The sequence below is a fragment of the Anabrus simplex genome, chromosome 7 (genome assembly GCF_040414725.1).
Source record: "Anabrus simplex isolate iqAnaSimp1 chromosome 7, ASM4041472v1, whole genome shotgun sequence".
Classification (NCBI taxonomy): Eukaryota; Metazoa; Arthropoda; class Insecta; order Orthoptera; family Tettigoniidae; genus Anabrus; species Anabrus simplex.
In genome coordinates this window covers 99,676,442-99,748,530 of record NC_090271.1, presented here as the reverse complement: position 1 = coordinate 99,748,530, position 72,089 = coordinate 99,676,442, and the positions used below count along the sequence as shown (strand labels likewise).

The following is a 72,089-nucleotide window of genomic DNA, read 5'->3' as shown; positions in this document are numbered from 1 at the left end:
CGTTGGTGGTAGGGTGATTGTTAGGGAAGGGGGGAGGGGGTGGGAAGTGAGGGAATGTTGGGTGCTTGGAAGCATTGGAACGGTCAAACTCTGCATAGGACCGGCTTCGATTTGGTGCTACTCAGTGGGAACCGTCTTATTAGGTATAGTTTCCGGATTTCACTGTGACAAGATACGAACTAGTTATCGCACTGAGAGCTAGACAAATTTGCTTTCTTGGCATGGCGTGTTCTGGGCCTGCCCGGTAATTGGCAGACTGGCGGGTTGTCTGGGGCGAGCTGTGCTCGCGAGTGTAGGCTGATGAGTGCAACTGTGCGCTCCGGGTGGCTGGTTTCGGTACAAAGGTTGTACCGAAGGTCTGGTAGTCGACGGCGACTGGTCTGGCGTTCTGGGTGCAAGCTCTTGGCTGGCGTACTTGGTTCTCTGTGATCTGCTCTAATCGAGCGCTGGGCTGAGACGAAAATGGTAATATTCGACAACAATATATATTAGCTGCAGATTACAGTTCAACAATGAGCACACGACAAAGATGCGTCAATTTTTGCCACAGACGTATCTTGCTCGTTCACTCTCCTCTCTTTGTTTCCCTGATGGGTGCTTCCACAAACCACGTGTGCACCTTGACAACTCTGCTCTTCTAAGGTTAAGTTATGAGTAGGTTCCCACCTTCCAATACTTATCAATTTCTATATAATAGGTTCCGATTATGGAAACATGTACTAGAGATTATATGGTTTATATTATGTAATTAATAAACCTATTATATAGAAATTGATAAGTATTGGAAGGTGGGAACCTACTCATAACTTAACCTTAGTTGTGCTGAGCCAATACGGAATAAATATGAGATTTATAAGCTGTAACTCTGCTCTTGTCTTGATCTACGCAACAATGCTGCCTACAAGAAAACTTATTTAAATCAATGTCCATTCAATAGTTTCCTTCTCTGTTTTGGTGTGTGTGTAACAATTTAAATTCGTCAACATATTGTATTTTTATTTTGCCAAAGATGTTTGTTTGATTTACACGAAAATATACTTTATTTTAAAATTACATACGTAACAATGAATATTCATGTGATTTAATGAATGACATGTGATGTCTCAAATTTTGAGCATCTGTCAGATTTGTTTATGCTGCACACTTGGAAAATTAGTTCTTACTCTCATTGATACGAATAAGCGGTATTTTCTGTGCCGAAAGACACTAAAATCATACGGGGAAATAAAGTTGGACGAGAAATGAATTCACTTTCAGTTATTAATTATTCCTGAAGGTGCGGGACGGAGACTGTAGAACTTGTGACAGCATGGATAGGGGGCCTGCAGAAATTGTTGTTGGATCGTTCAGAGAAATTGTATAAAACTTATCAATAACACGCGTAAATTTAACTGTAGCGAATATAAACAAAACTTTAATGCAAACTCTATCCTTTTACTTACAGTCAAGTATGCGCAAAAATGCCTTTGCTGGCGAGATGTACAGTAGTGTTTACAGTGCACTATGTCTTTTGGTATGGGCTAGAATAAATTTGTTACTTTCATTGACCTGTCTCAGTCTCATCCTTCGCTTTGACAATATGAAAGTCACCGAAATACGAGCGATTCTAGTAATACCGTTCCTTATGCAGCCAGTCCCTGTTATGAATGGTGTGAAAATATCGCTTATAGGGTCGGTTGGGGCATGCATTTCAGTGGGCTTGGCAGACTGATATGTAATAGCAACTTCTGGCTCGGTGGGGAAAGCAACGGGAAACTACCTCACTCCTCATTTCCCTAGTATGTATATTCAGTGACACCTAGGCTATCTATGACAGCTGTTGGTGGAGCTGTAGAGGATCAAACCAGTCTTTGGGGTGAATACCCAACATATATGCGCAAAAGACTAACTGTAAGATTACAAAATTAATTCAGAGGATTTTTTTTTTTTTTTTTTTTTTGCAAGTTGCTTTACGCCGCACAGATAGGTCTTATGGCGACGATGGGACAGGAAGGGGCTAGGAGTGGGAAGATAGTGGCTGTGGCCTTAATTAAGGTACAGCCCCAGTATTTGCTTGGTGTGAAAATAGGAAACCACGGAAAACCATCTTCAGGGCCGCCGACAGTGGGGTTCGAACCCACTATCTCCCGAATACTGGACACTGGCCGCACTTAGCGACTACAGCTATCGAGCTCGCTGAGGTTTTATTTTAAAATTAAATATTTTGCAGGGATTGAAATGCAACATCAACTTCTATCGTTTGTTCTTTAATTCTTAAAACTGTACTCACATCAAAGTTATAATAATGTTAATACTAGTATGTCCCTCTAACTCTAACTCAATAGCGACGATGGGGGTGGCGCCCCCCGACCCCACACTTTGTGGAGAAAACATCACATTTTTACTCCATTTCAGCTGGCTGAAGCTAGGAATTATAAAGAAAAAGCTATTTGTACAAGCCCCGTTGTCTTATCAGCATTTTTTTCCCTTTATTTCCTGTAATCATTAACTTTTTTTTAGCGGAAATACGCACGAAATGTCGTACGTCGTGGCTAACCGACTTGTATAGCGCCACAGCAAGTATTGGAGACTCGCGCAGCAACGTGTAACATATGCTCTGAGGAAGGGTAGCGGGGGTATATATTTTTACTAAGGTCATGGACACTTACGTATGATTCACCCACTTGCGGCGCGCATCGTCAGTCTGACAGTCTCTTTAGTTTCTTAGTGTTTAGTCAAATACTGCACGATTTTTAATTGTATAATTACCCCGTCGTTCTGTTTAATTGTAATAAGTGTCCGGCTCCATGGTTAAATGGTTAGCGTGCTGGCCTTTGGTCACAGGGGTCCCGCGTTCGATTCCCGGCAGGGCCGGGAATTTTAACCATAATTGGTTAATTTCGCTGACACGGGGACTGGCTGTATGTGTCGTCTTCATCATCATTTCATCCTCATCCCGACGCGCAGGTCGCCTACGGGAGTAAAATCGAAAGACCTGCATCTTGCGAGCCGAACTTGTCCTCGGACACTCCCGACACTAAAAGCCATACGCCATTTCATTTTTTCATTGTAATACGCGTGTAATTATTGTTCCTTTGGTGAAAAATTGTAAGTTTTATTGTATAGTATCGAATAAAAATCTCAAAAACTTTTATTACCGCACTTAAGTTAGTAAACTGTCAACCTTTACATCTCTGTCGAAATACGCTCAAAGAGATTCAAACAATACTATGTAGTTCTTTTTTTTTTCCATTTCTTTTTAAGTTGTGATGTATATTTTCACCCCCCGACCACTTCTAATTCCCAATTGCTGCTACTGCCTCTAAGCACTTTTACGGTACTCGGAGTCACATCCAAGTCTAATGAAACTGGGCTATGCACTCAGCTTTCAAACTGTAAAAATATTGATTTCACTGACATCAGCAGCTCTTGCCCTTTCACATTCGATGCTGAAGAGGCTGATTTCAGTGAGTCAGTCTTGGATCATATCATTTCGTAATTAGTTCGTTATAAGTTCTAGTTCGAAAATGATCGATGGAAGAAACAGTAACAGGAAGAATTAGAAACTGGTAAAACGCCGTGCATAAAACGGGGACACTTGCCACCCTGTGGGTGGGGGCGGTAGAATAACACCCACGATAGCCCCTGCCTGTCGTAAGAGGCGACTAAAAGGGGCCCCAGGGGCTCTGAACATTAGAGCGTGGGTTGGCAACCGCGGGGCCCTTAGCTGAGTCCTGGCATTGCTTCCACTTGCTTGCACCAGGCTTCTCATTTTTATTTATTATATCCGACCTCCCTTGGTCAACTCTTGTTCTTCTCCGACCCCGACGGTATTAGGTTTGCGAATTCTAGGGAGCCTTTCATTTTCACGCCCTTCGTGACCTTTGTCTTGCTTTGGCTGATACCTTCATTTTTAGAAGTGTCGGATCCCTTCCATTCTGATTAGTGTTATATGGAGGATGGTTGTTTACTTGTGCTTCCTCTTAGAACAACAATCACCACCACCACCTGAGACACTTGCAGCTATAATTGAGTTGACTAATACCTTGTCAGTAAAGGAGTTGTTATGGTGATTTCTTTTTTCACTGCGTTTTTGTGAGAGAGACGTCTGTGTTAGACTCAATACAACAACAACAATAATAATAATAATAATAATAATAATAATAATAATGTCCGCCTCTGTGGTTTAGTGGTGGGTGTGATTAGCTGCCACCCCCGGAGGCCCGGGTTCAATTCCCGGCTCTGCCATGAAATTTGAAAAGTGGTACGAGGGCTGGAATGGGATCTACTCAGCCTCGGGAGGTCAACTGAGTAGAGGTGGGTTCGATTCCCACCTCAGCCATCCTGGAAGTGGTTTTCCGTGGTTTCCCACTTCTCCTCCAGGCAAATGCCGGGATGGCACCTAACTTAAGGCCACGGCCGCTTCCTTCCCTCTTCCTTGTCTATTCCTTCCAATCTTCCCATCCCCCCGCAAGGCCCCTGTTCAGCATAGCAGGTGAAGCCGCCTGGGCGAGGTACTGGTCATCCTTCCCAGTTGTATCCCCCGACCCAATGTCTCACGCTCCAGGACACTGCCCTGTAGGCGGTAGAGGTGGGATCCCTCGCTGAGTCCAAGGGAAAAACCAAATCTGGAGGGAAAACAGATTAATAATAATAATAATAATAATAATAATAATAATAATAATAATAATAATAATAATTGCAGCTAGATGCATTCATGTGATATCTAATTTAACGAAATTGTAAAAACTATCTTTTTCAGCCCTTTCTATTAAAGCATCGTTACGTAACATTTCCCGTTCAGAATGGCATTCGGGTAAAATATTTATTTATTTATTTATTTATTTATTTATTTATTTATTTATTTATTTATTTATTTATTTATTTATTTATTTATTTATTTATTTTTGCGGGTCCCCTTAAGTTCCCGGCACGCCTTGCAGGCCCTATCGTTACGCCAGCATGGTTCAGCACCAATCTCTCCACAACTAAAATATGTATGATTTCTATCTACAAGCAGTCTACACTCATAAGAAATCCTGAAGAGGGTGCCTAAATGTATGAGATAACTTAATTCTAATTTGGAGTCCAACTTCATGGCTAAATGGTTAGCGTGCTGGCCTTTGGTCACGGGGGTCTCGGGTTCGATTCCCGGCAGGGTCGGGAATTTTAACCATCATTGGTTAATTTCGCTGTACGGGGGCTGGGTTTGTGTGTTGTCTTCTTCTATTGGCTTTACGTCGCACCGACACAGATAGGTCTTATGGCGACGATGGGGCAGGAAAGGGCTAGGACTGGGAAGGAAGCGGCCGTGGCCTTAATTAAGGCACAGCCCCAGCATTTACCTGGTATGAAAATGGGAAACCACTGAAAATCATCTTCTATGGCTGCCGACAGTGGGGTGTGTGTTGTCCTCAGCATCATTTCATCCTCATTACGACACGCAGGTCGCCTTCGAGAGTCAAATCAAAAGATCTGCACCTGACGAGTCGAACATGTCCTTGGACACTCCCGGCACTAAAAAGCCATACGCCATTTCATTTTTCTGAATTTCAAAAATAATAATCCGCTTCACGATCATTCTCTGGAAAATGTATGTTCTTCCTAAAATGGGATTCTAGTTGAAAATCATTATCAGCCCGCCTGCTGTCTATGCTCGTTAAGGCGTCAAGTCTGAAACAGTGGAGAGCCTGTTCGAATCCCGTTGACCAGGAGAGTTGGCCGTGCGGTTAGGAGCGCGCAGCTGTGAGCTTGCATCCGGGAGATAGTGGGTTCGAACCCCACTGTCGGCAGTCCTGAAGATGGTTTCCGTGGTTTCCCATTTTCACACCAGCCAAATGCTGGAGCTGTACCTTAATTAAGGCCACGGCCGTTTCCTTCCCATTCCTAGGCCTTTCCTATCCCATCGTCGCCATAAGACCTATCTGTGTCGGTGCGGCGTAAAGCAAATAGCGAATCCCGTTGACGGAAAAAGAAAATACCATTAGAATATTGGCCGGCAGGGTAGGAGAGGTGGTGGTATACCATTTCTAATCACTTGATTGCGTACTAAAAGCTTGGATTCAATTCCACACCTCTCCGCACTGTCCATTTAGAGTGGGGGCGTACGACGCTTTTCATAGTGATTCGTCCATTAAGCCTTAATCTGCCGGCTAGGATTAGGAAGGTTGCGGCCGCAGCCGTAATTAAGGCACAGCCCCAGCATTTGCCTGGTGTAAAAAATGGGAAACACCGAAATACCACCTTCAGGGCTGCCGACGGTTGGATTCCAACCCACCATTTCCCGAATGCAAGCTCACAGCTAAGCGACCGTAACCGCACGGCGAACTCGCTCGCTGGAACAGGCTCTTCATGTATACGATGGTGATTAGGAAACTATAGTTGGACCCACGAGAGTTGAGCGGTGAAAGCGGTAACTACGAAGTACGCTGCGTTGCCATAGATACCTCGATCTGCAGCATATCACTCTTTCGTACAGGCTGAGTGTTTAATGAAACATGTAGGCCTCATGCAATTCAATAAAGTTTGACCCGTTCCTCAGCTCGTGCTGACACAGGACTAGTCTTCTTCATCTGTTTACCCTCCAGGGTCGGTTTTTTCCTCGGACTCAGCGAGGGATCCCACCTCTACCGCCTCAAGGGCAGTGTCCTGGACCTTCAGACTCTGGGTCTGGGATACAACTGGGGAAGATGACCAGTCCTCGCCCAGGCGGCCTCACCTGCTATGCTCAATAGGGGCCTTGTGGGGGGATGGGAAGTTTGGAAGGGATAGACAAGGAAGAGGGAAGGAAGTGGTCGTGGCCTTAAGTTAGGTACCATCCCGGCATTTGCCTGGAGGAGAAGTGGAAAACCACGGAAAACCACTTACAGGATGGTGGAGGAGGGAATCGAACCCCCTCTACTCAGTTGACTTCCCGAGGCTGATTGGACCCCGTTCCAGCCCTCGTACCACTTTTCAAATTTCGTGGCAGAGCCGGGAATCGAACCCAGGCCTCCTGGGGTGGCAGCTAATCACACTAACCACTACACCACACAAGTGGACCAGGACAAGTCATTGCCGATAAATATGAGATTTGATTATCACTAACAAAGTCATCATTTTCTGACAATCACCTCAAAAATTGCACACGTTAAATACAGAAAAGAACTGCAGTACTAGCCACTAACATACAAAAATTAAACTGACAACAAACAAATATATATATTCAGGAAACCAACACGCAATACATAAAGCAGCAACAACTAACACAGTGCCACTCCGAATATCACAAAAAATGACTGAGGGCAAGCACACCCACGTGGCGATAGCTTCCATAAAAGTGGGCCGGGCTGAGTGGCTCAGACGGTTGAAGCGCTGGCCTTCTGACCGCAACTTGGCAGGTTCAATCCTGGCTCACTCGGATAGTATTTGAAGGTGCTCAAATACGTCAGCCTCGTTCGGTAGATTTAATGGCACGTAAAAGAACTCCTGCCGGAGAAAATTCCGGCACATCAGCATCTCCGAAAACCGAAAAAGTAGTTAGCCGGACGTAAAGCGACAGACCATTTTCGAGCATTGTTAGTCAATTTTTTTTCTTAAACGTTAGACTCTCATGGGCATTGGTATACTTGAGTATGCCTATGGTATCTGAGGCCTTACCACCAATTGCCACCTGCGGTGACCGGCTCCATGGCTAAATGGTTAGCATGCTGGCCTTCGGTCACAAGAGTCCCGGGTTCGATTTTAACTATAATTGGTTAATTCCGCTGGCACGGGGGCTGGGTATATGTGTCGTCATCATTTCATCCTCATCACGACCCGCAGGTCGCCTACTGGTGTCAGAAGAAAAGACCTGCATCTGGCGAGCCGATCTTGTCCTCGGACACTCCCGGCTCTAAAAGCCATACGCCATTTCATTTTTTCCACCTGCGGAAGCTGCAGTCCCTGCGGCTTGTAACAGGTTGCAATAGGCACACGCGTATCGCTCACTTCCATGATATGTGTCAAATTACACTGTTAGGATAGAACAGTTTACGACAGGGCCCCACTGTATGGTAACCCCCTGGTCAGCTCATTTTGCTCCTAAGGGACCTAAGGACTTCTGTTCAAGAGGCCGCAGGTACTTATATAACAACACAACAAGCACCTAACTCATGACACTATACATAATTAGTGTCTGTGGCTCGGTCACACTCTAGCCAATGATTGACAGCTTTGTAAATTCTCAGCCTAACCTTTCTTCAGTAAAATTAGTCATTGGATAAATCATTAATCATCAAGAGTGGTCCGGTCGACGGGCTAAAATGTTCTTACTGTGAACGAAGGACATGGATGAATGCCCCCGCGACATTCTATACTCAGAACAGCTGCGGCTGTATATTTTTTATTCCATTTATGTCCTCTTTGTACACTGCGTCATCAGTCATTCCCTCTCATGAACAAATAAAGGACACTAAATAACACTGCCTTTGGGTGGGTATTAGCCCTGATCCTATTCTTCTTATTATTATTCTGTCACTTTTCCCACATCTGTGGGGTCGCGGGCGCGAATAGTGTTGCTCTTGTGAATTTAGCACTGTTTTACGATCGGATACCCTTCCTGACGCCAACCCTATGTGGAGGGATGTAATCAGTGAACCACTCTTGCATGTTTCGGTGGTGGTTTGTAGTATGCTGTCTGAATTTTTTCTTTTGTTTTACGTCTTATGGCGACGATGGGACAGGAAAGGCCTAGGAATGGGAAGGAAGCGGCCGTGGCCTAAATTAAGGTACAGCCCCAGTATTTTCCTGGTGTGAAAATGTGAAACCATGGAAAACCATCTTCAGGGCTGCCGACAGTGAGGTTCGAACCCACTATCTCTCGGATGCGAGCTCGCAGCTGCGCGCCCCTAGCCGCAAGGCCAACTCGCCCGGTTGTTGTCTGAATATGAAGAGGAGAGTGAATATAAAGACGCGATTCAAATTCCCGACCCTGCCTGGAATTGAACCTGGGACCCTCTGAACAGAAGACCTCAATGCTGACCATTCAGCCACGGAGTCGGGCACCCCTGATCCTATCCCATCTGACGTAAAGCAAGGAAGTCTCGATACACTGACGTCCAAGATTAGGCTGTACTATACAAACAACTCGAATTTGCTCTACGGATTCTGAATGGCGACCTTAACGAACTACACGAATACGTCATTAATTGTTGAGAGATACGAAATCGTATCATAAGTGAGGCCAGCTGCTTCCACTTGAACAACAAAGTGGCAAGCTTTATGAACAACATGGCACTTCCCTGTCAGTTTCACACAAAAATACCTTTATTTTTACAATTGGCTTTATGTCGCACCGACACAGATAGGTTTTATGGCAACGATGGGATAGGAAAGGGCTAGGAGTGGAAAGGAAGCGGTCGTGGTCTTAATTGAGGTACAGTCCCAGCATTTACCTGCTGTGAAAATGGGAAACCACGGAAAACCATCTTCAGGACTGCCGACAGTGGGGTTCGAACCCACTATCTCCCGGATGCAAGCTCACAGCTTCGCGGTGTCGGTGCGACGTAAAGCAAAATTGAAAATATATATACACTGAGTGGCCAAAAGTGATGGGAAGACACTGATTGTGATGTTAATAAAGGGTTACTCTTCAGCGAGTCCTCAAAACGGCAGCAGTACGGCGAGGCATCGACCGTACAAGGTGTTGGAATCGTTCTGGAGGAATCTGGACCCACACATCTTGCACTGCTACCCACAATTGGTCTTGTGTAGTTGGTGAGGGGTTCATGGAGCGTACTCCAGCATTGACAGCATCCCATAAATGCTCGATTGTATTAAGATTGGGGGATTTGGAGGGCCAATCCATGGTCATAACTTCACTGGAGTGCTCCTCCACCACCTGCGTGCCACCACAGAGCTGCGACATGGCGCATTGTCCTGTTGAAACATGGCATCTCCACCAGGGTACTCTAGGGCAGGACACGCAGGACCCATAGCTTCATAGGGAATACACCACACTCTCACACGCCCATCAGCTCGATACAACTGGAATAGGGATTCATCGGACCATACCACACGCCGCCACTGTTCCATGGTCAATTGTCGATGTTCGCAGGCCATGTACATCGTTGAGCTCTGTGCTGAGGTGTCAGCAAAGGGATACGAGTCTGTCGTCGGCTGGTGAAGCCTATGCGGTGCAGTTGCTTCCTTGCAGTCCTGGTAGAAATGGGTTCCTGACTCCCAGTATTCAACTGGGCGGTGATCTGACTCACAGTAGCTTGTCGAACGCCGAGTATGGTCTGCAGAGGCGACGTGATATCCGTTCGTTAAACACCTGTGGTCTTCCCGTGCGGCGGTTTACGCGGTGGTAACATTCTGCGATAATGAAGATCCACCCTCGACACTTTTGACCTAGGAAACCCGAATTCGCGTGTGATCTCCGCAATGCTATGATCCGCCGTGCGCCAATGATCATCCGACGTTCAAAGTCCGTTAACTCGCGACGTGTTGCCATCTTCACGACACTGGTGTCTGTGAAAGACTGTTCAGCTAGGCCGCAGCTAGCCGCAACGCTCAGGGGTCATACACGGTACATGTTCTAATGGGACACCCCTTCCCGTGACTTTTGAATAATGTACATCTATGCAAAACGATATAGCTCTAGCTTCAAAGAACCGTTCAAACATGCAGAAGGGAGTAGGTGTACTTCACTAACAAAATGGGCGATAGAAAATGAAATCGAGGTAAACGAGGGAATAACAAACAAAAAGAACAAAACAAACGAAACTGATGGTGTGCAGGAAAGGGGATAAATTGTCAGCCAGGTGACCTGCAATGGGTAGTCCTTAACAATGACAAATTCTAGATATGATATTTATTGACTGTCTACAATTACCGGCCGGTGTAGTAAACAAATACATCGAGTGCCTTTCTACATAATATTATCTATGGACGTATTGTAGGAAACAATGTAAGGTTCTGTGCACAATAAATATGCAGTTCTATTTTTGTTGTGCTTACTGTAGCTGGCAAATCAATAAGTGTAGTGACTAGTGATCCCCACAAACCATTTTTAGGGCTGCCGACAGTGGGGTTCAAACCCACTATCTCCCGGATGCAAACTCACAGTTGCGCGCCCCTAACCGCACGGCCAACTCACCCGGTGAAATCTATTATATATTATTTATATATATATAGATAAAAGTGAAGATGGACATGTTTATCAAATGGGGTACTTGCAGTCTTGTAAAAGTACTGGAGAGTTTAGGAAATGCCATTATGATCCTAATCTCGATGAAAGGAAATTCCTGATATTTACCTCCCCGCGGCAGAGGGGGGCAACGTTCGAATATACACCTTTTGTGATATTCAAGCAGCTAACGAATACAGGGACCAAATGACTCTCGGGATAAGGAGACCACCATTACTAAGTGCCAACGGCCTCCTGAGAGGGCGGATGAGCGGGTTATGATACAGGGCACTCTCTTGCCCTAGAGGTAAGAAACTACCTCTGAAGGCGGATGAGCCACTTTAGGACTGGTCAACGGCATATGATGGGGAAAGCTACGGGAAATTACTCCATTAATGATCTATTAAGATTTCCCAAGTATCGGCAGTATGGTGGAAGGCTCTTTAGTAAATTATTCCGGAATAGTCCTCCATTCGGATCATCGGGCGAGGACAATTGAAGAGATGAAGCGAAGGAAATACAGTGAAGGAGGGAAAAGAATAGCAACATGGAATGTGCAATCGATGATGAAGTGTGGAAAGTTGGAAGATTTAAAACATGAGATGAAAAGAATGAAAATTGGCATTTTAGGAGTGTCAGAAGTAAGGTGACCAGAGGCAGGAGACTTTATGAGTGGCGATGTTAGAATAATTCATTCAAGAACATCATCTGACAAACCAGGTCAAGCAGGAGTAGCAATAGCCCTAAATAAAGAAATGGACATAAGAGTGAAAGGATATGCCAAATTCAGTTAAAGATTAATACTGGTTATACTAGAAACAGAACCAAGACATGCAATAATAGTACAAGTTTACATGCCAACAACTGGTCACAACGATCATGAAACAGAACACATGTATGAAGGAATAGAAAAAGCTGCTAGTAGAGCAAAAGGTGAGGAAAACCTTATCATACCAGGAGACATGAATGCTGTAGTCGGAGAAATGAGCGGAAGATAACATAGTAGGAAAATATGGACTAGGGCGAGGAATGGAAGAGGTGAAAGACTAATAGAATATTGTGCTAAAAATGAACATGTAATCACCAATACATGGTTTGAACACCATAAAAGAATAAGCTACAATTGGAAAGCACCAGGTGATATCAATAGATATCAAATTGATTATATAATAGTTAAAAAGAGATTTATGAATCAAGTAAAAGATAGCAGAAGCCATCCGGCTGCTGATGTGGAAACAGATCATAATCTCGTTATGATGAAGAGTAGGCTGAAATTTAAAACAAAACAGAAAAGAAATGCCAAATCTTGGCAAATAAGTAAATTGAAAGATGAGAATATTGCTGAGGCATACCAGCAGAAACTGATGAGATAGCTAAAGCAGAAATAGAGAATACTATAGAAGATTCATGGACTCAAATTAAAAAAAGATCTGACGGAGGCAGCTAATGAAGTTTTGGGGAAAACAGAAATACCACCTAGGAAGGAATGGATCACTAAATAAATTTTAGATATGATAGATAAAAGACGGTTACTCAAGAGCTCAACAAGATTGGAAGACAAAAAGAATATAGAAGATTGCGGAATGCTATAAACAAGAAAGCAATAATAGCAAGAGAAAATTCTTACGAGGGTATATGCTCAACGATAGAAGAAAACAATACTAAAGGACATGTAGATTCTGCGTGTCAGACGTGGTAAAGATTTTCTTTGGAAAGAGGTGTAACAAAGTAATGCAGATGGAGTAATTCTCGATGATCATTGCGAGATTGAAAGAGGCGGAAAAATTACATTGAAACCCTTAAGGAGGATGTAAATCTACAAGAAAATGAAGTTCTTGAGGAAGAAGATGAAGTAACAGAAGATAATTTAGGCTTCAACGTACTGAGAGAGGAATTTGAATTAGCTCTACGAAGACTGAAGGACAATAAGGCGCCAGGCATTGATAATCTCAAAGCTGAACACCTAAAGAAAAGTTGATCTCGTATGAAGGAGAGATTGCTTAAACTTGTACAAAACATCTACATGGAAGGAAAACTACCTGCTGACTTTGAAAAATGTGCCATGATACCTATATCAAAGAAAATGGCAGCAGAACAATGTGAACAATATCGCACTATCAGTTTAGTCGTTCATGCATCCAAATATTGTCACTAACATAATATTAAGACGAATTGAAAAGCAAATTGAAGAGTATCTGACTGAAGACCAGTTTGAGTTTGTTAAAGGTAAGGGTACAAGAGGAGCCATACTGGCTCTGAGACTTATACTTCAAAAAAGATTAGAAAAAGACAAAAGAACCTTTATGTTATGTTGATATTGAAAAGGCTTTATGGGTGCAGTACATTGGAAAAAATATTTGAAATTCTTAAAAACATAGGAGTCCCGTATCGAGATAGAAGAATAACTTGAAATGTGTACAAAAATGAAATTGCAGTGATTAAAATTGGAAATGAACAAGAGGAAGCAAAAATAAGGAAAAGAGTTAGACAAGGTTGTGTTTTGTCTCCCATGCTTTTTAATGCCTACATCCAGAATGCACTGAATAAGGTTCGAGAGGATTTGAATATAAGAATAAGGATACGGGGTGAAAAAATAAATGTGATTAGATTTGCGGATGGCATTGCCATAGTTGCAGACGATTAACAACATCTCAAACAAATAATAGTAAAAATGGAGGAAATCATAGGTAATGAATACAACATGAAAATAAGTAAAACAAAGACGAAAGTTATGGTCTGCGATAAAAAAAATCTTGCCGGAGCCTCGGACTCATTTATAGCTGTGAAGAAGCTGTTGAGGTGTGGGTAGTGTTGAATAATGACATTCGGAGCGCGGTTAGAGAGTCTGGATGTTATAAAAAGCGCTACTCATAGAGCCAATCGTCCTGTTTTCGTACCGGCTATGAAGACCCTTGCAGTGGTCAGCTGCCCCAGGAGTTAAACTCAGAGCCTCCCGTTTCTAAATGGTTTGACTTCTTAGCGGGGAATCGAATACACGTACTTCTGGTACCATGACAAACTACCTCACTCCTCATCGTGCCTTGTACGCCTCATTAGGGCACCGGCATCGACTTTTACGGTTTTCCTGTAACCACATAAACATTGGTAGGGATATTTTAGGATCAACCAGCCTTCGGGTTGAAAACTTAACAAAGAGACAAACAATTGTACACGGTAACCGATTTACTTCGTCACTACTCTCTTATTGAGATGAACGTATTAATAATAATAATAATAATAATAATAATAATAATAATAATAATAATAAACGTCCCACTAACTACTTTTACGATTTTCAGAGACGCCGAGGTGCCGGAATTTTGTCCTGCAGGACTTCTTTTTACGTGCCAGTAAATATACCGTCACGAGGCTGACGTATTTGAGCACCTTCAAGTACCACCGCACTGAGCGAGGATCGAATCTGGCAAGTTGGGCTCAGAAGGCCAGTGCTATACTCAGCCCGGCACGACCGTGTTTCGAATCCTGGCCAATGGATATTACATTTTCCAGTTGAAAAATCATGCTCGGGGTTCAGAAACAATATTAATCTGTAGAATCCATGACTGGTTTCTTAAACATATAACTTTTAGATCTCTTGTTTAATTTTTAGGGTTAACATTCTTTTCTACGTTTTCTTTTGTAGGCTCATTAGAATCGAGAAAGTAGGACCTTCGGAGGCAAAGAAATTGTTCACACAAGGTTATGAGGGTATGGTAAGGATGTAAAGACGTGGGTGTATAAATCACAGGTTACACACTAATTAATGATTCCAGTATATGAGACCCTTACGGTATTACTTGATTCGTGAACTCGAAATTATCCTAAGGGAATCAGCACGATTGGTTCTAGGTGATCGCATCCGGGAGATAGTGGGTTCGAACCCCACTGTCGGCAGCCCTGAAGATAGTTGGCCGTGGTTTCCCATTTTCACACCAGGCGAATGCTGGGGGTGTACCTTAATTAAGGCCACAGCCGCTTCCTTCTCATTCCCAGGCCTTTCCTGTCCCATCGTCGCCATAAGACCTATCTGTGTCGGTGCGACGTAAAGCAACTAGCAAAAAAAATAAAAAAATAAATAAAGGTTCTGGGTGATTTCCGACAAAAGAGTAGTTTTGCGAACGTGTTGTAAATTTTGGACTGGGAAAACTTGGGAGTAAGGAGACGAGCTGCTCGACTAAGTGATATGTTCCGAGCTGTCAATGGAGAGATGGCGTGTAATTACATTAGTAGACGAATGAGCTTGAATTGATGTTGTTTTTGAAGTCGGAAAGATCATAATATGAAGATGAAGTTTGAATTCAAAATAACAATTTGGGGAAAATATTTGTTTATAGGGAGAAGAATTAAGGATTGGAATAATTAACCAAGGGAGATGTTCGATAAATTTCCAAGTGCTTTGAAATCATTTAAGACCAGGTAGACAACTGATAGGGAATCTGCCACCTGAATGACAGCCCTAAATGCAGATCGGTGGTGATTGGTGATTTTCGGAATAAATCCCTTTAGATAAAATTTAAATGTAGAATACAGTCACAGTGGCTATTTACAGAAGCATGCTACCTACAAGAAATTATCGCGGAAAACGATAATGCATCGCAAGAAGTGACAACCCTGCAACTCAGGCGGGATTTGATAATGGCAGGTTAGAAGTGGCGGACACACACATTATTATTATTATTATTATTATTATTATTATTATTATTATTATTATTATTATTATTATTATTATTATGCCGGGACGTACTGAAGATAAAGTGGTAACTTGGTTAACGACTCCCGTAGGGGCCTACAGCTATCTATATAGTACAGCAAGTGTTTGTTCTAAATTTTGAATCCAGAATCCTCTTTGAATACCTACTGTGTATATTTTCTGGCCCATAGTTTTACCAACTACCCAACAAGTGACTGTGTGGTTTGGGTCAATTAGCTATCAGTTTGCATTCGAGAGATACTGGGTTTGAACCCCACTGTCGACAGCCCTGAAGATGGTTTTCCGTGGTTTCCTATTTTCACACCTGGCCACGGTCACTTCCTTCGCACTCCCACCCCTTTCCTATCCCATCGTCGCGATAAGACCTATCTGTGTCGGTGCGACGTAAAGCAGATTATAAGTTTTTCCAAATGATTTCATTTTTGTAGACAGCCAAGGGTATAATTTCAGAACGTATTATTATTGAATTATTATTTTTTACCATCCGGCTCCATGAGTGAATGGTCAGCGTACTGGACTTCGGATCAGAGGTCCTCGGGTTCGACTACCGGCCGGACCGAGGATTTTAACTGCGTGTTTGTGTTCGTCTTAACACACTTCTCTTCATCTACACATAAAACATCGTACGATCAGCCACCACAGTAACACACAATGACTCCACATAGGGTTGGAGTCATGAAGGGCATCCAGCCGTAAAAATGAACCAAATTCACACCACGTGCTGACCTCAGTAAACTTGTTCAAAGGCCCGGAAGAATAATGCTATTTGTTTGCCATCTCTTTTCAGTGGATTTCAAGAGACACTGGAGTATCGAATTTTTTGTGTCTAGGGAGATATATAACATAATGAAAGCCAACGATAGTTGTTGCATTCCAATACCCCGAAAAGTTATGGTCTCAGCCAGTATCGAACCAGCTATCTGGAGGGGGTGGATTATTATTCTTATTCTTATTACTATTATTATTATTATCATCATTTCAGCCTGAGAAATAATATTCTTGTCCTTATATATATATATATCGAGAGGACACCCTCAGACGCAACTTTTATACATCAAGCAAAAGAACGAACATTTACTGGGGAATGAAGAACAAATTGTTTTTAAACTGAGAATTATTTCTTGCATAATCCATATGAAAGTTCACATGCTTTACTTCGTGCCAAAACTGGTCGTTTATGAGAACGTTTTACGAAATTAAAATATTATGTTTTTTAGTACTATCATCAAATCGGCCTCTTGGCTGAATGATCAGCATACTGGCGCTCGGTTTAGAAGGAACTGGGATAGATTTTAACTGCGTTAGATTAATTCCTCTGGCTCGGGGATTAGGAATTTGTGTTCATCTTATTACGCTTATTTTCATATACATGCAACACACCCCACTACCAACCACCACAGAAACACGCAATAGTGAATTCATCCCTTCACATTAGACTGGCGTCAGAATGGACATAAATGGCCAAATTCACGTGCGTGTGTGTTGGTGAGACACAATTCGCACCCGCAACCCCACAAGACTATGGGAAAAGTGGTGGAAGAAGAATATTTTTACTCTTATCACTCAAGGACGGCAGCGGATATCTTGGAATTTGTTTTAAAATAAGTTCCGAAACCATCCTCGGTTTCGGGAGATAATGAAACTGTGTTTGCAGAAAAGTTCAACTACATTTGAAAAACGTAATTATTTTATTCTAATCTTTTTCTTTTCTAATTGCCGGTCAAATTCTTACAAAGACAGAAATAATACTTTACTCTTACTGTGTGTCTGTCACGTTAGTAATTTATAGTGCGGTACAGAGTCTTCAAAGGAATGCCTATGATAAAGAAGGCGATGCTCTCGGTATTTGTAAAAGTGTTATAGGAATCATATTTCACGGCGGCGTGAAACTTTAGCCTAAATAAAAGAGTACCAATGAAATGAAAACTTGTGGATTAGTGCAAACCAATGGCGATCAAGACGGTAGAAGTTGTTGATTGTTGATTCAAACGAACCAATCAGATAGTCTACAACCTCAGTCTGCCGACAAGCAAACGTCGTAACGTCCAGGGGTGGTAGTAGCTTGCGAGGTGTTGGATGCACAGGTTGGAGGACAAAATGCCGGTGCCATTGAAGGACAATATCGTTGCAGATAGTGAGGCTGTGATACGCCAGAGTAAAAAACTGGTAGATTTGATGACAAGAACAGGTTATACCCTGATTCAAATTAATGGTCAACGTCGTTTCGGAGGGCCTCCGCCGAACTGGAGCGGACCAGCGCCGCCGAAAGACAGCGAAATCTTCGTTGGCAAGATTCCTAGAAACTGCTACGAAGACGAGCTTGTTCCTATTTTTGAAGGGATCGGTCGTATTTATGAACTGCGACTTATGATGGATTTCAGTGGCTCAAATCGGGGGTACGCTTTCGTGATGTTTCCAGACCCGGAAACTGCCGATAAAGCCGTTAATGTACTTAATAACTTCGAAATCCGTCCTGGGCGTCGTATTGGAGTTGTTAAGTCTGTTAACAACTGCAGGTTGTATATAGGTGGCTTACCAGTGCATACCAGCCAGCGAGCTATTAAGGAGGTGAGTGGAAATTAATAGAAATGTATTTTTCTGGCTCATTTCTGTTTCAAAAGAATTGTGGTGTCTACGTACTTGTTTTCATCTCTCCCCTTATTTCAATCATTTATTTGAATTGGCTTTTACTACTTGTACGAGCATTTATCATTTTATTGCGTTGTGAATATTTTTTATGTATGCATGGATATATTTCTTTCGCGCACTATATCAGTGACTGAAATGATTAATGGATTAGAATTTATATTATCAAACGAATATTGTGCCTAAATGAGTTCAATATGTTTGTTAACAATTGATGAGAAAAATTAATTTTCTGTTTTTATGAAGATCAAATATTTCTTTCGTTTTATATTTTAAACCCACTTATTTTGTGTTTTTGATACGCTATGAGAATTCCAGTAGTACTTTGTAATATTGAATACGTGCATTTTGAATTTTCAGTTGTACAACATTTAATATTTTTCGTTGCGTTTTTATTTATTAGTACAATATGAATACGCTTTCAGAAATTCCAATAAGACTTTCTGATATTCAATTTTGAATTTTCATTTGTGCAACATTTAATAGCTTTTTCTTTCTTTTTTATGTGTTAAAAATATTCAAATACGATGAACAGCGGGTATATACGCAGTTGCCAAATTTTGAATTTTAGACTGAGCACGCTAACTGTAACTGAAAGTTTGGTACTGCTATTGATTTCGAATTCCCACTACTCACGTATATTGTATTAGCTTTGAATGTCATTTTCACTTCCACAACTTCAGTTGAGTGTAAAACATTTTAATTAGGCCAAATGATTGAATTCAAATGCCATCAACAAATTAATCTAAAAAGCCAAAATTAATTCGTTGATTAAACTCATCGATACGGCCATGAAGTGGACAGCTTGCAATTCAAATGCCATATCATAACAGTTACGTATGTGGTGGTGTTATTCTGTACTAGGTTATCCAATAAGTATTTTTCAAACATCTTCTGTAATGGAATGCTATTGTAACGATGGCATGCAGGTATTAAGTGGTTTTGATTGGAAGAAACATTCACGAAACCGAAAGGACTGGGAATATTATTATTATTATTATTATTATTATTATTATTATTATTATTATTTTAGACACGTATATAAATCAATTTCTTAATCATTTATTATCCTGTTTCAATTCTGGGGTCACTTTTTATTGTTTCTTAGTCATTTTTTGATTCATAGGTGATTTGTAGGCATTTAATTTTATCAAAATCTTGGCGCTGCTTAATGTTTTTTTTTTTTTTCCTTTCTGTAATACCACCTGTTGATTTAGAAATAAAAGTTTGCTGTTGCTGTGTTTTTAAGGAGTATACTGGAAAAGTTTGAATTTGTAACAAATCACTTTTGACCGCAGGTTAGATATCGATCTGGATGCGAACGGTCATATTTAGGAGTGAAAGTGATATACGGAAGTAAAAAAGTTGTAATTTTTTAATATTAATTTTAACGCTTCTTTGGTTTAAAGGCTACCCAATTTGCTACAGAATTCATTAACTTATCAGTTCAGGTGCTTATTCGAATAATCTGCCGTATAGTATATAACTGATTAATGGAAAGAATAATTATTGTAGTTTATTTTGAACGACTGAATGTTATCTGGTAGGAAGGTGATTGATGTGGTAACAATGAAAGTTTGTCTTAACGGTTTTTTTTACAGTTACGCATCGCTTGATAAATGATTCAATGTGAAAGTTATGTATTATGTAGCAGGGGCGTAGCCAAGGGGTTACTGAAGGTTGTCCCCCATGGAATTTTTACAAAACCAAACAAAGGGAAACTGAAAATAAACAAGAGAAAGTTGATTCAAGGGGTTGAATTTTTTGAACATTCACAGAAACATAATTTGTAAAACCAACAGATTTCTTGAATATATCTCTTAAGTTGGATTTTAGATTGTAATCTGAACATATTCACCGTAAATCTATTCACCTTGATTATATTGTTCTTGTTATCTGTTTTAACGTAAGATTTTGTAGTGTACTGCAGTCTAAATAGGGGCTGCCTGGCCGAGGCGGTAAAGGCGTGTTCGGTTCGCCCAGAAGGACGTGGGTTCGAATCCCCGCCAGGAAGTCTAAAATTTAAGAAACGAGATTTCCACTTCCGGAGGTGCATATGGCCCTGAGGTTCACTCAGCCTACACCAAACATGTACCAGGCGGCCGAGCGTAGAGCTAACCACTCTGCCCCATCACGTGCCGAGGTTAACAATGGTGGAAGTCTCTACCTTCCACTCCTCTAAGGGCCTTCATGTCCTGTACGGAGGTGACTTTGCTTTGCTTTGCTTACTGCAGTCTAAATATCAACATAATTCACTTATATCAGTGTCCTTACAATGCCACTCACGCATTCACGTACCAGACGCATTGGCACCCCTCCTGGCTGCGCTACTGTTACGTAGTTCGCTACCTATCCCAGCTTTGCACGGGGAAAATCTGAATTTATAAGCCTTATAAGATTCTACTGCAGATAACACCATTAGTAAGTAGTTGTTTTCCTCGTGATGTGCAGCCTTCATATGGTTGAGCCTATCAGCTCACGTCTTTCGCCACATGCATGCGATACGTACACCATTCCTGGGCTTTCATTGAAACGACGATAACCTCTAAACCATTTGTGCAAATCATATGCTGTAAAGCGTACTTTTATCTTCATACAATTACTGAGTTGAATAAACAATTCGTTTGTAGTGATTAATCTACTTTTAAGGTAATTATTTTACCGCCAAATTGTAACATAAAAACGCTGATTGAGGACTATCTTTTACAGTTAGAGATATACTTAAATATTTCAAACATACTTGATGGTGTCTATCGAAGACGGTTTAAATTCACCATCGCTCAGCCCCCTTTTGTCGTAGACTAATATTTAATGTACCCAGACCTTTCTGAATACCGTAAATAGTTCTCGAGATGAGCCTACTGCAGGCGCGCCGACTTCGTGTAATATTGAGGGGGGGGGGGGTGGCGGCGTGGCATGATAAACATGAACACACATGTAAAATGTGGAACAACTTTTTTTTTTTTGTGGGATTCGAATCTACTATCTCCCGGATGCAATCTCGCAGCAGCGCGCCTCTAACCGCACGGCCAACTCGCCCGGTGGAACAACTATTAATGCAAACATTCTTATATAACAAACAAAAAATAGAGCTTGTTTATCAAATAAATGTTTGAACGTGTCATATGTACGGTACAAGTAAACAGAAAAATACAACTTGATTCATAAATAATTATTTTGAAGAACGATTTTATGTACTAAGCTCTCAAAAATAATCACAACTTAAAAATTAGAACTTGCTTCATAAATACATTTCCTTAATAAATGTCCCATTACTGTATATTATGCATTTCATGATACTAAATGTGAAAAGCTCTACGACCAGACGTACCGCCTGAACAGTCTCCATTGGGAAATGTAGTTCTCTGAAGGAATGCCCTCTATCTAATCTTTTCTTGACATAAAGCCATCTACCACCTTCTCCAGATTTAACGTCCGACTCGTTGGCTGAATGGTCAGCGTACTGGCCTTCGGTTCTCTGGGTCCCGGGTTCGATTCCCGGCCGGGTCGGGGATTTTAACCTTCATTGGTTAATTCCAATGACTCGGGGACTGGGTGTTTGTGCTGTCCCAACATCCCTGCAACTTACACACCACACATAACACTCTCCTCCACCACAATAACACGCAGTTACCTACAAATGGCAGATGCCGCCCACCCTCATCGGAGGGTCTGCCTTACAAGGGCTGCACCCGGCTAGAAATAGCCACACGAAATTAATATCCAGATTTAACGCCTTAGCAACCTCCGATGACTACCAAACTCCATGTTTTAAAGGAACGTAACATGAGGAGAATTTGGGGGAGGGGGGAAAATGGCACTCTGCCCCCTAAGCAGTGTTGCCAACCCATAAATCTTTTCTCCGCTAAATTTTAGTTGAAAATCTGCCAAATTCCGCTAAATTTCGAACTGAAGCAAAATAGCACATACCAGCTCTTTTAATAAAATAAATTAACTCAACACCAGTTTCAGAACAGGAGGTCATCATCTTCTCCTTCCCGCATTATATGCTTTGAAGCAGATGTGTTGAGTTGAGGTCCTGTGGTTTCATAAGAAGCCACATGGTACTATTCTTTTTCAAAATATATGCTGGCAGTTCACAGCAGCAAAGCACATACGGAAATTTTCAGATCTATTTCGAAAGCTCATTACTGCTTTCATTGTTTTTGATAAGTGCGGAAAGAAATAATGTCAAGCAATGTCGCATTCATATTGCACAGCTAATAGATGCAACGTCCGTGTTTGGGATCTTTGGGAAGCTCAACCAACTAGTATTTTAAAGTTTAATTCTGTAACCACTCTAAGAAATATCTGACTCCTTTTTAACCTTTTTCTTTCGACAGATTGACGTACCAAAACTAACCTAATCTCAAAAGAAATACGATACCAAACTCGACACTGCCCGGCTCATCGAGAATATAGTAACGATTGCAACAAATTCTGACTGAGGCTGTTGGCCACAGCTGGTCTAGGAAACGAGTTGTAGTAGGCAGCATAAGTTCATTACAACGGGATTAAGTAGACTATTATACCGTAGTAAGTTCTAGATTATTTTTCTCCTGATGATGAAAGGTGATATTGTTACCGCTGAAAATCGTTAAAAGAAGTTTGAAAATCCGTTAAAAAATCCGCTGTCCGCTAAATGTAAAATTTATCCGCTGTTCCATTTAAAAATCCGCTCAGTTGGCAACACTGCCTCTAAGATAATTTTTTGAGAACAGAAAACGCCTTGCACCTATAAAGTCGGCGGCCTACCGGGGACTTTATTGTATTTGCTATTTGCTTTACGTCGCACTGACACAGACAGGTCTTATGGCGACGATGGGAAGGAACCGGCCGTGGCCTTAATTAAGGTACAACCCCAGCATTTGGCTGGTGTGAAAATGACTTTATTGTATAATATTGCACTTACAGATATAAGAATGGTACAAGTCACCTTGTTCGAATTCACAGTCCAATTCGTCTTGACCTTTTCCCAATTACTTGACTTGGGGTCGGCACTTAGCTTTACGGCTGGATGTCGCCAACCCCATGTGGAGGACTGTATTCATGATTGCGTGTTTCTACGATCGTCAGTAGTGTGCTATGTTGTTTGTAGATAAGGATGTATTTTAAGACGAACGCAAACACACAGCCTTTCAACTACAGGAATTGCACTTTTTATATCCCCGACCAGGCCGGAAATCGAACGCGGGGCCTTTCGAGCCAAAGACCATTCCGCTGGCTAATCAACCAAGGAACCGGATGAACTCAAAAACTTTCATATTTCAGCTCATCCCAGTGACTGATTGATGTATGTGGTCCTGTGCGTCTGGATGTGGGGTGTTGGTGATGATGATGGTGAGGTAGGAACAGGGTAAAACACAGTGTCGGCACGCAGCCTACTTCAGTCGAATAACACAAGGGGTCTGCTCCAGGCTTTTCGTCCCAACTCGACGCAAGAATCACCATTAACGGCATCGTTTAAACACTGTGGAGAGCTTTTGGAATTGAATCCAGACTTTTGGCACTCAATCTAATGATTTGAAATTGTATACCACCACCTTTTCTACAAACATCCTAACAGTGATTTTTTTTTCCACCAACGGGATTAGAACTCGCTAACTAGGCGGACAGCTGGTATCAGTTTTTCTGGGGTCTTGGGAGCCACCCACGCTCATTTGCGTTTTGGTCGGGGATTTAAGGCAAGATTCCCTTCTTGACGTTACATGATTTTTGAAATATAAATCTCAATCCCTAATCGGAGTCCAATTATACTAATTTTTCAAGAGATTTTTAGATGGACTCATTGAAATATATTCATCTGCTTTTGATGCTCCCATCCACCAGTGGCGGCAAATTATTTTATACGCCATTTTTTAAACTTGAATCTCTTGTCATTTTAATTAGTAACGTCCACGCCGTATACCTCCGTGGCAGGTCTTTTGATGCCAATTTCTGCATTTGGTAAACAATCTGTATACCCCCCTGCCATGGTGCTGCATCCTTGATTTGACTTAGCCTACCAAGCGACTACTGCTAATTCCGAAGACCTGTAAATTACGGGGTAACGCGTGGTCAGCACGACGAATCGTCTCGACCGTTATTCTTGCCCATCTTGACCAGGGCCGCTGTCTTAGCGTTAGAGAGTTCCTCAGTTATTGTTCTCACGTAGGAAGAGTGGACCTTGAACCAGCCTTCAGATCCAGGTAAAAATGCAAAACCAGGAACTGAACCCGGTGCCTCCTGGAAAGAGGCAGGCTTGCTACCTCATCGGAGGGTCAACGGCCGCTTCCCGTATGTTATCGCCGCTAAGATCTACATGATGTATCGACATTCCAAATATTCAACATGGGGCTTACAGGGGGAAGGCACTAGGCGAGTAGATGACATTCTGAATAGGAACTCATATTCGGAAACTCGCGATCTATGGTAGCAATAATGTCAATTACAGACAGCTGTAAGTCAACTATGTGGTCTAAGAAAACATTCTGACCCTGGTGGCGGTGGTGGTGATTATTGTTTTAAGAGGAAGTACAATTGGACAACCATCCTCTATTAAAACTAATCAGAGGGAAGTAGTGGAAGGGGTCCAACACTCAGAAAAATGGCCAAAGAAGACAAGGGCCACGATGAGCGTGGAAATGAAAAACTCTCTAGGAATCGCAAACCTAATACTGTCGGGGTCGGAAGAAAATAAGAGTTGACCAAGGGAGGTCGGATAGGATAGATGAAAGTGAGAAGACTGGCACAAGTAAGTGGAAGCATACACTGATACGAACATTTGTGGCAAACAGTATGTACTTAATATATCTGTTTGTTAACACCGGTTTTTTTTTGTTTTTTTTTAATAATGCAATGATTCTCAATATGTCGAGCAAACGGTAACATGTAAATAACACTTAAAGAAGTTCCAGCCGGGTCAGATTCCTTAGTTTTTCCGTCTTTATCAACAAAATAACGAGGAGAACTACCTGTATTTGAATTTTCTCTGATCACCGTAACACTGGAACTGGTTATAGTTATATCTCTGATGTCTTCTTTTTCTTCACTAAATTCACTGTCGGATTCTCCGCCTCCGTAGCGTAACGGTTAGTGTTTATTAGCTGCCGTCCTCGGGGGCCAGAAATTTAAGAATGGCAGGAGGGGGTGTGCCTGAAAGGAGCTGCACCACCTCGGGACGAGGACATGAGTTTAGTCCGACTCGTTGGCTGAATGGTCAGCGTACTGGCCTTCGGTCCAGAGGGTCCCGTGTTCGATTCCCGGCCGGGTTGGTGATTTTAACCATCGTTGGTTAATTCCAGTGGCCCGGGGGCTGGGTGTTTGTGCTGTCCTCAACATCCATGCAACACACACACACCACACATAACACTATCCTCCACCATAATAACACGCAGTTACCTACAAAAGGCAGATGCCGCTCACCCTCATCGGAGGGTCTGCCTTACAAGGGCTACACTCGGCTAGAAATAGCCACACGAAAAAACAAACCTGTCACATTCATGATCACTGTTTATCACAAAATCCAGGTTAGCGTCTGAATAGTCAAATTCATCACTGTACAACATTTCCTCTATTTCACATGTGGGAATCTTTCCACTTGATGCTGTCATGTTCAAAACTTCATAGAAACACGCATGCTGTTGTTTTTTGAAGATATGAACACAGTAAGAGCTTTGAAACTTAAGCCGCAAAAAGTAACTTTGTCAGCGTGTTGGACAGAATTAGGTACGTCGACTGTCGGGCCGGGGCTGAGAGGCCCACAGCCCAGGTGCCAGATAAAGACTAACTGATGAAGCTCCTAAATAAGAACTAGCAACGCATTCCTATAAGCACTACAGGAAGGTAGAGACGACCAGCCCTATAAAAGCTGAGGCCTTGGAGTAATTGCAAAATTTCATATTGCAGGGTCTCAGAGGCCCTGCTTGACTGTTCTAGGGTTAAGAGCCCCTGAGGCCCCTTTTAGTTGCCTCTTACGACAGGCAAGGGATACCGTGGATTAATTCTACCCACCCCATCCACAGGGTATCTAACCTTGGTAAACAGGTAATACTTATTGCACGTATCACGGGCCGAAAGCGAAGTTTTACGCTTGAATTGACATCTTTCGAAAAATTCTACTGTAATATGAACACGTTATGAGATTATGTGATTAAGGGTATATTATTACAAGCAATCACAGCCATTCGCGTTGAATATTAGGTTACAGTGAGAATTGATAGTGGAATAATAATAATAATAATAATAATAATAATAATAATAATAATAATAATAATAAATATTGTTTTTACTTCCCACTAACTACTTTTGGACGGTTTTCTGAAACGCCGATGTGCCGGAATTTTGCCCCGCTGGAGTTCTTTTACGTGCCAGTAAATATACCGATACGAGGCTGACGTATTTGAGTACCTTCAAATACCACCGGACTGAACCAGGATCAAACCTGCCAAGTTGGGGTCAGAAGGCCACCGCCTCTGCCGTCTGAGCCTCTCAGACCGGCATGGAAGAATGAGTTCCTAGTTCATGGTGCTTACAGGAGTAATACAAGGCTGTATTTTTTCATCTTTGTTGTTCATAGTTTACATGGATCATCTACTGAAAGGTATAAAGTGGCAGGGAAGGATTCAGCTAAGTGGAAATGTAGTAACAAGTTTGGTCTGTGCCGACGACTTGGTCATAATGGCAGACTGCTGAAAGCCTGCAATGTAATGTCTTGGAACTTGAAAATAGGCACAGTGAGTATTATGTGATCATTAGAATTTCCAAGACTAAAAGTGATGTAAGTAGGGAAGAAAACTAAGAGAACAGAACGTCAGGTTGGAATACAAAACTGGATCAGGTATTAATACATCATGCCAAGTAACGGTATTTAGGATATGTATTCTCCCAGAATGGTAGTATAGTAAGTCAGACTGATTCAAGGTGCAGTAAAGTGAATGCAGTGAGCTCACAATTGCGATCGATCAACAGTAACTATTTTCTAAGAAAGAAGTCAGCTCTTGGACGAAACTATCTTTACATTTGTTTTCAGACCAACTTTGCTGTCGGGAATGAAAGCTGAGTGGACTCAAGATATCTGTTCACATGTTAGAAGTAACAGACATGGAAGTATCGAGAATGGTCGCTAGTACAAATAGGTGGGAACAATTGCAGGAGGGTACTAGGAATGAGGAGATAAAGGCTAAGTTAAATGAAAACGATGGATGAAGCGGTTCATAAACCGGTTTCAAAGGTGGGATCATGTGAGGCGAATGGAGGAATATAGGTTATCTAGGAGAATAGTGAAATCTGCCATGGAGGGCAAGATAAGTAGAGGGAGATTAAGGCGACGATGGTTAGACTCAGTTTTTAATTATTTAAAAATAAAAGGTATGGATCTAAGGAAGGCTACAGATCTAGTTACAAGCAGAGGATTGTTGAGGCGTTTAGTAAATTCACAGAGACTTGCAGACTGAATGCTGAAAGGCATGTATGCATTATGCTCAGTTCAGGGCCCACTATTCAAACAGTATACTAACATTTTATCTCACCTTCCTCTTATTTAACCTGGGTTTTATTTCCGGCTACGCCAGGGACAAACACCAACAACCAGTCCCCCAGCCAGAGGAATTAATCACACGCGAATAAAATACCCGACCAAGCCGGGAATCCAACCCGGAACCTTCTAAACCGAAGGCCTCAACGCTAACCATTCGGCCAAGGAGTCGAACAGTTAATCTACTGAAACTAACCTTGCATATACGAGCACCTATAAATATCACCGGAAATCTGGATGAAAACCGGCATCTCGGGCTCATAAAGCTAGCGCCGTACTGTCTGACACATCAGCTTGGCACGTGTTAAATGATCGTGAAGAGTGAAAAATATGGAGAGAGGAGCGAATAATTACACCATAATGCGTCATTAAATCATACCTCCCCTTAAGCAATGTTTTGTTATTTGTACTGTATTCATTGTTGGTAACTATCTTCCAGGTGATCGTGCGACTGACAGGAAAAGTGGCAAACATCCACGTGAACACGAGCAATGGTAAGAACCGGCGCACTCAATACGCCATCGTCGAATATGAGAGCCACAGAGATGCTGCTATGGCACGAAGGAGGCTAATACCAGAGAGAATTAAGCTCTGGGGAAGAGACATCGTGGTGGATTGGGCTGCCGTCAATACGACGAGGAATGCACAGGTACTTCTTCTTCCTCTTCTTCAGTAACCTGCCTTTCTCTGAACATCCTAAATACTGATATCAGTTTTTCCTCCGTCCTATTTTTATCATTCTATTCTTCATTCCTAGCAGCGTTGTGGAATGCAATGAGTGGCGTAATAAACTACAACCTAGTCATTTCCAACCTTCACAAAGCACTCTTCCGGCCCACCACTTCATCATTTCTCGAATTTTTCTTCGCGTTTTACTTCGTCATATTGTCGCTTAAGAATGGAGACCTCGTATCTGCAGTTTTTACGAAATTTGTTTTATTCTTATACGAAACCACCGAACCCCTCTGTGAAGACCACGTAATAAATTATGCAATAGAATAAACCAACATCGCTATTCCGTATATTATGACCTTAAACAGATATCTTGTACGTGCGAAGTGAAAATCTTAAAAGAACAACATTGATTCTTGTACTAATCTTCTTCTTTCTTGGTGTTTTCCCGTAAAGATTCGGAGTCTGCCATAATTCTACATCGGGCTTTCCACTTTGTCCGGTCAGTGGCATCGGCAGAGCGTGTGCTCACATGCCGCATATTCTCACTGACAGTCTATCCAGCGTTTTCTTGGACTTTCTCTTGGTCTTCGTCTATCAGGGTTAAGTGCTAGAGCTTGCTTGCCCATACCAACGGACCATTGTCCATCGCATCTTGTCCTGTATCGGGGCGACTTTAAAAGAGGCCCGGATGGCTTCATCCCTGACGTGATCTAGCCGCGTTACGCCTCGTGACCATCTTAGCATCTTCATTTTCACGGTATGAAGCATCTGCTCGTGTCTTGTAGTCGAAAGACTACATTCCGCCCCATGATGGAGAGCTACTGGGCAGACAATCGTGCGGTATATCTCTGACTTCAGATGCAGAGATATCTTCCTAGCACAAAAGACGCCTGTAACGTGCCGCTATTTAAGGCAGGCAGCGTTTACACGAGCTCGAACATCCTCGAGGGTACCACCATCTACTGACAGGCGAAAGCCAAGATATCTGAACTCGCAGGACTTCGTAAGAGAGTTGCTGTAATGGGAGGTACTGTACCTGATAAAAGGATTCTCAGTTGTAATACCTAATCAATATGATTATTATTTATTTTTAATCTATTTACCCTCTAGGGTTGGTTTTCCCCCCCGAACTCAGCAAAGGATCCCATCTATCGCCTCAAGGGCAGTATCCTGGAGCGTGATACATTTGGTCGGGGATAAAACTGAGAAGGAGGACTAGTACCTCGCCCAGGCTCCCTCATCTGCTGAGCTGAACAGGGGCCTTGTGGGGGATGGGGAAGATTGGAAGGGACAGACAAGGAAGAGGGAAGGAAGCGTCCGTAGCCTTAAGTTAAGTACCATCTCGGCATTTTCCTCCAGAAGAAGTGGAAAACCACAGAAAACCACTTCGAGGATGGCTGAGGCTGGAATCGAACCCCCTCTAGTAAGTTGACCTCCCGAGGCTGAGTGGATGCCGTTCCAGTCCTCGTATCACTTTTCAAATTATGTGGTAGAGCCGAGAATCGAACCCGGGCCCCCAGGGGTGGCAGCTAATCACACAAACCGCTACACCACAGAGGCGGATAATATTATTATCAAATGTAATTCATAATTTGTGTTAGCACAATTTTGTTTTCCATATTCAACCATAAGACAGTTTTTACACTCTCCTGTGGAACCAGGGTTCTGTTTCATACGATATGCTGAAAACTGCTAGTCTTGGCATTTCAAACACTATCGCTGCACTCTAATGAACACTAGTTCTGATTTGTCCATCAACTTGATGAAGATGAACGCTGCTGCCTGTTGATTGACGAGAAATGTATCAGAAATGAAACCACTTTTCCTTTTGCAAAAATCAAATGATCATATGTATGTCTCTCTCCATCAACGGCTGCTAATTTCAGATGATCCCCCAGCCATGACATATTTGTGTCAAACAGGTGTCTCTACTTCAGTTTTCACCAATATTAACCACTTTTATAAATAGCCTAAAATTAATTGTAGAGTTTTAAACCAATGTTATGATGTGTTGTGTTATTTGTTGTATGACAATTTTTCAATGTAAGTTAAGGATATACTGTTCAAAATTGTATGCAGAAGAGAAAAATACTGTGAATAATTGCTTTAAAATGACTATATATTGGATTTAGTGGACTTCAAAGAATAATGTTCTTATTGGCCTACCTCTTCATTTTTCTTTAGCTGTAGGAAGACCTAATTGAAATTTAAATTAAGTTGGTAAAAAATCTTAATTCCAACATGTTAGGTACACGGCTTAATCGGTTTGGTAGATTGATATCAATACCACAACTTCAGTGGAGTCAAGTGGCGTGAAGTTCGTGCTATGAATTTCTTCGTAAAATCATGTTACCGGCTCCATGGCTAGATGGTTAGCATGCTGGCCTTCGATCCAAGAGGTCCCAGGTTCGATTTCCGGTCGGGTCGGGGATTTTTAACTTTCATTTCCTCATTCCATCCTTTTGGCTCGGGGGCTGGATGTTTGTGTCGTCTTGAACGAATTGACCGTAGGTTGGGTCCTATCTTCACAGATGCCAGGTCATAGAGCGTCAACCTGAATGACATGTACCAGTTCTCTACAGAGTATATAATTATAAATTGTATGGACCTACCTTGCCGCGCCTCGAACAGTGCTCTTCCATACTGTTCTAGATGCTCGCTACATCGTTAAGAGTAAATAAAGAACAGGCGGATTTTAGTCTAATAAGTGGTGGAGGTGGTGATTGTTTTATGAAAAAACTCTAATCGTAGAGAGGAATGAATAAATGGATGTTTTGACGAAGGAAGAGCCATAAAATGTATGAAAATGAAGAACCACCTAGGCCTCTTACTTGAGCCAGTTTCCTTAAAACAATAATCACTACAATTTCTGACCTCCCTTGGTCAGTACTTGCTATTTTCTTACCCCGAAGATGTTCTATAATTCTTAAATAATTTCCGACTGCACCAATATTCGATGCTACAATATGATGTATAAACTACGCAGCCAGTCCAGCGGAGTATGCAGTGGTGGGATTGAAGGGATAAATCCCCCCCACCCCACTGAAATTTTGAAGTTTAGAACTTGTGATTGTGGACACCATGTAAATGAAGGTATTGGAAAGTTCACTGTTTTGCTTTTAATTTGAATTACGTATTTGCCAACAATGTGTTGATGCTTCCTTTAATCTATTTATATAAATTTATTTGAAAAGAATATTATTTCTGTATTGGTCATGTTCACAGTAACAAGGAAATACACTTTTTTCTTTTCCATAATGTCTGTCTGTCTGTCTGTCTGTCTGTCTGTCTGTCTGTCTGTCTGTCTGTCTGTCTGTCTGTCTGTCTGTACACGCATCGCAAAAAACGGCAGAAGAGAATTTAATGAAAATTGGTATGTAAAGTTGGGGGTTTAGCCACTACAATCTAGGCTGTAAATCATTTTATTCACTCTGAGTGAAATGGTAGTTTAGGGGAGGGCCTAAAATTTAATTCTCAAATATTTATATGATTAGCGGTCCACCGGGCGAGTTGGCCGTGCAGTTAGGGGCACGCGGCTGTGAGTTTGCATCCGGCAGATAGTGGGCTCGAATCCCACTGTCGGCAGCCCTGAATATGGTTTTCCGTGGTTTCCCATTTTCACACCAGGCAAATGCTGGGGCTGTACCTTCATTAAGGCCACGGCCGCTTCCTTCCAACTCCTAGCCCTTCCTTGTCCCATCGTCGCCATAAGACCTATCTGTGTCGGTGCGACGTACAGCCACTAGAAAAAAAAATAATTAGTGGTACTATCGATAAATACTACATAACTAAAGTTATATAGAATTAAATGTCCGATCATTTATGTCTTATACACTTTATTCACCCTGGATGAAATTGTAGTTCAGGAAAAGGCGCCTAAAATTTAATTTTTAAAGACCTGTTGGTCCTATCGAAAGGTACTACATAACAAAAGTTATAGAGAATACATTTTCCGATCATTTATGTTTTAAGTTTTACCGTATCGACTATGATAAGAGTGGTATTTCAGAGTCGAAAAAAAACTAAATGTGAATGCCTACAATATCGAAAGCGCAAAACATTATCAACGGTAACATTACACTGACCATTGCTTGTTGTGATGTTCTTTGTCACTTACGCTGCCACTCAACTCCGATAGATGGAATTACTGCTGCGTACCGAGTACAACAGCCTGACTGAATATTGGCGAGAGCTGGGGAGTTAGAAAACTTTCTTCTTTAGCATGCCATTCCTCTGGTCCATACATTTTCTGATACTGCTGGTACGTAATATACTGGTTCATCATAGTATTCCAGCTATTCGATCCCTACTCTGACGCGCTGTTTTGAATGAGCAGTGTGCACGTAGTAGTAGTAGTAGAAGTATGACGTGGTCTAGAATTACAATTTAGGCCTATTCCAAATTATAGAACCACAATTCACTAAGTCAAAATTCAACCCTGAAAGGAGCTGTTTCTTAAGAAAAGTTTCTTCCTCTTCACTTGTATTAAATTCTGCATTCATTGTATTCCAAATTAGCAGTAATAAAATGGCGTATGGCTTTTGGTGCCGGGAGTGTCCGAGGACAATTTCGGCTCGCCAGTTGCAGGTCTTTTGATTTGGCTCCCGTAGGAGACCTGCGCGTCGTGATGAGGATGAAATTATGAAGACGACACATACACCCAGCCCCCGTCCAGCGGAATTAACCAGCTGTGGTTAAAATTTCCGACCCTGCCGGGAATCGAACCCGGGACCCCTGTGGCCAAATGCCAGCACGCTAAACATTTAGCCGTGGCGCCGGACAAATTAGCAGTGAAGAGGGGGTTTCTCCTCTAACTTGGAGGAAAAGTTTGCCTCCAAGTCAGATAGATTTTTCCGCCGTCAGTGTAGTGAATTAAGATTTTTCGACTCATCGAGTACTCCTAGGGAACAGATTAGTAAAAGGGCATATTTTTTGCCCTGGGACTCTCCACTATTCGACCCCCCCCCCCCTCCGGCTGAAAAAAGACGAAGAGTTTTCACGGATCACGGCTGTCTGCGGCTTTGTCATTCCAGCTCTAGAACTTTGGACTGTTAGATCGACAGCGTAGTACTGTTCGTTAAAAGTGAGAATGTGTTATTTCATTTGATCGAGTATTTCATATGAAAAAGCTTTGCTTCAAATTGCGCCATTCCTACTAACGTCATTGTAATGACCTATGTTCATTTCAGTTGAGAAAACCACTAAGACAGTCTTTGTCATGATGTAAAAAGGCAGGTGGAGAGTGAGTGTCTGTCATTATAATGAAAATTCCCCAATCTGATTGTGACTGATGGTAGGCAAGCTGGTCTACCATTATAATGTAAATTCCCTAACCCAGTCATCATATGAGAAAAGACGTTTGGTGACTTGATCGTCGCGTTTGTAGGGTAAAGTTAAGTGCTATGCATTTCAATACAATCTTGCTCACAACGTGTACACTACCTAACCTAGAATTATGTATACAATGTAGAATTCCGTAGCGAAGCACGGGTACATCAGCTAGTAAATAAATATAAGTATATGGACTTCATTTCTGCACTTAACATTTTGCAACGGTGATATTTTCCCAACAATATATAGAGTACTGAAACTGTTTGCTGTCTTACTAGTAACCACTTTCACACCAGAACGCTCTTTTCCATCCCTGAAATATTTAAAAGCTTATTTGCAGAATATGACTGCACAGGAAAGATTGAATGAGCTCCTTTGTATATACACAAAGCAAAACATGTGACCGTAGGAAATTAATCCATGAGCTGACCAAAAAGCCCAGGAGATGGTCTGCTATTGTAATCATCAACATGAATACAAATGTGTCTAAATTAAATAATAGTGTTTTTTGAAAGTTTTAATTTCACAATATGCATCAAATATTATTTCTTAGAAGTCATTATATTTTAATACTTAATAATAATTTCTGCGTACGCCCCTGAGCCAGTCGTCCGATGTTAACAGAAATGTCAAAACGTGCCATAGTTTTGTTTTCATCCCAAAACCAAAATAGCTCCAATATTATCGCACTTCTCAATTCTAGCCTAAAAGGCGATGCAAAAAATGCAAACTCGTGTCCTCATCCCGAGGTGGTGCAGCTCTTTTCAGGCACACCCCCATGGGAGGTGAGCTGCGTGTACCATTTCAACCACATACCAGCCCTCCTGCCATTCCTAAATCTGGCAGTACCGGGAATCGAACCCGGGCCCCCGAAGACGGCAGCTAAAAATAATAACCGTTACGCTACGGAGGCGGACCCTAAAAGGCGATGATCACTAACAAATCCTGTATATACTCCTGCGTTATTTTACCAGGACACACGCTTACAAGTCTCTGTTCGAGACAGTACAGTAGTCTACTTCTTCAAATGCAGGACAACATAATAGCAGGCCCATCGCACTCTTAGGACCTTGGTGAAGTAATAGTCCTACCTCCTTTTGCACTGTAACGCTTCGATGCCAAACGATGAGAAAAGTGAGTCCTATTGTGATTCTGCCTCTGACCTTGCGAAGAAAACAGCACGTGTGAAACATTTCTCACATACGACACGACACTCATTTGAAAAGTAGGTTTCCTTTCTTTACTCAAGGTCACATGTCTACTTGATAAGACAGAAAATATCCGCCTCTGGGGTTAGTGTGATTAGGTGCCACCCCCGGAGGCCCGGGTTCTATTTCTGGCTCTGCCACGAAATTTGAAAAGTGGTACGAGGACTGGAATGGGGTCCACTCAGCCTCGGGAGATCAACTGAGTAGAGAAGGCTCGCTTCCCTCCTCAGCCATCCTCAAAGTGGTTTTCTGTGGTTTGGCACTTTTCCTCCAGGAAAATGCCGGGATTGTACCTAACTTAAGACCACGGCTGCTTCCTTCCCTCTTCCTTCTCTATCCCTTCCCATCCCCCAACAAGGTCCCTGTTCAGCATAACAGGCGAGGTGCTGGTCCTCTTTCCCAGTTGTATCCCCGACCCAAAGTCTCAAGCTCCAGGACACTGTTCTTGAGGCGATAGAGGGCCTTCGTTGAGTCTGAGGGAGAAAGCAACCAGGAGGATAAACGGATTAAGAAGACAGGAAATCCTGCCTTAGTTTTCCAAGGTGTAGGCCTATGTGTCGCATATTTGCGTGACTTTCTACACCACACCTGCGTGCATTGAATCCAGGAGGGCCTAACTATTTAAAATTATTGTATTATTTGCTCTACCCTCAGAATGGAAACGAATGAACACAAGCCTGCAGAAATACATGAAGAGGATCATCATATCTACAACTGCATAATCCCGCACTACCAATAAAAATATAAATTAACATCTACTGAAATCATAGGCTTAATAATTGATGCTAGATGGCAGTACTAACGAGGTTTGTCAATTTCTGTCTCAGACACACTTTGATTGATGAAATGTGTCTTCGTGCTGTGAAAGGTTCTCCTATGTACTACTACTACCACCAACAAACCGGGCGAGTTGGGCGTGCGGATAGGTTTGCGCAGCTGTGAACTTGCATCCGGCAGATAGTGGGTTCGAACCCCACTGTTTTCCGAGGTTTCCCATTTTAATACCAGGTAAATGCTCGGGCTGTACCACGGCCGCTTCCTTCCCACTCCTAGCCCTCATCTATCCCATCGTCGCTATAAGACCTATCTGTGTAGGTACGACGTAAAGCGAATAGTAAAAACTACTACCAACAAAGCTTTCATTCCGTACCCTAGGGCTGGGAGTGGGAAGGAAGCGACTGTGGTTTTAGTTAAGTACAGCCCACGGAATTCCATCTTTAGGGTTGCAGACAATGGGGTTCGAACCCACTATCTTCCAAATGCAAGGTGATTAGCTATGTGAGGCGGTAGAGGTGGGATCCCTCTTTGAGTCCGAGGGAAAAACCAGACTTGGAGGGTAAACAGATTAAGAAAGAAATAATAATGTTACAAGTTAAGTTTTTGTTTTGCTGGTGTTAGTAATTGAATAACAGTGGTCTCGGTCTCTTCTAATCTTTAAAGATATATTATAAGGATGTTAATATTACTGTTAAAATTAGAGTGTAAGGATTGGTAAGCTTGCATCAGTCGAAATAGGGTGTTAAGGTTTATTATAACAGAATATTATTGAATATATCTTAGGATTTGTGGTAAAGATGTTAGCCAATTCTCTACAACGTGACACTTGTAAGGAAGCTGTTGTACAAAAAGAAAATCCTTAACCGGGCTGAGTGGAAAATATTCCGGCACCTCGGCATCTCCGAAAACCGTAAAAGTAATTAGTGGGTCGTAAAACAAATAACACTAAACGTTATTATTAGAAAATCCTTATCCATTCATTTCTTTCCCGAGTAGAGGTAATCGGTATGTTCCTACGAACGATGTTCACGTGTGCAAATTTACTGAGATGTATTTCGGAGAGAATGGTTTAAGCTCAGTCATGAAAACCAATGGAAGTCACCGCTGCCTCTGTGGATCAGTCGGATCCCAAGATAGCTGGTGCAAATCCGGCAGAAGTAGTCGGATTTTTGAAGGGCGGAAAAAAAGTACATTTGACACTCCATGTCGTACGATGTCAGCATGTAACAAGATCTCTGGTGACACATTTGGTGTTTAGCTGACAAAATTAATTACATCTCAGCCATAGTAGCCCAAGAGAGTTTCTGTTTACTCGGTCTGCCATCTAGTAGGCCTAGAGTAAAACGGAACGTCGAAATTGACGAGCAGGCAGACAGATGGCGTCAAATTGAAATGTCTGCACACGGTAGCTGAGGCCATACGATTATTATTATTATTATTATTATTATTATTATTATTATTATTATTATTATTATTATTATTATTACAGCTCAGTTGTATCTAATATTTTTTAAAGTTAAAGCTCACATACTTTAGACCTAAACTCAAAGGACACGAACGTTTATCGCCTTATTAGTGTCATTTCATAACTGTACCTGAAAATACGTGGGAGAGCCCGTCCGGTGGCCATGTTCGTTAAGACGTTGAGGTTTAAACGGTCTGAGATCGTGGTTAGCCCGTTCGAGTCCCGTTGATCGAAAAACATTCCACCATCAGACTTTTTTTTTTTTTTTTTTTTTTTACAAGTTGCTTTACGTCGCAGCGACTCAGATAGGTCTTATGGGGACGATGGGACAGGAAAGGGCTAGGAATAGGAAAGAAGCGACCATGGCCTTAATTAGGTACAGCCCCGGCATTTGCCTGGTGTATAAAATGGGAAACCACGGAAATCCATCTTCAGGGCTGCCCACAATGGGGTTCGAACCCGCTATCTCCCGAATAATGGATATTGGCCGCACTTAAGCGACTGCAGCTACCGAGCTCCGTTATCAGAATGTTGGCCGGCAAGGTAGGAGAGGTGGTGGTATACAATTTCTAATCACTAAATTGCGTGACAAAAGCTTGGATTAAATTCCATTTTTTTTTTGCTAAGGGCTTTACGTCGCGCCGACACAGATAGGTCTTATGGCGACGATGGGATAGGAAAGGCCTAGGAGTTGGAAGGAAGCGGCCGTGGCCATTAAGGTACAGCCCCAGCATTTGCCTGGTGTGAAAATGGGAAACCACGGAAAACCATTTTCAGGGCTGCCGATAGTGGGATTCGAACCTACTATCTCCCGGATGCAAGCTCACAGCCGCGCGCCTCTACGCGCACGGCCAACTCGCCCGGTGATTTAAATTCCAAACCTCTCCGCAATACTCATATGGAGTGAGGGCATATGACGCTGTTAATGGTGATTTCCGTCGGGTGGGACGTTAAGCCTTGAGCAAACCCATTTGTGCTATTCGAGTAGGCTATGTACCGGCACCGGGTTTCACCGTTTCCCTTCCTAGTATCATATATCACGTGATTCATTTCATCTCATTAACTCCTCTGATGAGGTTGACGTCAGGAAGGGCATCCGGTCATAAAAACTCTCCTCTCGCCTCATACCCTATCCCGTAGAGAAACGGACAAGGATTGTACAAACAAACCTGAAAATACGTGTGAATCATGCTGAATGAGAGTTGAACGGAAACAGATTTGACCAAAGATCGGTCTAAAACAGGTTAGTTATTTTTAAGCATTCGTAAGTTGATGTACCAGTCTTTCTATTTTTAACAGTAAAATGAAGGATCTAATAGGTCTAATTAATCAACGTTATTGTTATTATTTCTATGTGCTTTGAATTATTTTTATTATCTACTGTCCGATACTCCCGTTTCGGCTACTATTCTACATTATAAATAAAAATCGGGGTAGTGAAGTAAGATGGCGCGGCCGCATGCTTGCGGCTTCAGAATCCTGCTCCTCAATGTCAGTCTAAATCTATAACTCTGGGTGGACATTACCTCCTACCAGATTCCGGTATTGTTCTTCGGCGAGGGACGATGGTAAATGTACTAGGGGTCCCATTTGACCCCATGTAAACAGTCCCCATACGAGAATAGCACCACTACTAGCCTGAACCGAATCTACTAGCAAGAGAGATCCATAGTCTAATGTGCCTGGCAACGTATTCGTACGTTACCCTGCCGTCGGCATGTACCATCTGGTATCTCAACTCATCTGTCCAGGCGATCTTTTATCATGCTTTGGCGTTGTTTCTTTTCCCATGTCAGGGCGAGTGTTGTGACGTTCAGTGAGTAGATATACTCTAGCTTCTATACCCCATTGCGAGGAGATGGTTCTGGATTGTATGGATGGTATTGCTGCTTATACTTCGGTGTTGTCCAGCATAGAATTTGCAAGTTATCTGCTGCACTGTGGTCCATTTATCGTCTCTATCATCCGAGTAAAATGATGGTGACAGGTCGGCGGATGCAGAGTAGGTTTCGGCCTACAGGTGGCCGTAGCTGGTCCGTGGTCCGACACCTCTGCATTCAAACCGACCAACCGAGCAGAGGAGCGGTGGCCACGGCTCTACGCCTCTGTATTTGGGAAACGGAGAGGGGTTGGTCCCCACCGTCGGCTGTCCTAAGAATGGTTTTCCATTCTCTTGCACTAAGGCGAATCCCGGGACAGTTCCTAGTATAGGCCACGGCCGCCAACCCCATCACCTTCACGGCTCCAAATCTCCCTCGCCACAAAGAGGGCGTTACTCTCTATGAGGCCGCCGTACCCGTCCAGGGTACGGAATGGAAACTTTTGTAGTTAGCTTCATTATCACGTTATCCATGGCATTTGACCCTGGTGGCAGAATTTTTGCCTGAATCCATGTAGGCCTACTCATCGTATACTCTTGACATGTGTGATGTGGAAAGCCCAGTGCCTGAACGACTTCGGAAATGGAATTGCCAATACTTATGGCACGGAAATTCTGGTTGCGATTAAACGCGCTGAGATCTCGTGTTTTTCTCATCATGTGCTCAACTGTTACTCGTACAGCAAACGCCTGACGACATCGCAGTCAAGTCCTACGAAGAACCAGGCCCCGATTTCAAGTAGTTAGCGCCCTGGGGAAACATATTGCCCCCCCCCCCCCTCTTGCTCGTTTTTCTGTTCCCCTAAAAAATAATTGTTTACAAATTAAATATTACAGTTTTCAGGATTATGAGTTTTAAAACAGCACATTATGCAAATACAGTTAATTCTCATAATTAAACTTATCAAGCCAAATAAAGGTAACAGCCAAATAAGAATCTGGCTGTTTTTATTTTTATTTAAAAAGCCCTTGGTTCAGTTTGATAGTTTGTATGTAAGTAAATAATTTTAGGAATAAGACACATTTTCTTCATAAAATTTAAATATATAGATGAAATTCAGGTTTTAAAGAATAATTTAAAGGGCTTTATATAGGCTAATAAAATAATTGGAATAATTTGTGGAATGTAAAATTAATTTGAGTGTAATGAATTTAAAACGTAATTCACGCAGGCCATAATTACTCGATCCGCCAGGGGCCGCCCCTCAAAAACTGGCGCCCTGGGCAAATGCCCAGTCCGCCCATTTGTAAATCGGGGCCTGCGAAGAACTACTACATTTACCAGGCTGACCACAGCATCATTTTACCTAAACGGCAGCTATCTATTTCTAATTCAGTCTCATCAGTGTATGCCTTGGTTAAGCTCAAATCAAACAATGGATGTTGTCGCTTTGGAAATCTCTTCAACTGGAATTTTGCTTTTGATGTATTACTCTCCAGTGTCGATGTGATGGACAACTTCTGGTGCACCGACACGTGTACGATTTCTCAAGTAACTCTAATGTTTTTCAGTCTTCTACATAATAATAATAATAATAATAATAATAATTTCGTGTGGCTATTTCTAGCAGAGTGCATCCCTTGTAAGGCAGACCCTCCGATGAGGGTGGACAGCACCTGCCATGAAACTCGTGTCCTCATCCCGAAGTGATGCAGCTCTTTTCAGGCACACCCCCATTGGAGGTGAGCTGCATGTACCATTTCAACCACATAACAGCCCTCCTGCCATTCTTACATTTCTGGCAGTACCGGAAATCGAACCTGGGGTCCCGAGGACGGCAGCTAATAACACTAACTGTTACGTTACGGAGGCGGACAGTCTTCTAAAGAAATGGTATCAGAAAAGTAGGGGGTCCTTTATGGATCCTGATACTGTGCGGCAAATAGTATGGAATGTGCTTGACGACCGCAGTATGCTAGTTGAGTTAGCATTAACGCCTGCTTCCAGTGGTAAAGACCGAGCTCGATAGCTGCAGTCGCTTAAGTGCGGCCAGTATCCAGTATTCGGGAGATAGTAGGTTCGAATCCCACTGTCGGCAGCACTGAATATGAATTTCTGTGGTTTCCCATTTTCACACCAGGCAAATGCTGGAGCTGTACCTTAAGTAAGGCCACGGCCGCTTCCTTCCCACTCCTAGCCCTCTCCTGTATACCAGTATATATATTCATATTTTCCATGATCATCCAAGTAACTTAGATGTTGTTTAATTTACTTCTGAGGTGGTGGTGGTGGTGGTGGTGGTGGTGGTGGTTATTGTTTTAAGAGGAAGTACAACTGGGCAACCATCCTCTATATAACACTAATCAGAGAGAAAAAAATGGAAGGGGTCCGACACTTCGAGAAATGAAGATATCGGCCAAAGGAAGACAAGGATCACGAAGGGCGTGAAAATGAAAGACTCCTTAGCCCTCGCAAACCTAATAGCGTCGGGGTCGGAAAAGAACAAGAGTTGACCAAGGTAGGTTGGATAGGATAGATGAAAGTGAGGAGCCTAGCACAAGTAAGTGGAAGCAATGCCAGGACTCAGCTAAGGGCCCCGTGGTCGCCAACCCACGCTCCAAAGTTCAGAGCCATTTCATTTCAGGTCAGTACTTGATTTCTTCCGACCACGGCGGTATTAGGTCTGCGAGGCCTAGGAAGTCGGTCATTTTCCCACGAGTAATTGTATTTTCACATCAGGCCTACCGGTATCATATTGTTGCTAGTTATCAAGGTCCTTAAAACTTAACATTACTACACAGAGAGGTATCGTACCATACTTGACTATTCACTGTATTTATTATTATTATTATTATTATTATTATTATTATTATTATTATTATTATTATTTTGCTGTTTGTTTTACGTCGCACCGACACAGATAGGTCTTTGGCGACGATGGGATAGGAAAGGCCTAGGAATTGGAAGGAAGCGGCCGTGACCTTAATTAAGGTACAGCCCCGGCATTTGCCTGGTGTGAAAATGGGAAACCACGGAAAACCATTTTCAGGGCTGCCGACAGTGGGCCTCGAACCCACTATCTACCGATTACTGGGTACTGGCCGCACTTAAGCGACTGCAGCTATCGAGCTCGGTATTATTATTTATTGAAGAACCCACTGTTTCTCAGTCTGTTGAAACACAAAAATACTGTAACAAACCATAGGCCCTACCTGTAAAATAAAACAAAAATATGCCCATAGAGTACGGTACTGAATAACGTTCTTTTACCGCGGATAAAATATTGGTTACTGTTATATTGAATAAAATCATGATAGCAGTGTTCACAGAAGCAGACTAACAATATCGCTGTAGTTCAAATCCTACATCCAAATCAACTTCACGAACAGAACAGAACAAATCCTACATCCGATGAAGTATCGCACGGGCGACAGGATAGCCTTACATGGGTACCAGGGAGTACTCCCAAGTACTCTGTAGTGTATTTGTTACTCCTTGATGGGTGTATGTGTTCGAATGTTGGTCGCCCTGACAACAGCTGATGAAATAAAACATGCATGTCGGCTCGGCTTAGTGTGTTGCTGAGTGCTTCTCATCTTTTTTTTTGTAGGTTATCGAGGAGAGGACTCTTTTGTATAGACGTCACTATATAAAGTTTTCGTAATACTTTTTTGATTGAACGTCACGTTTTGAGGCACTTACAGTCTCTTTCGTAGTAAATCGAGTTCCTGTTTCGTGTGTGAGAGTTAACGCATTTCGATATTCTGTTGTTTTCCCCCTTCAATTTCGGATCGTGTGTAAACTTATAAAAGTTTTATTTTTGAAATCTGTGTAAGATTTGTGGGCATTTACAATGGATGAGGGATACATAGAAAATAATGAATTTTGCAACTACCGATCACCATTATCCACGCGATATGCGTCGAAAGAAATGCAGTATAATTTCAGTGAAAAGAAGAAATTCTCCACATGGCGCAAGTTATGGTTGTATCTCGCAAAAGCAGAAAAGGTAAATAAGTTATGAAAACAAGATAAATATGCATGTCATTTGATAGTTTTCAAGCGGGTCTGTTTGCATGTTCTCTTTCATTGATGCGAATTTTATTTTTAGGTTATAACTAATTTGCATTGTAGAAACTTTATTTACGTAGGGGCTTAAATTTCAATGTATTAATATTAATTTTAATATTAAATGTGCATCCTTGTGAAAATGCATTCCAGCGGCGATATTTTAATTTTCAATTCAAACACGATGCCAGTGTTCACTCTTATGCGGGGGCCTATATTGACCCAATATAACAACACTGTCACTGCTGTCTCCTGTGGATTCCTTTCATTGTCAGTAATATTTGAATCCATTCTGAAGTAGTGAAACATGTTATTTCTCAGGGGTGTGTCTGATATTGGTGGTTTAAGGGAAATTCTCAATCCAGAAATGTGGTATCGGTATGGAATTGTGTTTATCATCATGTTTTGTTAGGTTGACTAATGCCACAGAACTGAACCCCATGTTAGACATGTGTTCAGTGTTGTATAGGCCTATGACACACCGAGTGGTTCAGTTGATCAAATAATAAATTCAGCAGCTTTATTAAATTGATCAGTCTTGCATAAAAAGGAACTCCTATTAGGTCAAATTATGACTTATCAGTGTCTCCCTTATTTCTCTGTGTACCAACATTCTTTCTTCAAGAATTCTGCTAGTGCATGGATAATATACCCAAATTTTGCATAATTCTCAATGAAGAACAAACTGTGAGAATTCTCTGGCCATCTAGATTGAGGAGCACATTAAAAAGCAGGTGAGTGATAATCATCAGACTGTTTTCAAACACAAACAAACACACACACACACACACACACACACACACACACACACTTCTCTCTCTCTCTCACTTTCTCCTCACGGTGGACTCTTCATTTAGGCACAAGTTACTAGGAAGCAAAACAACATGAATACTTAGTGTGAACTCAAGAAAGAACGTTAACATTGTGCAGCACTAACTGCACTCGTGGAAGAGAAACAACCAGCTGATGCCTATTGGCTGACGATTTATAACTATTAGGTTCTTCGGTCTGTCAAAACTGTTTATGACTAAACAAATTTATAAATTACCTGAATAAAAAAATCTGTTGTTTCTTTTTCTGGTATAATTCTGTTATCTTATGGTTTCTTTTTTAGGTAGACCTAGATTATAAATTTTATTCATAAATTGGTTTCGACAGGCTGAAGAACCTAACAGTTATAAATGAACAGAGACGAAACTGAAAAGAAATGACTTGAAATGTTGAAATATTGGCTGACGATCACATGATACTAACTACTTCTTGTCATAGCGCAGCTAGTGTTCACCCGACTTCATACATGCTCCTTACTTTGATAGTAGTTGTCAGTCTATGACACGTTATGAAGTAATTCATTCATACACAGTCTCTTTTTATGCTTTTATTTTCACATCTTAAGATAAATAATGGCATGTACGGCTATGTAGCTGGATAGGAAATATGCTGAAGAATAAAATATATACCAGTATACTGGTACATATTTATATTTTCCATGATCATCCAAGTAACTTAGATGTTGTTTAATTTACTTCTGAGGTGGTGGTGGTGGTGGTGGTGGTGGTTATTGTTTTAAGAGGAAGTACAACTGGGCAACCATCCTCTATATAACACTAGTCAGAGAGAAAAAATGGAAGGGGTCCGACACTTCGAGAAATGAAGATATCGGCCAAAGGAAGACAAGGGCCACGAAGGGCGTGAAAATAAAAGACTCCCTAGCCCTCGCAAACCTAATAGCGTCGGGGTCGGAAAAGAACAAGAGTTGACCAAGGTAGGTCGGATAGGATAGATGAAAATGAGGAGCCTGGCACAAGTAAGTGGAAGCAATGCCAGGACTCAGCTAAGGACCCCGTGGTCGCCAACCCACGCTCCAAAGTTCAGAGCCCCTGGGGCCAATTTACTTCTGATTCTGAATTGTGGCTGTTCTAATATTCTGCTTATGATTTTTTGTGGCGAAATTTTTAACTAATTCTGCAAACATTTATGATTATGAACACAATTTATGAGATAGCTCTGGCATAATATTAAATTGCTGCATAAGCTTATTTCAATGTAACAGCAATGAATGTATTTTCTTTTTCCTAAACAAAATGTTCTGTAGTTCACTGCACCAAACCAATGGATCGCAGATTACTGAGAACTAGGGTAAATGTATCTGAATGTCTTTTCACACTTCTCACGAGTAAGGGCAGTTTGTTTTTGTGAAATCTGACTGGTGACCTCTGCTGTTGTGTGGTTTATTATTTACCAGAGAAGGTGCTTAATGTTTCCTTTTTGTACTATTTTATTTGTTTATCAGCATGATGTGCCTATCACTGCCAAGCTAGTAGACTATTATTGATTCACTCTCAGTCTAGGGGCACACTACCTAGCTAGGAGTGTCACACATTACGTCCTTTCTCTTGCTCATTGACTGGTTATTAGGTCTTATTGTCATAAGACATTGTTGATAGAACAAAAAAATATAAAATTATATTTTGATTAGTGTTGTTATGTAATTACTTTTTCTGTAACCCAATCTCCACTCAATTCATTGACTTGGAAGTAACTTCTAAATTCGAATGGTTGAACTACGCCGTGTCGATTTTCCGAAGATACAGGCAGAGGCCTCTACTAAAAGCACTGGTAGATCGTAATTATTACACTTCAAACAAATAACGCCATGGAAAATTTGTCAGATAAATCCACAGGAAATTTCTTTTTCACATATGAATAATGAAAGGTCAGCAAGAACCATGGACTGGCAACTGTTTATTAATCATATAACTTATTCCCAGCGACTAGTAGCTGTGAAGGCATACAGATTGTTCTGAATCACTTGCTGTAACAAAAACAATTTATTGATGATAAAAATTAGATTTTGATTCTGGTTATATACTTCTTTCTCCTAAAACCAGTACAAATTTCAGGAAAAAAAGTTACTTTAGGTCTTCCTGTAATCCACCAGATTTAATTATTTCAATTTGATGTTCTCTAAAGCTTATTGATGAGTTGGAAGCTTGGCCAATATATTTTTTTTTTTGCTAGGGGTTTTACGTCGCACCGACACAGATAGGTCTTATGGCGACGATAGGATAGGAAAGGCCTAGGAGTTGGAAGGAAGCGGCCGTGGCCTTAATTAAGGTACAGCCCCAGCATTTGCCTGGTGTGAAAATGGGAAACCACGGAAAACCTTCTTCAGGGCTGCCGATAGTGGGATTCGAACCTACTATCTCCCGGATGCAAGCTCACAGCCACGCGCCTCTACGCGCACGGTCAACTCGCTCGGTGGCCAATATATTTCTGGCATTCTTGCTATAATAAAATGAATGCTAAACCTTAAGAACCTATTAGCTAGGTTCCTGGATTCAGGTAGTAGAATGCTGGCTTTCTGAGTCCATGATGGTGATTTCAATCCCTGCTCAGTCTGGTGGTATTTGAAGGTGTTCAAGTAACTTACGATAGCTGTGAATCGGTAGATTTACCAGCACCTTGGTGACTCCAAAAACTGTAAATGTACTCATAGTTATTGGGATGTAAAACTGATTTTAATAACATTAACAAATTATGAAAGTTCTATTCAAAAACAATTTGTTTTAAGTAAATGAATAATAATATTAAACATTTGTTGTAAAGCATTTTGCAAAAAAATTCAAGGGAAGAGAGAACTGGTGCTAATGATACAGAGAAAAAGGAGCTAAATTTATTGGCCACATCCTACAACATTGTACCTTTATAACCAATCTCATGTAGAAGGGAAAATTACAGGGAAGAATAGCTGAGGATGACTGAGGAAAAAATTCCTTTAATACTGGTATAGAATCTTCATTATGAAATGAAATGAAATGAGGAGCTGAGGACAGAGAACATTGGTTGCTTACACAAGGCATTGCCATTAGACATTGATGATGATTTAATAATTAATGCACACATATTTTAAACTGTGTTGTTTAGTTCATGCTACAGGAATATTGTTAATTACATAAAATCTCCATGTGTGTGTGAGAAATTACATTTAGTAGGGGAATCTTGTTACATAAACCACAGTTCCTGTATCTCTCACTAGCTGTCATACATGTCTTAGAGAGGTCGCCATGTAGGTGGTTCATGTAAATGGAGTAAAGCAATCTGATTCATGGCTAGAGGGAAAGTTTGGTTACATGTTGCTGTTAAAAGCAATGCTTGATAAAAAGTAAAGCGGCACAGATCATCACTTTTCATCGACAGTACTGCTGTATGCTTGCGTTCTACCAGTGCCAAGTACCAATGGAATGACCTTGCCACAGACAGTAGTGAAGACTATTGTTGTGTTCCGTTCAGTATATAAACTCCACATGCCTCTCAGCGTCAGTATACCTCAGATCAATTAGCTGAAGTTCTATGTTGGACCAGTGTGTCGAATAAATTTAAAAGTAGTTATCAGAATCAGGGCAAGATGGAAAAGAAAGTCATTTAACTTAGCATATTCAGACAGGCTGCTGTATTTGGAGTGGTAACTCATGCAGCAGGCAGACGTTGGCTCACAGCTTGCTTTGGGACAGACAATTCATTCAAGTATCGGGACCAAAATCCTTTCTACTAATCTACAATAAAGTGTTTATGGCATGGAAGATCAAAATTTACTCTTCCTCCTCTCTTTGTTACAAAAAATTCTTTGGTAGGATTAGAAACAACAGCAGTAGGATGATGCAGGAAATGAATAAGAAATATAAATTTGTAAATATTTGTTATTATTCGTCATAAGATGAGTTTGTACAGTGCATGAGATTGGAAATTTTATTTTAACTTTTGTTCTGTAGCGTTTATTGATATTAATGGCGACGTTTGAGAATAAAATTTTAGATGTATCTCTATACTGCTATTTTACGCAGTGTTCTGTTCAGGCGTCTTCTCGTGATGTGCATGCATTTCTTTCTTACCTTAGACATGACCGATACACAAATACCAATTTTAAACATTTTTGATTGAAGTATAGACAAACATCTTAAGCCTATTTTATTTCTATATATTGAGGATCAGGACATAGGTCTAATGCTTTTATGCTGTAAATAATGTTAACTAGATCAGAGCAAATAAGCTGGTACAATAATAGTGAGGGCATTCACACCTAGTGACTGGTTATTAAAATAGTGTTAGGCCATTTTCATATTTCACTGCTGTGTACCAGTGTGGCTATCACAAATCCAGGTTATCATGGCTAAAATATTGGGTGGTTACATTGTGGTATGCACAGTTTTAAATTTTGTAAGATATGCATCATTGTACTAAACTGTCTTGACACAAGAAGGAAATTCTTCTCAGTCATTTTTTGTTTTGTTTTCACAGTATTTTTCTCAGTCTAAGGTGCAGATATTTTTGTGTCCATGATCATTTGAGAAGAAAATTATCTTTCTGTTCTTTTATTGTCTGTTATAAATACTGTATGCTATTTTTGTTAATCTTGAAATGTGAAATCAGTGACTTGAGTTCAAGTTTTGATTTGTTTCTTTTGCTAATGTACATTTTATTTAATTCTTTTACAATCTTCCACAAGTTGCTGTGGCTACTTCTGATGAACTGGAAACATTTGCTATCCACAAACTTGAACATTTAAATAACAGCATGTGCTTGTGCTGTTTGGAGGAAAAATTCCTATATTTGGTAGTGGTTATTGTTTGAAACCAAACCAAACCAAACTCCATGGTGCAACAGCCCCGAAGGGTCATGGCCTACCAAGGGACCGCTCCTCAGCCCAAATCTCTGCAGATTACGAGGTGTTGTGTGGTCAACATGATGAATCCTCCCGGCCATTATTCTTGGCTTTCTAGACCGGGGCCGCCATCTCACTGTCAGGTATCACGTAGGTTGAGTGGGCTTTGAACCAGCCCTCAGATCCAGGTAAAAATACTTGACCTAGCCAGGAATTGAACCTAAGGCCTCTGGGTAAGAGGCAGGCACGCAACCCCTACACCACGGGGCTGGCAGTGTTGTTTGAAAGGAAAGTACAAATAGGCAACCATCCTCTGAAAGATGCCATTGAAAGTACTACCATTATTTTGGAATCTGTGGTGTTGCAAACATGTAGATGAGAAATGGAGGAACGACATTCACAGTTAGTGACTAATTATTAAGATGGTGTTCGGCCCTTATCATATTTCACTGTGTATCAACTTCTAGTGTTGCTGCTACAAATCCTGGTTACCATGGCTAAAAGATTGGATCCTGTGTAACCATGCAAGTATTATTGGTATGTTGAACAGTCTGGTGGTCTTCACCACAGGTGTATAGGCCTATACTGGTAGTTGATGTATTGACCTTTAGTTGTGGATAGCAGGATGTAGGCCTACTTCTGACAAAATTGTGTCCAATTCATTCATAGCCTCTTTGGAGGTGGCTTGAATACTGCTCGTCTCTGAAGACTTCAGTCTTTTATTTTATTTTACTCTGGGCAAAATGACAAATTTATCAACCTCTCATGATGGCATGATATGAAAGACATGGAATATGAATTTTAACTTGAGAAGCGGAAGGGTTAGGAGGCACAGCAATGGTCTTTCGAACTGTCAGGTTCAGTTGAGAGCATTTGCAAAGGATTGTGGGACAAAGATGAAAGGAATCCAACACAACTGAAGCCTCTGATGGTTACCATAATCTGTGTGGTGTCCGGCTCCATGGCTAAATGGTTAGCTTGCCGGCCTTTGGTCACAGGGGTCCCGGGTTCGATTCCCGACAGGTTTGGGAATTTTAACCATAATTGGTTAATTCCCTTGGCACAGGGACTGGGTGTATGTGTCGTCTTCATCATCACTTCATCCTCATCACGACGCGCAGGTCGCCTACGGACGTCAAATAAAAAAACATCTGCACCTGGCGAGCCGAAGTCCTCGGACACATTCCAGCACTGAAAGCCATACGCCATTTCATTTCATCTGTGTGGTCTGTGAAAGTGTACGCCCTTTATGATTTCTTTGAAGTATTATAGCTTTACAACCTGTTCCTCACTGCCTCGGTTGTTATCGGATGGATCATTTCCTGTGATACTCTACGTGATGTTGATGCCAGATGAGCCATCAAGTTACCATATAGATCCTGGATAGTTTGCTTTGAGCCTCATAGCATATACTAATCTGCTTGTGGAATAATGCCAAACTATCATTGTAGGTGAATTCTCTGTTCTTTGTTGCAGAGCAGACAAGAAACAAAAATGTGATAGAGTAGTATACGGGTTTTGACCTCCCTACTTGAGAGTCTGACAAGTTTGCGAAAGTACATAAGTATGTGAGGAACATGATCGTAGTCCATAAAATTCATTAAAAAAAGGGAAACAATAATTACATTTCATTGAAATTATAGCTATGAGACCATAAGTCTGTGATTTAGAATGAAATGCTGAATTTTTAGAATAGAGCTATACGTATTTTCACTTACAGGAACCACTGACCATGTTGTTTATGTCATAGAAGATGTCAAGCTATTACAAAGGTAAGTTGAAACAGGTTTATGTTTAGTATTTTAAGATGTTATTGCTCTTCATTCTGGGATACGTTATGTTATTTGCACCTTGGAGATAATTCTGTATACATATTTTGAGAGGAATTAAACCATATTATGATTGTAGGAATTCCTCCAAATGGTACTTCAAAATACTGGGAGAACCAAAAGTCTGACTAACTTGTAGGACCATAGAGGATGCTTTATGTAACAATGAAGTAGATGGTTCTTCTTTACAGAACAGGATAGCCGTTAGTGCTACAGGATACAAAATTAATATTCTTGAATCTTGAATTTTCAAGATACGTTTGAAGTGTGATACAGAATCGGCATGTTTCAGTCATTGACTGCTAAATTTGATTTGTTGGTTGTAGTTATATTTGTTGATTCATTAAAGAAGGGTATAAAACACCCAGTTTTCAAGTAATAATATACATACATGTAAATTGTACTCATGATCATTTGTTTGTTATGTCCTGTAAATTAGAAGTTGGGGCTGATGACCTCGAAGTTGGATGCTGTAAAACAAAAACGACAATAATCATCATCTCCTAGAAGTTAGTCAGAATGTTTTCTCTTCATCCTGTGTATCTGACATTGTTAATAAGAGGAGTTTGATGTTAAAACTTTCCGTAATATTTCTTAGTTTTTGAAAGGAATCGGTGGTGTTTTTAAACCCCTCAACTACGAAAAGTCCCTGGCCATATTATTAGAAGTATCTGGAAGATACAGAACTATTACTATTACTCTTAGATCACCGGGCGAGTTGGCCGTGCGCGTAGAGGCGCGCGGCTGTGAGCTTGCATCCGGGAGATAGTAGGTTCGAATCCCACTATCGGCAGCCCTGAAAATGGTTTTCCGTGGTTTCCCATTTTCACACCAGGCAAATGCTGGGGCTGTACCTTAAGGCCACGGCCGCTTCCTTCCAACTCCTAAGCCTTTCCTATCCCATCGTCGCCATAAGACCTATCTGTGTCGGTGCGACGTAAAGCCCCTAGCAAAAAAAAAAAACTCTTAGATCAGAAATGTTTACCTTTATCATCATTTCCCTGCAGCCAGATGCATGGGATCAGGACAAATGTATTTTCACTCTGCTCTACTTCTTTCTGCTATCCATCACCATGTTCCAGTTCAGGATTTGCTGCTTTAAGCTGGTTTTAATCAGGTCCATCTAAGTCATCTGAGAATTACCTGATCTTCCTTTTATTTAATTGTAGTTACATAGTCTGGGCATTCTTTCTTTTATATTCAATTAATATATCCAAACCATCTTGGTCTGTTTTTTGTAATTTGTAATTCTCTATTTGTTCTTCACAACTTCAGTCTCTTGCTCTTTCTCCTTACACCTTTCTCTACGGCATTTCTCATTCCTCAGCCCTTAATCTTCCCATTCACTGGATAAGCTGATCTAATAGTTCTCAAACCGAACAATTGGCTGTGTGGTTTGGGTCACGTAGCTATCAGCTTGCATTTGGGAGACAGTGCATTCGAACCCCACTGTCAGCTACCCTGAAGATACAGTAGTTTTCTATGGCTTCCCCATTTTCACACCAAGCAAATGTTGGGCCTATACCTTCAATAAGGCCACACTCGCTTCCTTCCCACTCCTAGCCCTTTCCTATCCCATCGTCGCCAGAAGACCTGTGTGTCAGTGCGACATAAAGCAAATTGTTAAATAAAAAAGTTCTCTAACTTCCTTATCCTTTCCCCAAATCACAATATCAGTTGGTATTAAATATTCAAAGTAAGTTTGCACTTTGCTCAAGTAGTGTTAGCCTTTTGTTTATTGTTGTTGGTAAATGACAGTGGAGCGAACAGGGGGCATCTCAAAGGACCAAGTAGAGTTATCACATGAGTTTTGGATTATCGATAGGACAGAATGAATAACAATTTGCTTGCATTTGGGTGATAGTGAGTTCAAACTCCACTGTCGGCAACCCTGAAGATTGTTTTCCCATTTTCATACCAGGTAAATGCTAGGGCTGTACCTTAATTAAGGCCATGTTCACGAAGGTCTGACCAACTGACTGATTAAGCAGTCGAAGATTTAATGTGCTGTTGAACCTGCTAACATAGCCAGATGACAGCACTGGACGTAAATAAGCAGTAGTTCTCAGCATGGCCAAGTGTAATAATATTTTGAACACGCAGTGTAACACGAAAGATGGCAGTCCATTTCCCTGCCTGTCTGTTTTCAATTAGGCTACACATCTTGGATTGTGACACAACAGCAGCAATCAAAGATAAGGGTAGGGTTTTCCACCTGTTCAGTACTACATTAAACAGCAGCAGCATGCAAAATACATGAATACCTTTATATTTAAAGAAAAATTCCCAATATCTTTCTGTACCAAACTTTCCCAAACTTTTGCACATGAAAAATACCTTTATAAATCACTAAATATTACAGGAATCATTCTCATACTCTTAATGCTTTTCCCATTTTATTTTGTAGCGGATATAAGCTCTATTGTTGATCTTCCTCTTCTGATCAAGCGTATAGTCTTGAAGTTGCATTTCTGCCCTTTTTCTCATTTTTACTTTTAGTATAATGTACCTATTTACTTCCATTTTAGAAAATGGGTTTTACAATTTCCTTCTTCTAGGATCTGTCTCTCTTTCCATTTTTACTTCTGATCAGATTGTATATCCACTGTTCTTCGAAAGGTTAAGATTCAGAATCTGCAACTAATTTTCTTTAAAAAAGTACTTTCTAAAACAATACACTTAATTTCTTTGAACTTAGGAGAACTGGCAAATACTACTGACAGGCAAATACTATTCGGTTATAGTGGTCATAATAATTTTCAAATACCAAAATTTTTTTTCATCGGATATGCTCTGCAATCAGAATTGTATGAATCTTTTGAATACTGTACTTCATTGAGCCACCTTTGGTGTCTTACCAGTATTTTAATTTGACTTGGCATACTGTTAATTACTTTTAATACATCTGTGGATGATTAGAACAAACTTGAATTATCTTTCCAATGAGAACTCTTGTGGTGATCATTTGCTTTCCCACTGCTCTCTTCACTAGCTTACAAACATATCAGATTTATACCGGGTGGTCCACCAGCCCCTTCACATTTACTACAGTTCTGAAAGATATCGGTCCCTCTCCCTAAACCGGGGTAATATAACGAGATGTGTGTTTATGGGCTAGAAGACAGCAGGAGTCGTGAGCACCACTATTAATTTATTATGGGTACCTCGAATGAACCTGTAAAACGAGTACAGATACGCACGACACATACTTTAAAACAGGAGGTGGATTCACAGACCTGGAGCGCGGTACTGTATAGGCTGGGAAATGGGCGCTGAAGGTCAAGTGTCGCAGTAGCTCACATGGCTAGCGCGCGGTAGGACGTGTGATAGTTGGCAGTGCTCGAGGATTAGAAGGTTCAAGTCCCATGCAAGTATTTTTTTTAAGCCAGTTGTCCGGGATGTGGCAAGGTTGTATACTTAATACCGGTATTTTTCACATATTGATTTGTTTATTTGGCCTTGAAAATGGCCATTGGTATGGAGCTGGGTTGATAGAGGCTGGGAAACATGTGACAGGATTTCAGTTATCCACGTCGTTTAACACAGCACCTGCTCGAACTGACGACCTCCGTAATCGATACAGAGCTGCGTGTTATGTTGTAAAGACTGTCTGGCCCATTGCAACATCTCTGGCGAAACGGATCGGCATGCCTCGGTGATGAGCTGTGTAAGGTGTCAAGGACTGGCTGGTTCCTGTGCATACACCAGTTGTTTTACATGGTCCCACAGAAAAAATCCAGGTGCATAAGATTGGGCAATCTGGCAGGCCAGGGGACAGGTCCTCCCCTTCCTATCCATTTATCAGGGTACGTCGCATAGAGATGGTTCCCGACAACCACCGCTGCGTGCCGTGGAGCTCCGTCATGTTGAAACCACATCCTACAGTGATCAAGGAATGGCACACGTTCTAAAAATGGTGGTAATTCATCTTGGAGAGACCACAGATGGTGTTGGCTGATCAGATGGCCCTCAAAGAAATGGGGACCGATGGGATGATCACCTATGATTCCACACCATCCATTCATGCCCCAATGTACCTGAAAAGCTGTTATCCACACTCCAGCAATGCATATTATGGTAATTAACAGTTCCATTGTTGTGGAATCTTGCTTCATCTGTAAATAAGAGAGTCGCTAGAAAAGCGGGATCACTGTCCACGTGCTGTAGGATTCATTGACAAAACGCCACCCAGGCATCAAAATCATGACCGTGGAGCTCCTGGTGTAAGTGCAGATGGTACGGGTGAAACCGGTGGGTATGCAATATCTGCATAACAGACGCTTGGCTGATGTTTGTCTCCTGTGCTTTTTTGCTAGGGGCTTTACGTCGCACCGACACAGATAGGTCTTATGGCGACGATGGGATAGGAAAGGCCTAGGAGTTGGAAGGAAGCGGCCGTGGCCTTAATTAAGGTACAGCCCCAGCATTTGCCTGGTGTGAAAATGGGAAACCACGGAAAACCATCTTCAGGGCTGCCGATAGTGGGATTCGAATCTATCTCCCGGATGCAAGCTCACAGCCGCGCGCCTCTACTGTCTCCTGTGCAATGGCCTGTGGGGTAGTATGAGGGTTATGCCGGATAGTGTCAAACACGACCTCTTCATTTCAGCAGACATCACAGGATGATCTTGAACAGGCCGTGTCCTTCCCAGGGATGCAGTATCCACAGGCGTTTTTCCACACTTCGAAATGTCATGCCCGTCGGTTGTCGTCTATTCAGGTAGCGTTCTTGGTACAGGCGTTGTGCCTGGTATGCATTCTGTCTAGCTTCTCCATAGATAAGTAACATATCCACATACTCGTCACTCGAATACATCTCAAGGCAGTGAATAAACTTTGTGTTGTTTATTGCTTCGAAGGTGGGGAGTTAGTGCAGCTACATACTTACCTGCCATTGTATGTTGTTATTGTTCCAATGGGACATACTTTGCTCTGCCTGTGTTCTAAGAAGCTTGGAACATGTACAATATAGCTAACTGGCCACAGACTATCATCTGCTCATCCTCGACCAACCCAGCACCATACCCAATGCAACGATACATATGGTCTTATACAGGGTCAGATAAACAAATGAGTCCTTGGAAGCTATCCAGTATGCAACCTTACCACATCCCAGGCAACTGGCTGTTAAAAAATATTCTTATATGGGATTCGAACCTCCTACCTCGAGCACTGTCCACTATCACATATCTCCCCGCCTGCTTGCCATGTGAGCTACTGCGACACTTGACCTACGGCGCCCACTACCCAGACTACACAGTACCGTGTTTCGGTCTGTGCGTCCACCTCTTGTTTAAAGCACGTGTTGTGCGTATCTGTACTCATTTTACGGGTTCATTCGAGGTACCCATAATGAATTAATAGTGGCGCTTACGATTCCTGCCGTCTTCTAGCCCGTAAACACACATCTTGTTATATTATCCCGGTTTAGAGAATGGGACCGATGTCTTTCAGAATTGTAGTAAATGTGAAGGGATGCATAAAACTGGATCGCAAGGTGCTAGTGGACCACCCGGTATATGGTAAATTACCTGTCCAGGACAGTAGAGTGGTATTTTCCATCTGCAAAAGAAAGCCTTTTACCGAACCCTTTTGGAGAGTATGACATGGTGCTCCATCTTATAGGCCTAAGTATTCTCCTTTTGGAAACCATTTTCTTAGTTTGGAATGCAGCCTCTTCCCCTGCACCTTCTTGTATCAATTCCACTTTGTTGTCGACCGAGCTCATATGAAATCCCCAGTACTTTCACTGCTGGTAACAAACCATATTGCAATTTTGGTGGAATAGTGCCAACACAGTAGGAGTGATACTTCTCACCAAGATATCTGTATGTCAACTGAAATTTGTTCACCAAATTTATGTACTTCCATCCATCATTTCTTCAAGCAATATTCAGATCTGAATGTAAAAATTATCAGCTAATTCCTCATCTGATTTAATTTTCATCTTGATTCATCTCACAAATAATTTGGAGAACATCCAGTCTCCAAGAAATCTCTTGAATAGAATAAGTTTTGATGTTGATTTTAACTTTTTTGGTCTTCTTTCCTGTACCCATTATTTTGTTACAGTTAGTGCTTTTATTAAAGGTAGACTGTTCGCAAATAGATTATTTATTTTTTATTATTATTATTCGTTTTGGCAGGCTGTGGACCACATTATTTCAGCTGTTTGCATCCTCGATGTTTAATTCTTTGCCAGTATTCCCGCATTCGCTTTCTGTCAGCCTCCTTTCTTTCATCAGTCCACTTCATGCCTGTTTTCAACTTCGGCTTTTCTTGGAGTCGCTGATATGCTCGAACTTTCTTCTGGAGAGGAACACGTTCCTGGATGTCTTCATGTGTGATCCCTATTTCTTGAAGGCCTTTTTCAACTTCGGTGAACCAGGGTCCCTTGGTTTTCTTGTTTACAAAGTAGGATAAGATCCAGTTGGTCAATCTCTGCAAGCTCGTAAAAATTAATCCTCCGTTTCCGAATGGTGTCTGTTATCCTTTCCACATGCAGGTACAGTTCATTTTTATGCCGTCTCCTGTACTCACTATTTTCTCTGATTTGTCCTAGGATCTTTCTCAGGATTTTTATTTCTTTGGCTTCTAGCTTTTCAAGTAAACACTTCCTGTTCAATACAAGGCATTCTGCTGCATAAAGGGCCTCTGGACGAATGACTGAACAATAATGTCTAAGCTTGGCCTTGATGGACACTGATCTTTTGTTGTAGATATTTCTAGTTAGTTGGTATGCCACTTCCATCTTGTTGATTCTAGATATGATTGCTAGTTTCTCACAGTTGTTAGGTGCTATCCACTTGCCTAAGTATTTAAACTTTACTGCTCATTTTATTTTCCCCTGTTCTAAAATTAACTCTCTAGGAGCTGGCTTGATATTCGTTATAAACTCTGTTCTTTCAAAGGAGATCTGGAAGCCAGCCTTTGCTGCTTGGGTTTTAAGTAGGTTGATTTGTTTTGCAGCGGTATGTAGGGAATCAGAGAATATCGCAAGATCATCTGCAAAAGCTAGACCATCTATCGTCAGTCCAGTTCTCTTGGATCATGTTTGAAGTCCTATCCCGACCTTTCCTTGGACATCTCTTTGCGCCATTCGCGAATTATTTTCTTCAGTACACAGTTGAAGATTAGAGGCAATAATCTGTCTCCCTGCCTTACACCTGTCTTGATTTCGAAGATGTCCAAAAATCTCTCCCCTGAATTTCACTCTAGAGGTTGTGTTGGTTAGAGTCTGTTGGATAATTGCTATCATTTTGTTGTCTAAACCCATCTCCTTTAGAATTTGGAGGAGTGCATATCGTTCTATAGAATCATGGGCTTTTTTTGAAGTCAACGAAAGTAACCACAAACTTCTTATTTCTGAGATTGTTTTCCGTGGTTTCCCATTTTTCACACCAGGCAAACGCTGGGGCTATACCTTAACGCCGCGGCCGCTTCCTTCCAACTCCTAGGCATTTCCTATCCCATCGTCGCCATAAGACCTATCTGTGTTCGTGTGGCATAAAAGAAATTGTAAAAAATAAAATCTATTGTTAGCTCTAATACGAACTACTTTCCCTCCTATTTGAATGTCTCTGTTGGTTTAGACTGTTTTCTCAAGCTATTTTCTAATACTGACTTTTACCGTGCAGCTGTGAGCTTGCATTCAGGAGATAGCATATTCGAACCCTACTGTCGGCAGCCCTCAAGATGGTGTTCTGTGGTTTCCCATTTTTTACACCAGGCAGATGCTGGGGTTGAACCTTAATTAAGGTCATGATAGCTTCCTTCCCTCTCTTAGCCCTTTCATATCCCTCCGCCATCATAAAACCTATCTCTGTCGGTGTGACGTAAACCAAATTTGTAACTATTAGGTTCTTCAGTCTGTCGACAGTAATTTTGAATAAATGAATTTATAAACTACCTCAGAAAGGAAATATATGGCAACAGAATTATACCTGAAAAAGAAACTAATTAATTCAACTTTTCCAGGTGTAATTCTGTTATCATATGTTTTCTTTTTCAGGTAGTTTATAAATTTATCTATTCAAAAATAGTTTTGGTAGACTGGAAAGAACCCCACTGATTTTTCTTCAGTACTGCTCCAATTTTTGAAGGATCAAGACTCACTGCAGAAATGGAGGGAAAAGTTACCATAAGTGAAGAAAAGCATGCTGTGGCATGTGCCAACAAGACGGTTGGTCAAACTGGCAGATTGCTACAAAATGAGAGATTTTGGATTTGGCATTCACTCTGCTTTGAAGCAAAGATAAGAGACATGCTCTCACAAAGATTGAGTATGTATTGGACGTTCTAAAATAACATCTTCTAAACCCATTGTTATCTTAAGAAAGCATAACAGAGGGCTTACAGCTGTGAACATCTGCGCTGAAATCAACAGAACTAGAGAACAGTCTGTGTCACTGCTGATTGTGAAATATCATTTGCGTTATACTGGGTTGTTTGGGCATATATCTGCCAAAAAAATGCTTCTCTTAACACACGGACATAAATCTCAGACACTTCAGTAGGCCAGACAACACAAGGATTGGACTATTGACCAGTGGAAAATGTATGCTGTGGATTGATATCAATGTTTGAGAAGTTAAGGTCGAATCATCACCAATATATCTGCCGTCGTCCAAGAGAAACCAACATGAAATATGGAGTTGGTAGCATTATAGTTTGGGTTGTTTCGGTAACAATAATGTGGGAGACATGGTGAGAGCGGAAGGTATCTTCAGGAAGGAACAGTACCGTCACATTCTGTTGAACTATGCAGTACCATCTTCAACTCAGCTTATTGGAAGAGGGCTTGTTCTGCAGTAGGACAACGACCTAAAACGCATGTCAATGTTGTGCAAGAAGTATGTAAGAAACAAAGAATAGTTCTACAAGTAATGACCTGGCCCCCTTAGTCACTTAATTTATCACGCATCAAGTGAACTCTTTGATTTTGATGGCATTTGGGCTGCCTGCATGTCACTTTCGACGTTCCCTTTTACTCTAACGGATAGCAGAGAATCAGATCTGATCGATGGCTGAATTTTGTCAGGTAAACATCGAATATGTCACCAGAAATTTTTTACTTGCCAACATCATATGACAAGGAGTGACTAATGGACTTTTTTCTGCCCTTCAAAAATCTGACTACCTCTGATGGGTTTGAACCCACAATCTTGGAATCTAGAGCTGACTTTTTAACATTGTTCCACAGAGGGAGGAGCTATTTCCTGTGGTATTTGAAGTATATAATGTAAGCTTACTGTGAGTGAGAAATGGAATGCTCTTTACAACGTTTTTGAAATCAATGTTTACTTGTTACAGTTTCTAATTTGTGTTTAATAAATATTTAATTTTTTAAGGGCATTATTGTGTAGGTTGTTGGTATTTACAATAATCAAACTCCTCTTTGACCATTGTCATAGTTAATTATGAATATTTGGGATGTGTTTGTGGTAAATTAGTAAAATTTTAAATTTAGTCATTGTAAAAAAAGTTATTAAGTATTGTATTTATTTGAACTAATTGTATAATTTTTATTACTATAAACCATTTAGAGATCAAGAAATCATCTACAAAGGGAGGACCTTGACCACTTTGAAGAACCCGACATTTCATGTTCAACATCTTCTTTGAATCAGCAACTGGATAAGAATCATACAAATCCTTCAACTAGAAATGCTTTCACAAAGGGATTATGGAGCTTGGAACGTGCTATGGATGAGGAATTGTATGGAGTCAAATTATGTGACACCAGTAGTATAGACCTAAAGTCTACTGCTGCATTGGAACCTTCAGTTTGCTGTCCTGGGAAAATGAGATTTTTATCTAACCTTAAGCAAGTTAATTGTATTGATAGTTTGTGTGATACCCTCCCATCTAATCGTTTTGGAGGATTAGCAACCAACATTTTTGAGGGTAATGTAAATTTTGTCAATGGTCTTCGTGACTACAATGAGAAGAAATATTTCTTGAAGCAACACCCTTCTGTCCCTAGACTTAATCTATCTTTGAATGAAACTCAAATTAATGAAGGAATGGAAAATGTTTTTGCTAAGATTCATGAAGATCAGTTGATTAATATTTCAGGGAAGACTTTGTCTGATCTCATAGCAGATTTGAATATCAATTACGAGGATACCATGAATAATTATCAGTCATTTTGCAGTAAAATATTTGAAAATAAGAATGATATTTTCAATCCATTAATGAATTTCTCTGAGAATAAATTGTTTGATCAGAAAGGAAAAGCAAATGTCAGTGTGACAAATGCTGGATTAGGCTATAACAAACAAGAGCACGTACTTGGAAATTCCTGTGCAACCACACAATCTGAATCTTTAAAGAGATTCAGTCGTGCCCCTGGTACACCGGTCATGACTTCAAACTCAGGAACTACTTATATACCTAGTGGGTATGAAGACTCTTCTCTTAGACTCTTGAATCGGTATCAGAGGATGTTCTTTGCCTAACTAGCTGTCTGCACAAGTTATACCTAATATTTTAAATTAAAAAGGAATTCCGTTCTGATTGAGTATGTATTGTAGGGCAGCATAATCCATCAAGATGTTGAGGGTATATTTCCTTTTATGTGTAAAATCCTATACTTCATCAGTGTTGGGCCGTTGTTGAGTAATTTACATTTTTGATACAGTGGTTCTAACTTGATATCATCTTTTCACTCAATCATTACTAATTTGAATTTTGTGAAATACAGCAGAACATGGGTCTTCCTTTTCCATATCAAGTGATCTAGCATGGTGACCTCCATGTGTGTAAATCTTCAAAATAATATTTTATATTAGAATTTTTGGTAGATTTTTAAAACTGCACAGAATTCTAGTTACATTGATTAATTTACAAGTAACATATTTTATTATAATGTTAAAATGTAATATGATATCCAAACTGATATTTTTCCATTAGATATCTGTGATGTTTTATGGACCATAAACATTTTTGAAATAGTACAGTTACAGTATATAAGCATTTTCCCCTTAATAATATGTCAAAGAGACTTATAAATTGTGTCTTCACAGTCCAGAGTATGTTGAGGAGTTTTTTTCAAGTGAGTTGACTCCTAAGCATTATCAATCAGAAATAACTTGATCACGTAGCAACAGTGGGCAGTTGATTTAATTGTTCATCATAAGACCACACTGTACTGTTTATTCCCTGTAATTTCAATTTAAATGAAGATAGTTTTGAGAAATACTACGCAAATTGTGTTTAAAGCAATTTTCCACTACCTATTATGGTTTTGGAATACTCATGCTCCAATTAAATTGCTTGTGCAGAAAGAAATACTTTACACCTATATTGTGTAAATGTCAATCTTCAGATATTGCAATTTTAATATTTAGTGAAAACTTGTTCTGGAAAAGGAGGATTGAGCTTGAATAATTTGTGACCCTACTCTACGAGTTAGTTCAAGCTATTTGAGTAACAGAATTGTCATAAAATCATGTCATTGCTAACTCTTAACACATTATTTATATTCTTGGGTTTCTTTCACATCTCTTTTGGCAGTCATGGCCTACTTGAAGTGAATCTTAATTATTATATACTAAATTTCAAAATGATATTTTGCATTTTTATGTTACAAGATAATTTTTTTACTTCAGTAACAATATAAATTGTAATTCCTAATACAGTATATAAATTCTTACCAAGGATGTTGGAAAAACTGAACTTCAGAGCGATCATATGATTGAAGATCTTACAGAATCTTAAATAACGTAATCAAACCCAGAATCATTTTGTGATTGGGTTTACTGGAAAAGTTTGCCTTTTTTCTAATTATTAACAAATCAGTGAACATATTCATATGTGGAATTCCTCATGAAGAAAAGGATTTATAAAGATAATTGCTACTTCCTCCTTTAAACCAATTTAGATGTGGATGTATGATAGATTGAATGAATTTTGGAGCATTCTTAATCACAGTTAATCTTTGGAGATTAGGAGGTGAATAGATTTTATTTAATTTTTTTCAGAAAAATTAAATAACTATTTCTTGGTCTTCGAAAACATGGGTAGTCTACCCAATTACTGTATTTCACGAGTTAGTGATGAAATTAGTGTAAATTCTTTTTAATTTCCAGGAAAGGAAACAAGTATGGTGTTGCATTTATATTATCTACATTTTTAAATTTATATTTAGTATAGACAGTGTTTATAGTACATATATAAGAATATGGATTTGAGAACAAAAGGCAGATATATTCTGGAAAGGATTCAATTGATATAATGTATTTTAGGTCAGTAATTTTATTACTCTTAGATATTGTTTCAATATTTAACATTCTTGAATGAAATATTTTGAAAGTTGTTGTATTAGAACTTCATAAATTTTTACTGATCATAATCAATTTTCTTTTTATAAATATAGTGTTGTGTGGATACTTTTCAGGTTTTTAAAATGTGTTTAATGAATTTAAAATACCAAACACTTTGAATTACTGTCATGATAGCCTGTTAGCTGCTTTAATGAATTTTTGTTCTGAATTATATTCTGTAATTACATATTCTAGAATAATGTATTAATGGATTCTTTTAAGAAATTGATGAACAGTTACAGTCACATGTTTCTGTAGAAGGCCAGTTCCTATAAATTTTAATCATTCTTTTTATTTAGTTATAAGTTTAAATATTTTTGGTTAAGCAGTAGAGAAATACTTACGTAGCTAACTTGCTTGAGATTTTGTAATATATGCATTTATTTTTTTTCTAGTTGAATGAATTTCACCTGATACTAGATTATGAGGTAATGCTAATTGCAACAGTGGCATTACAGTCTAGAGTGAATCATTTCAAAATTGATGATTTTTAGTGTAGTTAAATGATTTGATTTGAAAGCTTGTTTATATGAAATTTAATTCTTAGACACAAATAAAGTGCATGTTTCACGAGAATAATTAGCTCTCTGTGATGATCACTTTCTGTCCTATTTTCCTTGCAGAAAGAACTTCTCTACCTCTCATTTCATATACTGTATAGCACCTACCATTCATCTTAGGGGAGATGTAAGCAAAATGACACTACTAAAATTTATATTTTTTTCTTCAGCTATTGTTACACCTAGAAAACTGAAACTTGGCAACAAAAAACAGTATACTGAAAAGAATCCTACCAATTTTTTTTCAGTGCCATGACTTATCAAACATTATTAAATAAATTAAATTCAAAATTTTGAAAAAAATTAATTTTGAACTTTTTTCTGGGATACCGCTGGCAATAGACAGCTGAAATTTAGTGTAGCTTTATTCAATATATGCACAAACAAATGGTTAGTAGGAAATTGTTTTAAGTGAAGTAGTTTGAAAAATGTGGCACTTACAATTTTCATAACATTTTTTTGGCCTTTGTGAACATTTCCATGACTGTAAAATAGGTACCCCTTAATTTATCAAAATATTCTTCCACTGAAACCTTTATTGAACTTAGATGTGCATCTGTACAAACTTTTAAGTTAAAATATCTGATAGTTTTTGAGAAAAAGGTACATGAATATGAAAAAAAAAAATTCTAGGAAAAATGTGTTTAAAGTTGGACACACCACACTTGGAGTACTCCACTAAAATTTACTACATGCGTATTCTGAGTCACCTTCTTCAAGTTGTGGTTTCTTCCTCTTTGATGCCCTCATTTGCTGAAGCATATCTAGATATAGTTTCCCTGCTCTATTTGCATCAGCAACGCGTTTGTCATCAATGTCTTTTAAAATCCTCAACGTGAATTCGCCTGGAGAGAAACCAAGGTTGCACATTGTCAACTCACTCAGAATTGTCATTATTAAAAATATCTCCTGCATCAGAAGCTACAATCTGTTTAACCTTTCCTGATATAAATGTGGGTTTTGAACATCTTTCCCAATAAGATTGTTCAGACTCTCATTTTGATTTTGCGTCCTTCCTTCAGCAAGCCAGGGTGGCCTAAGACTCTAAATATAGGCTTAATTTCATTAATCACAGCTGCAGGAAGGTTATTTTTATGTTCAAATGGTTCTTCATTAATTCGTGCTTTTTAAAATATTATTTTTATAATTGCTGTTGGTGGTGTGGTTTTCACTGGGGGGATGTTTCCAGAATTGTTGCCTGTAAATTCATCCATTTTTGGCGAAGTAAGATTCATAACCTCATTTGCAAAACACATCTTGTTTGATACTTGGGACTCCTTTTTTCTGTTTTTTAAAATCCTAGATGATCTCATATTTGATTAACTTGAATATGCAGATAGCAAAAGACTTTAGTTTATATGTATTTTACTTGAAGTTTTCATGGAAACTGTCTCAACGATAACAAATCACATAAGAACAAACATATACAGGATTCTAGGTCTTGCCTACAAGAATATGCAAAAAATGTAACTGTTCTTGAAACTACCTGCAAGAAATGGGAACAAAACTTACAAGCAGGCAACTACTCTTTGACAGGTGGATGTGGAAGAAACGCACGCACATTAATTTATTGTAATAAGGTTCCTAAGTTGTTGTTTTTTTTTTTTTTTTTTTTTTTTTGCCACAAAACTTTGGGAATATGTTTGAGACTCCACACTATCATAAAATAATGTTTTTAAAAATTGTATTTTCGAGTCCTATTTTGCCTACACCTCCCCTTAAAATGTTCAACATTTTGACCAACAGGCCATGTGATTATACCTACAAACCAACAGGGTTGCTTTATTGGTCAATGCATTTCTTTTAGGAAGACAACATTATATTCACTATTTATCTGATTTTTCTTCCCTCTCAGATTTATAGTTACTTTTATATGATACTAGCATGTACTCGCGGCTTCTCCCGCGTTTATTAATTCAACTGTTGATGTTTTTAAACCATTTATTCAAAAGCAAAACATGAAACATATTTATTAACACACATCGTTTTTACATAAATTGTTGAATTACATTATTTTTAGTTATCCTGTATTGTTACTTTCAATGCTTAAGATACCGGGTTGGTAGATGGTACACATTAAAACACTGTAAAAGACCACATTGTTTAAAACACAAACTAATTTTTCCTTATAGAGCTTCCGGATAAACTATAAATTAAGTGTTTTTCCATTTGGAGCTAAGATGTATAGTGTTTGCCTTTCCAACGTACAGTTGACCATGAGAGAAGCACGGTTTCCAAAGATCCAGTCCTACAACTTTAAGCGATTGTCCTTGTGCCTTGTTGATGCACATAGCGAAACCCAAACAAACGCGAAACTGCAGACGTCTAAATAAGGGTATATCCGAAGGAATGGATGCTACTTCATCCCGGCATGTCCAGCCAAGATGGTGGCTTCAGTAATATTCGGCATCAGTTTCTTGACCGAAAGTCCTGTCCCATAGTTGGAACGATAAAAATACCGGTAATAAAATAATTAATGAAGACCTGTATAAAGACTCGTATAAGAATAAGCCTCTATTAACAATTTCAGATCTCTGTTTGCCATAGATTTGACTGGGCATCGCTGCTTGTTGATGACGTTTACAGCTTCATTTATCTGAGCAAGAATGCTCTTTGACACAGTCATGCCTGAAAATTTTAAATGAATGAAGTGAGTATCGGGTAAATATTGAGCCTTACCCTTGCATGCAATTCGAAGTGTTCATTTTCAGCGTCGTTGCAACTAAGAGATAAATGAGTGAAATGAATATCGGGTAAATATGAAATAAATAATTGAACTGATATAAAATAATGAAGGCAGGTCTGTATAAACATTCATCTAAGAAACGCCTCTGTAAACAACTTCAGGTCTTCTGCTAGCTGGTCATCGCACACATACACACAAACAGTTCCGGATACTACATACTGAACATACTACTCTTTCTGTTCCATAGCGTACGATGACGAAGCTGTCGGAGACCGAAAATGGCTCCCTACGCCATGGACTTAAAAATGGCTTTTTGACTTGTGTTCTCTACATATCTTATGTACGTTGCCTACCGACAGTGAATCTATGCATTTAATCCTGGTGACAGTACGTTGGATTGTAATATCCCAACACAAGTTTTCGACGGTTTTCCGTTCATAACTCACCAACAGAAAGTAGAAATTAAAAATCCGGCTTCGAGGTGCTTTCGGACTTTTTTCTACTACCTATGTTAAACATTTCACATCTTTGCGTGCTGTGGATTTGGCTGGGCATCACACGCGCACGCACACACACACACACACACACACACACATTTTTGTTATTATTCAATTAATCAACATTGATCTGCATTTAGGGCAGTTGTCCAAGTGGCATACTTCTTATCTGTTGTTTTCCTAGCTTTTTCTTCAATATTATTATTATTATTATTATTATTATTATTATAGATTCAAAGTTATCTGAAATATCCGCTCATGTGAAAAGCTTTTGGTTACTCAAAGGAAGTCGATATCCTCAGCGAAGTACTAATGTAGTACTAAGACGTACTAATGTAGGATCTTTTGTTTGAATGAGATTTTTAAGTGCACGGTTTCTCAGATATTTGTTGAAATACAGTACGTACTAAACTGACCCCACAAATCAAGTACTTCAAATGACTAGTCGCACAGTAAATGAGAGGCCGTCGTTGGTATTGATTATTGTTTAAGGGGCAGTACAGCTGGCAACCATCCCCTTCCACCTCGAATCAGAGGAGAAAAAGGAAGATATCTGCAAATGAAAGGCATGAACATAAGATTCCCCTAGTTCTCGAAAACTTTTCAGTCTGTCAAACACAGCGATTTGAATATAAATTATAATACTATAAACATACCTGTAAAAATGCACACTTATACAGTGAATGATATGTTTCGTTCTACAAGAACATCCTCAGGTTCTATCAAAATGCTTATATATGTACAGTATTGTTTACGTTGCGCAAACTTGTCACTAATAATAATAATAATAATAATAATCGTATGGCCTCAGCTACCATGTGCAGACATTTCAATTTGACGCCATCTGGCTGTCTGCTCGTCAATTTCGACGTTCCGTTTTACTCTAGGCCCACTAGATGGCAGACCGAGTAAATCGAAACTCTCATGGGCGTCTGTGTCTGAGATTTTAATAAATTTTGTCGGGTGAACACCAAACGTGTCACCAGAGATCTTTTACATGCCGACATCGTACGACATGGAGTGTCGAATAAACTTTTTTCCGCCCTTCAAATATCCGACTACCTCTGCCGGGTTTGAACCCGCTATATTGGGACCCGGAGGCCGACACTCTACCACTGATCCACAGAGGCAGCAAACTTGTCACTAATAGAGAGTTTAATGACAATATGAACCAGTATTGACAAAAAAATGAATTTAACAGTTACGAGTGTTAATATAACGAAGAAAAAAAAAGAAAAAAATATATTAAGCCGAGATAGACACAAAGACATCAAAAGGGAACGTACATTCCCTGAGTGACAGAACACTGCGCACCGAGGTCACTGGAATGCTAGCGGCTGGACACTGATGCTTAGAGGCATGATTTTTTCGCATAAACGATAAACGCGACAAAAAATATTTTGAAGCGATTTTGCGATATCTTTACGAATCATATGTTACTGGTTATGGAAATATGGGTATTATGTTCACGAATTAAAGCGATAAAGCCATTTAAAAGCGAAATTCAATTATATCGCGATGAACGCGATATTACAGCGAAATTTGAGTGAATAACGAACTTGACATTTTGTTCCAAGATTATGTATGAAAAGGAAAGGAAAGCGACAAAGATTCATCAACAGGAAAGAAATATCTTATCATTATTATCCTGGAAAATCTCTTTAAGACATGGCATCAAAGGAAAGGGGTTGGCTCGAGGCTTCTTGCCAAACGAAATGTTTGGAATGTTGTTCTTGTGGTTGTTGGTAATCGCACCCCAGCCCGTCTCCTCACGACACTGTGCAATCCTGGAATCCCTAATGATGTCTACAAGCAGCACAATTGACTGGTGTATTTCGGCTTCGTGGTCAGGTAAAATTAAGTGATCACAGACAGTAGTGAAGATGGGTGGCTCGACAAGTGTTACGGTGTCGTATCGAGTAGGAGAAAAAGGATACTGTCTCAAAACATTGTTTTAAAAACAAGGAACATTCAGAACGTAAATTTAGCACTCCAACAGTGAGACGGCAGGCAACAAGAGAACTATCATTAAATATGCAAAAGAAAGCTAAGAGTGAAAAAATATAATTTATTCACGGAACAGCGATGCTGCTCAAAGCCAACATCCCGCTGGAGAAGGTAGACGACCCTGCAGTCCGGAAATGGCTTCAAAAGTATGTAGCAGGTATGTACAGTCTATCAATTAAACCTCCACAATCAACGATCAGTGATAGTAATGAAACCTTTAATGATTAATTTTAGAATTTCATTAACGCGAAATTAAAGCGATACGGCAATATCTATTTCGCGAAATAACGCGAAAATTAGTATCCTTCACGCGAAATCGTTCAAAAATTAATGCGAAAAAATCATGCTGAAAAGTCACTGGACGCAGTCTTCCCGGTATGTTAGTCACGATGTATCACATTAGTCAGTTCTCGAATTGATGTAGAGCATAATAAATTAAACGGTTTATGTGGTCTCCTTCAAATCTGATAGTCTTTCTGGATGTTAAAAATCATCCATTGTCGCCTTCATATGTAAACCATTTTCTTGCTGTACTGTCCGTAACTTTCTCCCTGCGAATTGCACAGAATGATCTTATGGCCTCTGACGCCTTTACTCCCTGGTTGAACTCAAACATGAAGATTAACTTTTTTCATTTGAAACTTCAGTTCGTTAGTCCATGCCTTACTCAAAGAACTGAAGGCGTATTCACTAGCATAACATTGTAGTGAAAACATTACTTCCACAAAAAACTCTTAAAAAGTACCGTCGCCGTAGAAAACGAAGATACTATTGACTTATTCATCCGCCTGATAGAAGTGCTCCAAAGTCTGATTGTACAAAGAATGTTTGAGTAACGATCTCCCTGCATAACACATTCATTGAAAGTCCTAAATATTTGATTGCGTATTAGCTGTTTAACAATTGTATTTTACGTGATTAACTTTTTAAGTAGCACTGTTCAGCAAAAAAAAAAATAATTCTCGTTATAGAATTTAAATATCAGGATTAACTTCTTCTAAATATCAAGTTTTAGAGATGTCAGTTGTTGACACATTCATGTCGAAAATTTGGAGTTCTGGATGTACCAACAGAAGCATGTCTCACAGATCATGCAGGACAGCCTTGCATGTCAGGTATGTATTGTAGATAAAACTGTAGATGAGTTTCTTTCTACGCCGTCTTAAACTCGAGTTAAAACAGATCTTCATTAAGAATTTTCGTATATAATACTGAAAACTTGTTTCCTAACTACGTACCGGCATTTACATTGGGTGAGACAGAATGGGATATGACGTCACACCTAGCAATGAAGTAAACGAATTGCGTTACCAACCCGCGCACAAGAAATTCACAACTGCACTCTAAATACTCAAGTGAATGCAATCTGTAAAGAAAGAACTGTATTCAACTCACCTTAATGTAGGGGAGGATACACTACGCTTGTAGCTTAAAAAAACTCGTGCTTCCCCCTATGCTTGATCGTAGACCAATGGCCTAACCAATCCAGAACAATGGCTTTGTCACTAACCAATCCAGACCAATGGAGGTGTCACGCGGGGTACTATTTTTTTTTCAATCAATCAATCAATCAATCAATCACTATAGATCTGCATTTAGGGCAGTCGCCCAGGTGGCAGATTCCCTATCTGTTGTTTTCCTAGCCTTTTCTTAAATGATCGCAAAGAAATTGGAAAATTATTGAACATTTCCCTTGGTAAGTTATTCCAATCCCTAACTCCCCTTCCTATAAACGAACATTTGCCCCAATTTGTTCCCTTGAATTCCAACTTTATCTTCATATTGTGATCTTTCCTACTTTTAAAGACACCACTCAAACTTATTCGTCTACTGATGTCCTCCCACGCCATCTCCCCACTGACAGCTAGAGGCCTAGGGCCGCTTCGCGGCTTCTAACCTGAAGGCTTACGCCCCCAGACCCCCTTTGCTTGATCCAGACCAATGGCTTTGTCACCAACCTACCCTAACCAATCCAGACCAATGGAGGTGTCACGCGCGATACTAGAGGTCTAGGGCCGCTTCGCGGTTTCTAACCTGGGGGCTTACGCCCCTAGACCCCCATTGCTTGATCCAGACCAATGGCCTAACCTAGTCACGAGACAATGGCTTTGTCACGAGATTCGTAAATTCAAAAGTAGCGCCACTGCACTAGGACTAGTTCTTTATATGAACAGTTGGCAGCTCCGTCCACAGCACGATCAAGCAACACCTAGATAATAAGGCCTAACAGCGTGGTGACGTTACGCTAAAGAGGCGATGGCAATGCAGAGAAACGCGGAACATGGTTAAACACAGCCATGATTTTCATATCTTTTGCCAATGGAATAATTTATTTACTAACAAATAGCGTTTAAATTTTAAAGGATATTGAATGATACTGTCGTTATTACCATATTTTAGTGACTCTGCCATTAAAGATAAACAGCAAACAGTTGTAAAACACGACAGCATTTTGCAATGTTAACTTACTTAGGCCGAATTGCTAACAGCACAACAGGATGTTACAAACATATTTCAATTTAAATAGGCATTACATGGTCTTGAAAGAAAACTAGCACGTATAATAGTAGCATAGGCCTAACATCTAAACTGATGTAGCATCACTGGCAGTATTTGCACACGAGCCTACCATGTTTCCTCCCTTGAAGTTCATGTATGGTTTAATGATAATTTCACCTACCATCGATGTTACCAATTTGTCATTCTGTTCGAAACCTTGAACTTTATGTTTCATATTCCAGAAAGTATGTAAGTTTCTGTCTTAATATTGGACTACCATTCAGACTGGAGCCTACTCTTTTAAAAGTATTGACATGTGGCAACGTTAAATTGCTATGTCTCATAAATTTGTAAAAATCGCACGGCGCAACTGCCCGGAAGGTCTTGGCCTTGGTTCTGCTCAGCCCGAAGGCCTGCAGATTACGAGGTGTCTTGTGTTCGGCAGGACGAATCCTCTCGGCCGTTATTCTTGGCTTTCTAGAACGGGGTCGCTATCTCACCGTCATATAGCTCGCAAATGCGATCATGTAGGCTGAGTGGACCTCGAACTAGTCCTCAGATCCAGGTAAAAAAACTGACTTAGCCGGGAATCGAACCCGGGCCTCCGGGTAAGAGGCAGGCATTATATCCCTTCACCACGAGGTCGGCCATAAATTTGTAAACATGAGGATATATCAGAC

General features: G+C 40.5%; 1 protein-coding gene across 1 annotated transcript; it reads left to right on the top strand.

Moving 5' to 3' along the window:
• Positions 1-17,936: 17,936 nt before the first annotated feature.
• LOC136876938 (uncharacterized) lies at positions 17,937-63,739 on the top strand. Its single transcript, XM_068228714.1, has 5 exons — positions 17,937-18,407; positions 24,640-24,791; positions 27,043-27,199; positions 28,439-28,648; positions 60,380-63,739. Exons 1-5 carry the CDS (start codon positions 17,937-17,939, stop codon positions 61,292-61,294), a joined length of 1,905 nt encoding a protein of 634 aa, XP_068084815.1. The 3' UTR covers positions 61,295-63,739.
• Positions 63,740-72,089: the final 8,350 nt, after the last annotated feature.

What these genes read in the sequence shown, in the direction of transcription:
- LOC136876938 (XM_068228714.1), top strand. Translation starts at nt 17,937, where the DNA reads ATGCCGGTGCCATTGAAGGACAATATCGTTGCAGATAGTGAGGCTGTG. An exon ending in GGAACTTGAAAATAGGCACA is followed by an intron (nt 27,200 to 28,438) that starts GTGAGTATTATG and finishes ACTATCTTCCAG; the next exon opens with GTGATCGTGCGACTGACAGG. An exon ending in ATACGACGAGGAATGCACAG is followed by an intron (nt 28,649 to 60,379) that starts GTACTTCTTCTT and finishes TAAACCATTTAG; the next exon opens with AGATCAAGAAATCATCTACA.